The 72089-nt window shown below is 42.7% G+C and overlaps 2 protein-coding genes across 4 annotated transcripts; both read left to right on the top strand.

Moving 5' to 3' along the window:
* Positions 1 to 25605: 25605 nt before the first annotated feature.
* Positions 25606 to 34356, top strand: LOC311229696 (cyclic AMP-responsive element-binding protein 1-like; the record flags this gene model as incomplete). The annotated part of the gene is made up of 6 exons (XM_084315771.1): positions 25606 to 25704; positions 31783 to 31905; positions 32217 to 32308; positions 32649 to 32782; positions 33384 to 33572; positions 34235 to 34356. The coding sequence occupies 6 exons, from the start codon at positions 25606 to 25608 to the stop codon at positions 34354 to 34356; spliced, it is 759 nt and encodes a 252-aa protein (XP_084171897.1).
* Positions 34357 to 55523: 21167 nt separating this feature from the next.
* Positions 55524 to 67481, top strand: atf1 (activating transcription factor 1). 3 transcript variants are annotated; one of them, XM_084317734.1, is made up of 9 exons: positions 55524 to 55683; positions 56460 to 56563; positions 59210 to 59332; positions 59657 to 59748; positions 60076 to 60209; positions 60989 to 61171; positions 63013 to 63166; positions 65541 to 65690; positions 66618 to 66731. In XM_084317734.1, the coding sequence occupies exons 2-8, from the start codon at positions 56465 to 56467 to the stop codon at positions 65683 to 65685; spliced, it is 930 nt and encodes a 309-aa protein (XP_084173860.1). In that variant the 5' UTR covers positions 55524 to 55683; positions 56460 to 56464; the 3' UTR covers positions 65686 to 65690; positions 66618 to 66731. The 3 variants fall into 3 exon arrangements, with proteins under 3 accessions (XP_084173860.1, XP_084173861.1, XP_084173859.1); XM_084317735.1 differs by lacking the exon at positions 65541 to 65690 and having other exon boundaries at positions 66618 to 67481; XM_084317733.1 differs by lacking the exon at positions 66618 to 66731 and having other exon boundaries at positions 65541 to 66605.
* The last annotated feature ends 4608 nt before the right edge of the window (positions 67482 to 72089 follow it).

Genomic DNA, 72089 nt, shown 5'->3' with positions numbered 1-72089 from the left:
GTAGCTTCGGCTAACGCGAGGAGGGTTAGGCTAACGAACAGGCCTGAACACTATTGGACTGAATCACAAAAGGACGATAGACGAACACACCGAAAGATCATTAGAATAGACTCTTCAAGGACGATACAATTTGATAACATCTGACAACATCTGATTATGAGGTTCTGTTTATAGCAATAAAACAACGCTTTTCCTCATAAGGTATCTCACGGTGTCGAAGTGTCGAATTCTTACGGAGGTGGAGAATTAGTATGGTTTATGGATTGCACTAACGGGGGAGATAAGGATCTTATCAACCGGTATCGGAGACGTCAGGACCATTAAAAGTACACAACGCAGAGGAATTGGATGGAGAGCCAAACAGACGAAGACGTGATACTGGCCAGTTTGATCAGAATCTTACAGTTGGTGCCGTGACCCGGATTTGCAAGAGATTAAAACAACGGGAACAGTTGGTTGTTGATGACAGCCGGATTTGCAAGAGATAAGAACAACAGATAAAGACTTTTTCAATAATGGGGCGACAGTGGACAACAGTCATCAATGTGTGGGAGAATCATGATCGAAGCAAGGCCGGCCAGCCCTGGGAGAGAGCGGCGAGTTGAGCGGTCAGGAGGCGAACCAGCGCTGTAGGGGAAACAGCGCTCCGATCAAAAATGTGAGTTCACTGTGCACACGATTGTTTTGATCTTTTAAGCCAAATAAAAACGAACAGATAGTGCATACGTAAACGTAAACATATTTAGTTTGAAACAGAGAATGCCAGCTGTAATAGTGTGTTTGAATAACAGCAGAGCGGCACAGTTTTGTTTTGAAAATCGAAGGTGTTATCTGAAAGGGAACCAAAACAGTCATAGATGACGAAAGAAAGCAAAATAGGGCAGAAGGAGCCATAATGAGAGAGATGAGGAGAGGGGGGGGTGCTGAATCAGATCGAAAAATTGTTGATGGCGGGACTGTTTTCATAACAGAAGGAAAGTCGAAAGGAGATTGTACCAGTGTGTATTATGTCCGATCAGGCAAGAGTATTAGTCTGAGAAAGCGTCCCCTGATAATGGATAGGAAAGAGAGGAAAAACAGCGGTGTTTTTAGGCCTTGGAAGGAAGGGCAGCGTTCGTTTGTTGAGAGAGTAGCCATTTGCACCGAATCAAAATGGCCGCAGAGCCACGAGGGGTTTAGAATCAGGAAGTGACACGTCACCTACAATCCTCTAGACTGAGTTTTGGCCGCCATCTAGGGGGGCAGTGGTATAATACAAGCAAATGGAGGAGGAGTAGGTCGCCACCTAGTGGCGGAGGGGGGGGGGGGGGTAGTGCTGGGGAGTTTCCATTACCCATAGGGGAATATTTAGAGTTTAATTCAATTAAGGAGTTTAATTGCGGAGGGGGGGGGGGTAGTGCTGGGGAGTTTCCATTACCCATAGGGGAATATTTAGAGTTTAAGTTAATTAAGGAGATTCATTTTTTCAAAATTACCAACTGCTTGTGTGTATACACGGTGGTGTATGTGAGAACTTTGTAAAGGAACTCAAAGTGTGGTATAGAGCGACGGGACAGCTCCAGGGCGACGGTAGACAGCCCTGTAGGGTATAGAGCGACGGGACAGCTCCAGGGCGACGGTAGACAGCCCCGTAGGGTATAGAGCGACGGGACAGCTCCAGAGCGACGGTAGACAGCCCCGTAGGGTATATAGAGCGACATGACAGCTCCAGGGCGACGGTAGACAGCCCCGTAGGGCAGCGGTTCTCAACAGGGGTTCCGCGGCACACAGGGGTTCCGCGGAGAGCTGCCTGGGGTTCCGCGAGATGCCTGGCAATGTTCTTTAAAAATATAGAATGACAACAGTCTTATTTTGAAAATCCTATAGCGGGTCTCATTTATGCCCACGCGCAGCTCCAGCTATAATAACTAGGCTCCGAAAGCTAGCAACATTAAGGTCATTATGATACTCTTATTTTGAAAATCCGTGGTGTCGTGACTCATATCCGCTCCAGCACACAGCCAATAGGATGCATCTCCACACAGCAGGCTGAGCAGTGAGCAGAGTAGCGTCTCTCAGCTCAGCAGTAGTAGCGTCTGGATCTGGAACGCGGACATTGAAACACAGCAAGGGTAGTGTTTTTGCGACCCAAAACAAATCCCTGCTGTTTTATTCCGCAACGGGTCAAATGCATATAACATGCTTTGCAATCCTTGCCATTCCTTTATGACCACGTTGTGTTTAAGACCGGAATTAATGTCCCGTTAGCATAAGCTACAACAAGCTAAAAGCCCTGTTCAGAGCGACAGAGAACAGCAGGGTGGGGACTAGTTGGAAGGAGGACTGGGAAGGAGGGGGGGGGGGGGCATTCTCCCTCTATGTGTGTGCGTTTGAAAAGATGATGAAGTCAGACTACTATATTATATTGATAGTAAATGTACTGAGGGTGGACAGACAGATTATGTTGATATTTAAACATAAAAAATACAATACATGATAAATGTATCCATGATCATCATGCAACATAAAACAATTGCAGGAACGGTTTGGGAGAGGAAGGTGTTTTAGATTGCGTGTTCCAAAAAATTTACTTAAAGTTTAAAGCTCAATATATCAAAACGTGGCACTTTATAGTGAACAGGCACTTTATAGTGAATCCATATTATTTTTGGATTACAGAAAATTATCCCTAAAGTGCTATCTGTTGCAGCTGCACTGTTTTTCATGAAAATACCATATTTGGATAAGTTTGACCATTTCTAAAAATCTGAAAATCATTATTTAATAAAACACAGAAAAGGATCACCAAGTTACTCTGGATAAAAAAAACTTTACAGACAACATTGAGACAAAGCTTCCTGACACATCTCCATCCAAACTCTTGGAAGAACTCATTGAAATCTCATCTGATACCACCTGGAGAGCTAGTTTCAGAGTGTGGTGCTGAGTACCAAGTATCTCATGATGCTGCAGTTAAGGTGTTGATACCATTCAGCCCCACATATCTGTGTGAAGCTGGCTTTTCATCCATGACAGCTCTGAAAACAAAATATAGGGCCAAGTTGAGCCTTGATGATGACATGCGTGTTGCCTTGTCAAAGATCTCCCCACGTATTGACCGTATTATTAGCCAGCAGCAGCGGACCTCGCATTGAGCTAGAAATGTCCACTGAGTGAACGAGTGCTTATTTTCTGTATTTATTTATATTTTTTGAGAAATGGTAACTTGGTGATCCTTTTCTGTATTTAAAAAAAATACATGATTTTCTGTTTTGAGAAATTGTCAAACTTATCCAAATATGCTATTTTTATGGAGAACAGTGCAGCTGCAACAGATAGCAGTTTAGTGATCCTTTTCTGTATTTAAAAAAAAAACTTTTGTCATCAGATTCAGACAACTTTATTGATCCCGCGTGGGGCAATTCATATTTGCAGATTCACCAACAAGCAACAAAGACAAACAAACAACAAAACATCTCAACGACAGCACGGCAAATAAAGAGTCATTGTATCATCATTGTAGCAAAAAAGACAGGACCGGGAAAGTTTTTATCGTATGTAGGGGTGCCCTGGAATATTTTATTGAACACAGGGGTGCCTTGGCAGCAGAAAGGTTGAGAACCCCTGCCGTAGGGTATAGAGCGACGGGACAGCTCCAGGGCGACGGTAGACATCCCCGTAGGGTATAGAGCGACGGGACAGCTCCAGGGCGACGGTAGACAGCCCCGTAGGGTATAGAGCAACGGACAGCTCTGTTGTATGTTAGATGATAGTACGAGTACGTATGTGAGTTAGGGGCAGGGAACCAACCTGCTCTGTTGTATGTTAGAGCGATGCTTGGTTGTATGTTATTATCATAATAATAATATTGATATACAGGTTAATTGAATAGTTTATTATTGAATGGGTTAAATAAGAATTGCAGAGAGAGATGAGATGCGGTTTATTAAATAAGTTTAATTATGAAATAAGAGGGAGTTCGATCTCCAGTGGGGCCTTCTCACACCTAATAAATAGGCAGAGTCTTGAGGGGACACGTCACCAGAAATAACTGGCGCGCGCTGGGGGTCACCCGTGGGACAAACGTAGAGCGCCGAGTGGGTATCGTTTAGCTGCTGGTGTCACGCCGGAAGACAACAAAACAGGGAACAGCCCTGTAGGATTAGATATGGGTGTTGAGAAGGTGGGGGACTAATAGAGAACAAATAGCGCCATGGGCTGTAGGACACTCACACCTTCCAACAGTCTGAAAGGGCGTGGCCATGGCCGGGGCTTGCAGAGGAAAAAATATATAGAGAACGAGCTGCAGGCCCAAAGCCACGGTAGACTAATAGAAAACACAGGGTCAAGTGTACAGAAAAACTGCCGGCGTGGTGTTTCTGCTTTCAGAGTCTGGAGAGGGCCGACGGCGGTGGAGATGAGCCTCAACCAAGATGACCGACAGGGCGGAGATGACCGACGGGGCGGAGAAGGCCAACGGGGCGGAGACGGCCGACGAGGCGGAGTCCAGCGGTCGCAGGCGGTGTTTGCCCAGGGGAGAACGAGGCGGACATCGGAGGGGGCTTCCCTGCGGAGACGCTGTTTAGAGAGCGTTTTGAAACAACAGAGCATGGGCGGTGAATCATGGACAAAACAGGGACTTCCTTTCAGAGTCAATCAGGAGATCGAGAGACGAGACAACAGCGAGAAGTCCTGTGTTCATTGATTAGGAGTATGAGATATAAATGGAGGATTCATATATAAGATATATGTATAGAAGGATATATATATATATAGAAGGTAGATAAGAGGGAGAACAGTAGAACAACAGGATATAATTATTGGGAGCAGACAGGGGGGCTCCAATGGTTATGAGTCGTTGGATGTTGTTGGTTTTGGTGGTCGGTTTCGGTTCCCTTTGTGCACGAAGGGGGCCGCAAACAGACATCAGGCAGCAGGATCACTGGGTTGACCGTGGGCCGTCTTCGTTTCTTGTGCACGAGAGACGAGGTTGGTTTGCTTCAACCACAGGCTTGGCATAATTAATTAAAAAACCAAATAATGATTTATGATTCTGAAGGGGTGATAAGAATCAAGGGGGGATTGAGAGAAAATGGTGGTTTTTTCAATGTATATTTGGTTATAAACTGATATAAAGAGACGCTTCAAGAGGGTAATATCATTATCATCACGGGATGATATTGACGGTGGAGAAGAAGCGGTGTCACAGCACACTGCCAGCGAGGTTGTTTGTTTTGTATTCCTCGGAGACATAACACTGATAGTGAGTGTCTCCCAGAGCGAGGGAGAGCGGTTCATTTGAATGAAACAGTAGAGACTGCATTTTAATGTGTGAAAGGTTAGCCGTCGTCATGACAGCACGTCGCATGACAACCAGGAGAGGGGCGGGGGGCCGTCGTTGCTACGACGAAGATCTATAAATCGAACGGTGTTTCCGGGTAGGGCAGACTCAAATCTGACTGAGACTAGGAGGGAAGGAACCAGGAGAGACTCTTCCTCCTCCACCACGGAGGGGGGGGAAGGGAGAATGCCACATCATCATTACAGTAGCTTCGGCTAACGCGAGGAGGGTTAGGCTAACGAACAGGCCTGAACACTATTGGACTGAATCACAAAAGGACGATAGACGAACACCGAAAGATCATTAGAATAGACTCTTCAAGGACGATACAATTTGATAACATCTGACAACATCTGATTATGAGGTTCTGTTTATAGCAATAAAACAACGCTTTTCCTCATAAGGTATCTCACGGTGTCGAAGTGTCGAATTCTTACGGAGGTGGAGAATTAGTATGGTTTATGGATTGCACTAACGGCGGAGATAAGGATCTTATCAACCGGTATCGGAGACGTCAGGACCATTAAAAGTACACAACGCAGAGGAATTGGATGGAGAGCCAAACAGACGAAGACGTGATACTGGCCAGTTTGATCAGAATCTTACAACGTTGAACAGTCTTTGAATATTTCCTGGGAGTTTATTATTATTTTTTGCTTTGTACATTATTTGTGCAGTTTGATACATTACAATATCAGTACATTTTAATCATTTTGATTGTAAGAAAAGTGAATGAGTATGTTCCAGATATCCAACCTTGTAAATGATGCACACAGCTCTTTTCTATAGGATGGTTAATGGGTGTAATGAGCATTTATAATTATTTCCCCAGACTTCAACACAGTAAGTTATATATGGTGAAACTAGTGAACAGTAGAGAATGTGAAGTGATTTGTGATCCAGGACCTGCTTTGCTTTGTTTATTACTGAAATGCTCCTTGCCAATTTGGTTTGAATATGTTTGATATGTGATTTCCAAAAAAAAATTTCGTCAATCGTGACACCAAGACATTTTATTTCAGACACTCTTTCAATTTCCACCCCATCTATTTTTATCTGTACACATGTATCTTTCCTACAATTTCCAAACAGCATTATTTTGGTCTTAGATCAATTTAATGATAATTTGTTGAAATCAAACCATATTTTAAGTTTAAACATTTCCTGGGTAATGTCCTCCTGCATTTTATTTAAATTATCCAGTGTCATCTGCAAACAAAACTAATTTCAGTAACTTGGACACTTTACATAATGTCATTATACAGTATAAATAATTTTGGCCCCAACACTGACCCCTGGAGGACACCACAAGCAATGACCAAACACATTGAAGAGCAATCACCCAGTTTCACATACTCTCTTATTTAGATAACTTTTGATCCAGCTGAAATTTAAATTGTCCTGGTTGATGTCTAATCTGGCTACTGCACTAGTAGTACTGGTGTAGAATTGCCCTGCTAAATCTACATGAAAGCTGGCTTGATTGATTGAAAATTGTATTAACAGATTGCAGAATGGGTACAATACAGTACAGCTCAATACACACAATTGTTAAGGGGATGCAGACCAGAGAAAGACTTTCGTCTTGTTTACATCAGGGTCCCCCATTTTCAATTCATCATAATGAAACATTGAAGTGGACTGGACTAGAGTACTTCAATCTCTTAACTAAACCAAATTAAACGTTGTTTGCATAGGCGGCGCGTGAACCGGACATTAGGGTAGGCTATGTCGCGCAGAGTGTGCAAATTGTTTCCTTTTTTGTCAATTCACAGTGCAAATTAAGTGTTCAAATGAAGGCATCCAATAATAGATTAACCATTGTCTTACCTTAATGCAGCAAAATGCGACGTTTCGTCTTTCTTGGCATCAATGATCTTTTCTGCTTTAACTTTGTCTGTGAGATCACTTTCAATGTGAAGCAGACTGGCGCATTGTTGTTCTTTTGGATGTGATGTGCCTCATTGCTGAGAAAGACCGTTCACGACTTGAATCACAAGTTGCAGTGCTGACAGCAATGAAGGGAACGTCTTTCGTAATTTAGATCTCATCATGCTTTGAAAACAATGTACATACAGTAGCTCTAAAAAGTTTCCACGATTTGATGAAATCTGACTCTCACCATGTTGTTAGGTTATTATCAAACCATCCCAAGTCCTTTAGATTGATATATATATATGGACCAGCTGACAGATTCAAGCGACAAAGTTGTATTTCTCAGAGGGAGTCTTTATTGTCGATCACACAGAGAAGAGAACACTTGCCCTCCACGGGGCTCAGCCTCTCAGAATGAAGACACACATGACATATTTATACCTCATGGACAAAATAAGAGAAGGGAGGGGTGTGTGTGCATGTGTGTGTGCTTGTATCCAATTGCCATATATGGTCTGGTTTGAGATTCATCTGATTATGTTCATCTGCCCCCTCCTCACTGGCCCATGGTGTGTGTGTGTGTGTGTGTGGGGGGGGGGGGGCAGATGTACAGAGAGCCACAGAGACGAGCATGTGAGCTATAGCATGTGAGCTGTCGTCATGCTGATCAGGAGGGGCACTGGACCCTACAGCCTGAGGGCCCCGGGGGAGACAATCATGCTATCATCAGAGGAGAGCTTCAAATATTAATGAAATATCCTATAATTCCCCCTTTTGACATTAAATCAATATGTCAACACAATAGTTCATTAATGGATCTGTACCTGCCGATTATCATCCATTACACGCATCACACCTAAACCAGGAGGGATAAACAACGGTCAGAGAGGAGAGAGAGAGAAAGAGGGAGGGGGGGGAGCGGGAGAGAGAGAGAAAAAAGAGACACAGATTTGCAACTTTTCAGAAGAATACACCTACCCCCGAACCTCCCTTACTCAGGTACACCTAACCCATAGGATACAACCCCCCCTCTATTACAGTGCACCCCAGGTCCCGTCTTCTAGGGCGTGGGTCTCCTTCCTGAGCTGGTTCCCGTTCCAGGGCGCGGCCCTATAGGCAAAAGTGTCTCCTCTGGTCTGCTGCCTCAGTGTCTCTGGGCTGTCCTCTCCACCTCTCTGCCGGCCCACCATCTCCTCAGCTCTGCCTCGCTGGGAGGAGGGGACATGGGGCAGCGTTCTGGCCCCTGCTGCTTAGCTGCCTCCTCCTCCAGTCTGCCTCTCTTCATCTCCGGCCCGTCCTCCGTCTCCTCCTGCCTGTCTCCTGGTCTGGTGGTCTTGTCACGGACGTCTGAGGGGCTGCTGCTGGCATCTCTCCCCTGATTCAGACGCGCTGCAGACAGCTGGTGTGAATGTCTGGATCTTCTGCACCTTTTCTTCTCCGTGTCTCCATTCCTCCTTTCCTCCTTCTGATGTCAGGAGTTCTCGTTCCGTCCTTGTCAGCTAGCCCAAAAACCAATCTCAGCAGCGCCTCCATCTGTTAGGTTATTATCAAACCATCCCAAGTCCTTTAGATTGATATATATATGGACCAGCTGACAGATTCAAGCGACAAAGTTGTATTTCTCAGACGGAGTCTTTATTGTCGATCACACAGAGAAGAGAACACTTGCCCTCCACGGGGCTCAGCCTCTCAGAATGAAGACACACATGACATATTTATACCTCATGGACAAAATAAGAGAAGGGAGGGGTGTGTGTGCATGTGTGTGTGCTTGTATCCAATTGCCATATATGGTCTGGTTTGAGATGAATCTGATTATGTTCACCTGCCCCCTCCTCACTGGCCCGTGGTGTGTGTGTGTTTGTGTGTGTGTGTGTGTGTGGGGGGGGGGCAGATGTACAGAGAGCCACAGAGACGAGCATGTGAGCTATAGCATGTGAGCTGTCGTCATGCTGATCAGGAGGGGCACTGGACCCTACAGCCTGAGGGCCCGGGGGAGACAATCATGCTATCATCAGAGGAGAGCTTCAAATATTAATGAAATATCCTATAATGTCCTCTTACTAGAGCAAGCCCTTGTTTGCCAAGATAACGCAACATACAGCCTCAGGTGATCCGTGTAGTTATGCCCAGGGCCAACCCGGTGCAGCTTCTAAATGACTTTGTTTATATGCCTTGGAAAAATACCGTATATCCATTTTGCTTTTTGAAATTTGACTCAAAATAGCGAGCTGGTGTTCGCTACAAAGGATGATCATATGCATGATGTGATTGGCTACATTATTTAACCTGAGCCTATTGGTTACTGCCTGTACCTGGAATTTTAAACGCTGTCACCTAGCCGACTGACACCTTCGTCGTTGACACCTCGGCCAGCAGGCTGCAGCACAAGACACAATAGCCAGCAGCCTGCACACATATTATATATACATTTAAAAATTCCCAGCATAATATTCTGGGTAGGCATAGCCCCCCCTGGCCTTATTGACCCGCCGCCTATGGTTGTTTGATACATTGTACATACCATAGCTGTCAACATTGGGATTTGAATTTTTTTTTAGATTTTGCCCCGCCACCCTCCCCCGCCCCCTCCCAATGTAGTCTCCTCCCCCCGGTATGTATATATTTTCTGTTAGGATGTTTGTTGACAGCTGCTCTCTGCTGAGCTGCCTCGTCACTGCCATCTGCTGGTCAAAACCTGTATGTACCCAAGGACTGGGTGAACTACTAATTGCTACATTAAATTAATCAGATACCTGGTTGAAAGTGAAATGCTGTGTACATCCCTGCATTAAATGAATGGAAGTGTCAGTGTTTCTGTAGAGGAGATGGAACGCCTGCTCTTGTCGGCACTGCACAGCCGTGGAATCGCAAGGCCATAGATTTAGAATAGATAGAAAGGGCATATTGTGGTGTATCATAATTAATTTGTTGAATACAATAGGATTTTTATAACGTTGACACAAATTAAGGAATATTTACACTAAGTTCTCTTTTACCTCTTATTTTAATTCATTGATTAATTTAATTGTAGGTACTGTTTATATTGTACATAGTCCTGTGTGGTGTATATTGTGTCCTATGTTACTTTTGTGTTTATTGTCTCTTTCTATATACACCGTGGGAAGGGGGGCACATAATTGAAATTTTCTGTATGTCTTGCACAAATTGGAAAATGGAAGTTGACTTTGACTTTTAACATGTGTCTATAGTCAGACACTAATTGTAATTGTAACGGATACTGCTGTAATATAAAGTGAAATTCTACCATGCCTCAATGTATCAACTTTAAACACTAAAGTAAATAGTGTTTAAAGTAAACTAAATGTTGATGTTAGAAATGTTAATTGCCATTATTTCCACCATGTGCAACATTTCGTAAGAACAGCAATGTCCATTCTATCAACTCCAAATCTGTGCTATGAGCTCAATTCTCCCGGTGCATGCAGAAGTAGAATTTAATAGAGAAATCTTGTTTTATTAAAGTAGTTTTGACATGTGATATAGATAAAGATATTGTTTCATTGTGTATTGATTAACTTTACATTTGCGCTTCATTACTTTACAAACGTTATACTGGCACATGGGTCTAATACAGCAATGATTATGGGTAAATGCAATGTTAAAGCAGTGCCAATGTAAGACTGACCTTACATTAAACGAATGACAATAATATAGTATAAAGTAGGGTATTATTTGGACAAAAGAATGGTGTTGTCTCACCCTACTCGCATGTTGAGGGAGAGCACCATACATTATACACTGAGAAACCACGGCCGAGAGTGAGCTCTCCGGGAACAACCCCACTTTGCCCGACAGTTTGTCGGCTACTGTCTTCCGGTCTGACTTCCTGTCCTAACGTTCTAATCTACACTCCTCCCACCTGTCGTCACGGAGAGAATTCTAGCCATTTTGTATAAATAAAAAACGGGAAAAATATTTTTACGGGAGGACGGCGGGAGAGAAGGTTGAAACACGGGAGAATCCCGGGAAAAACGGGAGGGTTGACAGGTATGGTACATACTAGCTAAATTAAACAATTTTGTAGCTGCTAGAGTTTGTGTAGCCTATAATCTTTGTAGCTAAACATGTTTCCACCAATCACAAAGCCCACAGGAAACAATCGTGTCCTCGCTGGGGCGCAACGCCCCCTTTCCTCTTTGGGAAAAAAGTTATCAGTTTTTTTTTTATGGCTGTCGTTTATGTGTTTTTAGCTCGTAGCTTGTTGCTAACTACAGGGTCCCTGCGGATCCTTAAACAGTCTTAAATTTGTTTATCAACTATTAAGGAACACCCTACCCAAAGCTGTAAAGGAATGTGAATCCCTACCCACATTCAAAACCACTCAACCTGTTAAGCTGTAGGAATATTTCGCCTAAAGGTACATGCCTAAGTAAATGGAAGATTGCTCCACTTCTGCAACGTCAATTAGCATGTTCTTGGTATCTAGGAACATCTAGGGACCTGGGGGTATGTATTTCCAGTGTCATAAATATTGTGTCTGTTACTAGGCTTGAGTAAATTGTAATGAAGAAAAGGAGAATATAAATTATGATTTATTTTTGCATCTTTGACGGTGAATAATACCATGTTAAATCTGCGGGGTACGAGAAAATGCTCACTGAGCTCATTCACCACCTTATTGAGATCATGTGTACAAAAAATCTAAGCAAATTAATAAAGGGAAAATGATTAAACAGAAGGATTTGTAGATACAGTAATAAATGATAATAGAGAGAGAAGTAGTACCCACCTTCTGTCAGACCATATATGGAAAGTTGATTGATTGAAGCCACGGCCCATTTTGAGATGATTTATGACCCTAAGCCCTGCCCCCGTTTCTGATTGGTCGAGGGATACAAGGAGGCGGGACTTCCGGTTTCGGAGCGGAGGGACTTCTGGTTTCGGAAGGGGCGGAGTTATAGGGGGAGGGACATCCGGAGGCGGGACAAAATGGAGGGGGGATTTTCAGAATAAATCAGCCGATTTTCACAATAAAATTATGACCCTGTGTGTCTGTGTGTGTGTGTGTGTGATTATTTTTTAAGAAAAATACAATGTGTATATAAAGTGTAGAATGTCACAATCTTTAGACACTTTAGACACTCAGAAAATATATGTGTAAATAAAGAAATGTATGTTTCGTAGAAACCTGTGTGATTCCCCTCTGAAGGCTGTCAAACTGCAGCTTCTCAGTAGACTGGATATCTCTCTGTCAAACTGAGTCCCCTCGCTGTGACAGTCACACTAGGAGGAGGAGGAGGAGGAGGAGGAGGAGGGGGCATTAGGAGGCGGGAGAAATGGAAGAGGACAGCGAATCAGGAAAGCTGAAAGCTTCTGTCAATGCCAGGGTAAGTTTTGATTTATGACTTGATGGGGCATTAGGAGGCGGGAGAAATGGAAGAGGACAGCGAATCAGGAAAGCTGAAAGCTTCTGTCAATGCCAGGGTAAGTATTGATTTACGACTTGAGGGGGCCTTCAGAAGGAAGGGGTGTAAGTTCCGTTTTCTGCAGAATGTGTAAGAAAACTACTGTCACTGAGCCTATAAGGGACTAAGGTGTGTGTGTGTGTCTGTGTATGTGTGTGTGTGTGATTATTTTTGTTATATTGATGTAATGTGTTTATAATTTTGATTCTTGGAGAATGTCACAAGCATGAGAGTGTTTAAGCAATTCTCCTTCACATTTCTTTGTGGATTATATTCTATTATATATACTTGTTTTTTATATGTGTAAATAAAAGAAAATACAATGTAAAGTGAATAATAGGCTGATTTGTTTGAAAAAGAGCGATAACTTGTAAACAGGGGTTCTATGTATGTATGTATGTATGTATGTATGTATGTATGTATGTATGTATGTATGTATGTATGTATGTGTATGTATGTATGTATGTATGTATGTATGTATGTATGTATGTCTGTCTGTCTGTCTGTCTGTCTGTCTGTCTGTCTGTCTGTCAGCGGTGTTGACCCGGGGGTAAGCCAAAACCTGGGTTGCATACCTCCATAGAGATCTGTGTGTTTCCAACTGCTGGGCAGTCAAACTGATGTCGAAACTGTTTCAGCATGGTGTAATGCCAACGGGGGACAGGGCTAGTGTTTAAGTCAAATGCATAGAGGCTAGGTTCTCCTAGATGGGTGCGTCTCGTGGGTGAGGGGCTGATTACAACCACCCCAAGGTCTCGTAGTAATTAGGTTTCGGTGAAACGTTTTATTTAAAATAGATTCTTTTAAAAAAAGGTTGCATTACCGTGTTATGTATTATTGTTCACATTAATTATTACAGTTAAATATATGAATAGGTATAAAAGTTATATGTGTTAGCTTAAAGAGTTGTGCTGAAAATATAATGTTCAGAAAATATGTGTGTGTGGGGGTGTGAATTGGGCCCCCTTAGGTGTTAAAAAAACCCATGGTGGTGAGAAGTTTAACAGTTTAGGAGACCTGCAGAGTTAGAGCAGAACTATGGATGGGTTCACATAACATAATTATGTATAAAAGAAAAGGAGGCTATAAATTTATGATGAACAGTGTTTATAGCTGTCTATCGTTGTGACATAATCTGACCATTGAAGCGCAAATATCCTCTGATAGTTTAAGAGAGAGTATGGGTTATGGGTAGAGATCCTAACACAAGCCTCTGTGAGAGTCAGTGAGAGAAAAAAATCATCATCAAAATTATCTATCATAGAACTTATGCAACGTTATGACCACTATTTAAACCAGGCAAATGCAAGGCAAAAATCTTTTTATTTCTGTATCTACTGTAGACACTATGCATTTATATCATTGTCACATGAAAACATGTTTGCAGGATATTTAGCAGAAACTATGGTAAATGTAAAAAAACATGATAACACATAATCCTATTGAATTCTGAATTTTTTGTTTAATGGTTGAGTGTCAATGATACACATAAATTATAAACATCAAATCATGAAACAGGTCGATACATGTAAAATAGACGTTTACACAATGATAAGAAAAAGGGTAAAAAAAATGTGTTTCAATACATTACGTTTACACAATGATAAGAAAAAGGGTAAAAACAATGTGTTTCAATACAGATGTATTTTAGAAGTTTAGTAAGATCAAGCCCCAAAGATCTCCTACGTCTTTTCTTTAAGCTGTTCTAAGATACAGTATACAACAAATACATTTCTGAAGTACTTTACAGAACAGCGTCTAGTTAAAATTGTTTTTTCAGGTGTAATAAGAAAGCCCCTGCTACTTTATGCTCTCAATATTTTGGACCTGTATTACAAACTACAGTTACACACAGCATGAAATATTCAATCAACACAAAAGTGACAGTCGAAGGAAACTCAAGATATTGTATGAGGTGTTTTTAAAAGGGCGAATTAACTATTTTACTAGATTGAATCAATAGTCAGAAGGATCTCTGCATGTAGGAGGATAATGCTAATTTGTCAGGGGTTGACATATATCAACCCCCCATGACACCTCCCTCCTTTGTAAGACAAGCAGCCTGGTGTTGTAATTACAGTGATTAGACTCGTGTGCCTGTTTCCATTTTATCAGGATGTATGGGGATACAAAATCTATATAATAATAAGCTGTATACCAACTGTCATGCAAGAATTGCAACTCTAATGTGCTACACACAGGTAAAACAGACATAATATTTGCAAACACTATAGTTCTAAACAGTGCAAGGCAAAAATCTTTTATCTTTTTTTTTATCTACTATAGACAATTTGTATTTATATCAAGGTCACATGAAAACATGTACATGGGTAAATGTACATTGGTACATGTAAAAAACATGAGTTTCAAGTTTCTTTATTAGTTGTCATACAGATGTACAGAATACTTTTATACAAAATGCTTCTTTCTGTTACGCTCCAGAGACTGTGCTAGACAAGAGATAGTATGAAATAAAATAGTATAGCATGTAAAATAGAAGGAAAACTAGAACTCACGTAGACACAGTGTTCAGTATATACATATGTACAATGTTCGGTGCAGAATAGAAGTAACTGAGTTACCATACAATATACAATATACTATGCAATACTAATATACAATACTATATACTGTAAAACAGAAATGGGGTGAGATACAATTTAGGCACAATTTACACTAAAGTGTACTGAGGTATGGGGTGTAGTGCAAATCCTTTACCAATAAATATAAAGTGTGTTTAGGTGTTCTAAAGTGTGGAGAGTGGGTGTTGCCGTGTGTTGTTTGTTTAAAGTGAGTGTGTGCGTTTGGATGTATGTGTGTTGTGAGTGAATTTGATGGTTGATGCATAGTGTTATTGTTAGTTATGTGATATCACATAATCCTATTGAATTCTGAATTTTTTGTTTATTAGTTGAGTGTCAATGTTACACATAAATTATAAACATCTAAAATCATGAAACTGACCGATACAGTTAAAATAGACGTTTACACAATGATAAGGTAAAAACAAAGTGTTTCAATACAGATCTTTTTTTTAGAAGTTTAGTACGATCAAGCTCCAAAGGTATTTTCTTTAAGCTGTTCTAAGGTATATTATACAACAGATACATTTCTGAATTACTTTGCATAACAGCATCTAGTTAAAATAGTTTTTTTAGCCACAATATATAATAAGAAAGCCCCCTGAGTACTATTTTATACTCTCAATATTTCGATGTCCATTAAATCCTACAGTTACACCCGATAGGAAATATTCAAACAGCTCAAAGATGACAATTCTAAGGCAAATAAAAATGTAACTCACACACCATAGCTGAGTTAGTGTGTAGTATGGTTAACATGTATGAAAGTAACATAAAGCCGTTATTAGAGTTGTTGATGTTTAACAATACTTCACATGCCAATAAAATATTTATTAATTATGCAGAAAAAAGCTAAATGCAGAGTATTACCGGCGGAGGTTGTTTGCTCCTTGACCGCAGATGATTGAAGGAAATTCACTTTAAGAACCATTTAGCATGAAACACCTTAAAACAAAGATAAGTTTTATTCATTATAACCAGGAAAATAATACAATGTTAGGTGTTGTCATGATTATAGTGTTCACAGATAGGAATGTATCCAGGAGGGGGTCCTTTATACATCAGTAACCCTGGACAGAGTTGTGAAGTCAGAGACCATGATGTATAATTCACATAAATTTATCCAAATATACAGGATGTGTCAGATGCGTGTGCGAAATTTACCAGCACTATGCAGGGTTTTACATAGGCTACTAACAAAACATTTCATATTGTTTCAGTGATGGCCTGGTTGATAGGTCTATTGTTGACTTGTCTTATTTGTACCTGAAAGTTTTGCTTCGTTCACACAATAAAGATGCTGTTTGTGTAAAAATAATGTATAATATCTAGACTGATTCACTATGCCTCAGGTAGCGATACACTGTACCCCGTTACAGGGGGTATAGTGGAACAATTATATTTTGTATGAAACACCTTAAAACAATGAGGCATTTCATTTATAATATCAAAACATCGAACTCTTATGTAGAATGATGTAAAAAGAGTTCTACTAATATATTTCACTTAAAAAACGTGTACAGAAAGATAAATATCCGACCCCAGAGCCCCGTCTGAGTGTAAACAGGTTTTGTACAGTATACCACATGAAATCCCATATGGTCTAGCGGTAAGGATTCCCTGGTTTCAACAGGGCGGCGCGGGTTCGACTCCTGCTATGGGAATTACACCTTTTCTATACATGTTTTCCTAATGATAGGTTTCTACATACCTTTGCATTCATTTATTTTAAATTGTTTAGAGTTTATGGTATTTTTGTCTTATTCATGATTTATTGTGATACATCTTCTTGAAGTGTTTAAAGAAGATGTGTTTGTCCCAAGGGGACATCAATATGTGTTGCAGGGCCTTACAAATAAATATGATCTGATTTGATCATGGTCCTAACAAATGTTAAAATTTTTGCATTACATTTAACAGACAGTGCTGACATTTCGAAGTTTTAAAGGGATCCCATTCACAGAGCTGAAGATAGTTACACAACTGGATAATATTTTTATTGTTGCTAGGAGGAACTTAAAATCATTCAAATCAATTATTACACCTTGAGGTAGAAAAACGCATTTGGGTATATTATAAAAATGTATTAAAGAATATTGCAGATCATGCTGTAACCTTTTTTATCAATAATATAAGCGTGCATAACATCAATAATATGGTTAATATCTAAAGTTTCTAAACACTTATGATTAGATAAAAAAAAAGATAAAAGATTTTTGCCTTGCACTGTTTAGAACTATAGTGTTTGCAAATATTATGTCTGTTTTACCTATGTGGTAGCACATTAGAGTTGCAATTCTTGCATGACAGTTGGTATACAGCTTATTATTATATAGAGTTTGTATCCCCATACATCCTGATAAAATGGAAACAGGCACACGAGTCTAATCACTGTAATTACAACACCAGGCTGCTTGTCTTACAAAGGAGGCAGGTGTCATGGGGGGTTGATATATGTCAACCCCTGACAAATTAGCATTATCCTCCTACATGCAGAGATCCTTCTGACTATTGATTCAATCTAGTAAAATAGTTAATTCGCCCTTTTAAAAACACCTCATACAATATCTTGAGTTTCCTTCGACTGTCACTTTTGTGTTGATTGAATATTTCATGCTGTGTGTAACTGTAGTTTGTAATACAGGTCCAAAATATTGAGAGCATAAAGTAGCAGGGGCTTTCTTATTACACCTGAAAAAACAATTTTAACTAGATGCTGTTCTGTAAAGTACTTCAGAAATGTATTTGTTGTATACTGTATCTTAGAACAGCTTAAAGAAAAGACGTAGGAGATCTTTGGGGCTTGATCTTACTAAACTTCTAAAATACATCTGTATTGAAACACATTGTTTTTACCCTTTTTCTTATCATTGTGTAAACGTAATGTATTGAAACACATTGTTTTTACCCTTTTTCTTATCATTGTGTAAACGTCTATTTTACATGTATCGACCTGTTTCATGATTTGATATGTTTATAATTTATGTGTATCATTGACACTCAACCATTAAACAAAAAATTCAGAATTCAATAGGATTATGTGTTATCATGTTTTTTTACATTTACCATAGTTTCTGCTAAATATCCTGCAAACATGTTTTCATGTGACAATGATATAAATGCATATTGTCTACAGTAGATACAGAAATAAAAAGATTTTTGCCTTGCATTGTTTAGAACAATAGTATTTGCAAATGTTATGTCTGATTTACTCGTGTGTAGCACGTTAGAGTTGCAATTCATGCATGAAAGATGCTATACATATACAGTATAGATTTTATTTTACCATGTATTCATTTGAGATCATAGATCCCTTTTTTAGCTAGACCTGGCCCCAAATGACAGTAAAACAATCATATAGAATACACAGAACGCATACTGAGACATACAAAAGGCAAAGTGGGCCCTGGGGTTACATTTGAGATGGAGCAAACTATATTGAATGGTCTCATTCTTTAAAATGCCCTTAATTTGGAACTTTAAAATCAGATATGCTATTGAGGGCCTGCATATTCAAAGTTTTTTTTTTAAATCCTTTACAGGCCTAGCTAGCAGCAAACATGAAGGCCTTTTCCCCAAACTCTGTGCTATTTTCTGGATACTGTGACATATAAATTGGGTTTGATGTGTTGGTGAGGTTTGAACCGTGGTAAAAAATGGTAGTTGACCTATATAAATGTTTTATAAATGAAGGTGTACCATTGAAACAGTCTAGGGTCAGTCATGGATAGCTAGTTAACTTTAGCATACTGAGTGTTTTGAAGGGTGACTGATCTATATCCAAAAATAAGTTTAATTTATTAATTTAAGACATATGAAATACCCTATTGAAACAGTTAAAACAGCTTGGAGAGATACATACATACACACAGACACACACAGACATATTTTCTGAACCTTATATTTTCTGGACTATTTTTCTTTTGTTTTGTATCACAAACAGTCTTTCTATGGTATGTATTCTCTTAACCTTGTCAAAGACTCTAATATAGGGTACATTTATATCTTAATACATTGTATTAGTTTTACGAAATAAGAAATAATAAATAATAACTACAGTTATCTCTATTGCATGGTCAGCACAGTGTCCCAAACTGTCAACAGACAGACACCCCTAGCCCTGGATACCATTTACATTTACATTTAGTCATTTAGCTGACGCTTTTATCCAAAACTACTTACAAGTTCTGTACGATAGGTGATCAGGGAGAATACAACTTTATCACCTGTGTAACAATATTCATCAAAGTGTTGCATGTTATAGTGTAGGTTAGTTTATTAGGACAAATGCATGACTGTAAGGTTAGTTAGGCTTACATCAGCCCATATAGGTTAGAATAATAGAATGTTTTATTATCCTTAGCCATTATGAGTAGGTATGAGGTTACACTGGACTTGGAATCTAATCCGTACATTTTTAGTACCTGGTTTAAATAGTGGTCATAACGTTGCATAAGTTCTATGATAGATAATTTTGATGATGATTTTTTTCTCTCACTGACTCTCACAGAGGCTTGTGTTAGGATCTCTACCTATAACCCATACTCTCTCTTAAACTATCAGAGGATATTTGCTCGTCAATGGTCAGATTATGTTACAGATAAACAGCTATAAACACTGTTCATCATAAATTTATAGCCTCCTTTTCTTTTATACATAATTATGTTATGTGAACCCATCCATAGTTCTGCTCTAACTCTGCAGGTCTCCTAAACTGTTAAGGTCTCCTAAACTGTTAAACTTCTCACCACCATGGTTTTTTTTTTAACACCTAAGGGGGCCCAATTCACACCCCCACACACACACAGACCCACACAGACACATATTTTCTGAACATTATATTTTCAGCACAACTCTTTAAGCTAACACATATAACTTTTATAGCTAATCATATCTTTAACTGTAATAATTTATGTGAACAATAATACTTAACACGGTAATGCAACCTTTTTTTAAAAGAATCTATTTTAAATAAAACGCTTCACCGAAACCTAATTACTACGAGACCTTGGGGTGGTTGTAATCAGCCCCTCACCCCCGAGACGCACCCATCTAGGAGAACCTAGCCTCCATGCATTTGACTTAAACACTAGCCCTGTCCCCCGTTGGCATTACACCATGCTGAAACAGTTTCGACATCAGTTTGACTGCCCAGCAGTTGGAAACACACAGATCTCTATGGAGGTATGCATCCCAGGTTTCAGCTTACATTGTATTTTTCTTAAAAAAAATAAACAATCCTCCACATACACACACACACACACACACACACACTACATACATACATACATACATACATACATACATACATACATACATACATACATACATACATACATACATACATACATACATACATACATACATACATACATACATACATACATACATACATACATACATACTTAGTGTGGTTACTTAGAAACCCTGTTTACAAGTTATCGCTCTTTTTCAAACAAATCAACCTATTATTCACTTTACATTGTATTTTCTTTTATTTACACTTATAAAAAACAAGTATATATAATACAATATAATCCACAAAGAAATGTGAAGGAGAATTGCTTAAACACTCTCATGCTTGTGACATTCTCCAAGAATCAAAATTATAAACACATTACATCAATATAACAAAAAGAATCCCACACACACACACACACACATACACAGACACACACAGACACACACACACACACACACCTTAGGGCCATAAATCATTCAATTATTATGTCCCTTATACGCTCAGTGACATAAGCTTTCTGTTTTCCTCAGAAAAGGGAACTTACACCCCTTCCTTCTGAAGGCCCCCTCAAGTCGTAAATCAATACTTACCCTGGCATTGACAGAAGCTTTCAGCTTTCCTGATTCGCTGTCCTCTTCCATTTATCCCGCCTCCTAATGCCCCATCAAGTCGTAAATCAATACTTACCCTGGCATTGACAGAAGCTTTCAGCTTTCCTGATTCGCTGTCCTTTTCCATTTCTCCCGCCTCCTAATGCCCCCTCCTCCTCCTCCTCCTCCTAGTGTGACTGTCACAGCGAGGGGACTCAGTTTGACAGAGAGATATCCAGTCTACTGAGAAGCTGCAGTTTGACAGCCTTCAGAGGGGAATCACACACAGGTTTCTACGAAACATACATTTCTTTATTTACACATATATTTTCTGAACACAAGTGTCTAAAGATTGTGATATTCTACACTTTATAGACACATTGTATTTTTCTTAAAAAATAATCACACACACACACACAGGGTCATAATTTTATTGTGAAAATCGGCTGATTTATTCTGAAAATCCCGCCTCCATTTTGTCCCGCCTCCGGATGTCCCTCCCCTTATAACTCCGCCCCTTCCGAAAACCGGAAGTCCCTCCCCTCCTAAACCGGAAGTCCCACCTCCTTGTACCCCATCGGCCAATCAGAAATGGGGTGGGGCTTAGGGGCATACATCATCTCAAAGGGGCGTGGCTTCAACCAATCAAACTTTCCATATATGGTCTGACAGAAGGTGGGTACTACTTCTCTCTCTGATAATCGATTTTAATTATGAATTCATATTTGACCTTGAACTTGACCATGACCTTATTATGGCCAAATCATACATCTATGGATAGGGAAAATGCTCCACTTTCCAATGGCATGGTTGAATCTGGATTTAGTCATTTCCTTGCGGTTTTACGATAATTATCATTTTCCGATAAATTCGTATTTCCGATAAATCGTATAAAACATCGGTAAAAATGAAAATATACACTTTGACTACTGTTTTTGATAGGGTTATGGTCTTTACTCTTGGCTACAAATATATATATTTTTTAAACATTAACCTCTTAACATCCAAGGGCCCACATGTGGATGATTCGCGATGCCACTTTGCCGACCTCTAGTGGCTCGGGTGTGCATTTATTTTAATACAATATATAGATAGAATTAAAGCCCTATTTGTTGCCTGTCGATTGCCCTTTCAGGTAACAAAATCCGTTCAGCTGTTCTCGAGTTACATGCCGATATGTGAGGCGTGCCCCAAAGTACACAAACGTACACATTACCACCCCCGACTCCCGGGGCTCTAGCTCCGTCAATCATTTGGCGATCTCGAAAATCTTTGCACAGGGTTGTAGCCAATGAGTGGCTTTCCAAAGATACCCCATGATATGATAATTGGGTATCTAATACGGTCTCTATTGGTCGATTTATGATAAAGAAAAGCAGGGTCCCCCTATAGGGGGACCTTAGAGCACCTACGGGAGGCTGCAATTTGAAACTGGCCACCGTAAATGTCCAACCCCCCCCACCCCCACCCCCTCCAATAGACAGTCCCCTCCCCATCATATGTATATACTCTGTCATGATCTATGGGTACTGTATATTTGAATATCGTATATGTCACAAATGTAACAGTACTAAATACCTGTATGTCATGTATGTCCCTATGCCATAAATGTCATGTATGTTGTGTATGTCATAAATGTCACTATGAATTGAAAATGGGGGACCCTGATGTAAACAAGACAAACGTCTTTCTCTGGTCTGCATCCCCTTAACAATTGTGTGTATTGAGCCGTACTGTATTGTACCCATTCTGCAATCTGTTAAACAAAGTTTTCATTCATTCATTCAAGGCCTTAATTTGTCTTAAAATGTCTTAAATCCATCTTTCAGAGGTCTTAAAAAATGCCATAGACAGGAAAGATAAAATCCCATGTCATCTTATGTTTCATTATGAAATCTGGTGGAAAACGGTTAACAGGAGATAAAGTCAGACTTTTTATTTACCGCGGAATACCAGAGAAAGACTTTCGCCCCATTTTTTATTCATAGTGACATTTATGACATACACAACACATGACATGACATTTATGGCATAGGGACATACATGACATACAGGTATATAGTACTGTTACATTTGTGACATATACGATATGCAAATATACAGTACTGTTACCCAGAGATCCTAACAGAAAATATATACATATGATGGGGATGAGACTGTACATTAGGAGGGCGGGGGGGGGGGGGGGGTTGGACATTTACGGTGGCCAGTTTAGAATTGCAGCCTCCCGTAGGTGCTCTTTAAGAGTGGTTTTGAATGTGGGCAGGGGTAAAGTGGGTTTTAGGAGTGAAGTTAAGCAGTAGTCTGACCAGTTTGTTTTGTGATGTTTGTAATCTTGTTTTTAGTGCCTTTGGGGTGCTTTGGTACCATGAGGTGCAGGCATAGTCGTAGTACCCTTGAATGAGTGCTCCTGTTAGAGTCTTCAGGCTAATCTTGTTTACCAGAGAGGAGATCCGGTACAAGAATCTAGTTTGTTGGTTAACTTTTTTGATACCCTGGGGAGGGTGGTAATAGTCATGCGTGTTCTGACAGGTATCAGTCCTATGGTAATAGTCATGTATTCTGACAGGTCAGGTATCAGTCCTATGGTAATAGTCATGTGTTCTTACAGGTATCGGTCCTATGGTAGTATGTGTTCTGACGGAAATGTGGCTGTTGCACTTGCTGCTTGGCCCCTGGTATATTTTGTATAGCTATATTTGCTATTTATGTTTGTCACCCCTTTGTTGAAATTCATCCAATTCAGTTACTCCTTTAAGTTCAAGTTTTTTTTAATTTCCAAGTTATGTTTTAATAAACATCTTTGGACCAATGTGTCCCTAAACTTAAACTAATTGGTGTCGTTGCGTGAATTTTGCCATTTTGTTATTGTGAAATTGGTATTAAATTTAATTCTGAGTGGCATTAAAAAGTCTTAAAAAGCCTTAAATCTGACTGGGCTAAACCTGCATTTTCTTATATTTCCATTTTTTTTCTAAACAAACTGTCATCGTTTAGGTCCACGCTGTGAACCATGCAGAGCTGTTATACACAGCATTTGAAAAGGTAACATTTTAAAGCAAGCATGATAATGATGTGATGTCTGCTCCACTCTGTGGTAATAATGGCGGCTGCTACTCCGTCAACTCCTCATCGTTTTACGAAAGGGAAGGTGTAGTTAGCTTCTAATGGCTCCCTGTATCGCTGACGTCTATTGACACGGGTAGTATGTGCTAGTGACCGTGTTACACATTATTTGCTCATTGAGACAAAAGCTCATCCGTCCTGCCATACTATATAACATTGCCTAGTAGTAGAAAACATTTAAAAAATGTAACGGTTAAAGTTAGCTTGTTAGCCTACAGTTAGCAGGCTAGCTAGCTAACGTATTTCATTCAACCGTTGTCTATACGAATACGGGACATTTAGCTATATCCCTAGCTAGGAAAATAGGAACCGTGGTTCACAAGAGCGGAAAATCCACGTTGACACCCTTCTTACCAATGTAGCTGACGTTAGGCTAGTTGGTTAACGTTACCAACTGTTACCTAGCCCCTTTCGTGACTGATGCAAGCCCTGCTTGAATACGCAGTCACTTATTCCCACGTTACTAGCCATGTTAATGTGCACCATCAAGCACTGCTTAAAAGCGAGCGGTGGGTCCAAAATATATCAGATATAAATTTCAAAGGTACTCACCGTTGCATTAGGGTTTCACACACACACACACGGCGGGGTTTGAAAGCTCGGCGTTGCTAATAAACATTTTAAATCATTTTTATAAATGCGTAAAAAAATCACTGAGCTAGCCTTGGCTAAAATGGCTGCTTCCGCATTTTGACACAGGAGCACTGTGATTGCTGGCTGCTTTTTTCACGTGCCTGGTGCGCCCAGCAATCACAGCGATCCTGCGTCAAAATGTGGAAGCAGCCATTTTAGCCAAGGCTAGCTCAGTGATTTTTTTACTCATTTATAAAAATGATTTAAAATGTTTATTAGCAACGCCGAGCTTTCAAACCCTGCCTCGTGTGTGTGAAACCCTAATGCAACGGTGAGTAGGCCTACCTTTGAAATTTATATCGGATATATTTTGGACCCACCGCTCGCTTTTAAGCAGTGCTTGATGGTGCACATTAACATGGCTAGTAACGTGGGAATAAGTGACTGCATATTCAAGCAGGGCTTGCATCACAGTCACGAAAGGGGCTAACCGTTACCGAGCTATCAATGTAGCCTGGCTGATTATATCAGCCAAGTTAACGCAACATTTGTTCAAGAGGAAGTTGATCCCCCCCCGGCCCCCCCCCACGAGTAAATGTTAGCTGCGTTTAACCTAGCATTAACTGAATTATGTAGCTAGATGGAAAAAACTATTGTTTGAATTGACACGATTTTAATCAGTGATCGTTCCTTTATTTATGACCGAAGCCCAATTTGTCCTTACACTACCCCACAGGCGGTGTCTCACAGACAAGCATGATTGCGGGGTTATAGGCTCACTGTGTAATCTTGTACCCATACATCTGGTTGTCTTATTTGGCGATATTGTCACATAATAAAAACAACAATTGATATGTTCTTAGTGACCATGGAAGAAGTGCAGCAGGGAACCAATGGCACAGAGACCCAGCTGGTCACCATCCCCACCAACATCACAGCCTCTCAGATCTCACAGATAGCCCAACAGGTAAAAGAGATATCTGATTTCATTTGAAAATCAGTGTACCAAGAATGAATGACCATTTCATAACACAATGTATTGATTTGACACACACAGGCTTACGTAGCTCTTCTTTGATTGTAAGGTACTACAAGGAAACATTTTCACATCAATATATCATTGTAAATTCAATGTCCATACCTTGGCAGGATTACTTCAGAAACGTGATAAGACTACTGAGAATGAAAGGTAATTAATGAGACCGGCCCGTTGTTGGCCTCTATTTTGTGTTGATATTGTGGACCCCCCGCATTTCACTGTATGCTTGTATGCCGTGACAAATAAAACTCTTGACTTGAATTGACACCAGGTTTCGCTCAGCAGGAGTCAAAGGAGGCAAATAAAACTGTCTTCATCAACAAAAATAATTCCACATTTACGATTAGAAGGGGCTGTTTACCCTCTCGTAGCTTCTTCAAAGCAAATTGTTTCGGCAATGGTCTCATTTGTTTACTGTGATTTTACCAAGGTATCACACAGTGGCGTCGTTTCAATAAAAGGCAAGGTATGGCGAGGAGGGGGGGGGGTGACGGGGGGTTTCCCCCCCTTGGTGGATTTTTTTTGTCAAATCAGTTGTGCAATAGTCACTTTTGGTGAGTTGTTTCTATACAATTCAGCTATATGACATTTAGGTATGACACAGGACTACACAAGCATTTTTAGTATAGAAATGTGTCAACAGACTAAAGCAGGGAACCACAATATTTTGCATACGAATTATGCAGAATGTAATATCATAACTGTTTACTTTTCTTGTAATTGAGCCAATTTTCCTTAGGTATGGTTTTGAGGTGTGTGTTCAACAGAATGTAGTATCAAAAACACATTCACAAAAAGTATGGGTTACTGAATGCTGAACTGCACTATTATAATCACTAAGCCAGACCTTACCTGTGTCCCTGTATCACTTGTCTCTGCTGCCCTTTGATTAAAAAACTTCCCTATGTCCATTTTCCTTTTTTTTGGGCATATTTCAGTTAGTCACAGTAAAAGTCACCTAGTAAAAGTGAGATAATTGACAATATCAAAACATGCTAGGGCTGTACCGAATAGTTCGAAGCTTCGTTCATAATGTTGACATTCAAATTCTAAATCAACATAAAAAATTGTAATAAAAAAATATATATATATCTTACCTTGCCAGAACGACGCCCCTGGTATCACAACCGATGCCAATGACATGATATATTGTTGATTAATATTCTCCTTGTAGTAGCTTTAATCCAGGCTTTTTATTACTGTCGCAGCATTTCTACTAGGGGTGGGCGGTAATGGTATATTTCTATTTTAATATATATTTTGTTTTTATATATTTCATCATCACACAACAATGCTTGCTAATGCATAATGTTCGCTAACTATACAAATACAGCGCGCCTGCATGATGTCTCTAATTTACTCATCATTGGTAGTAGCGATGGCCGTGAGTAATCGATTACTCAAGTACTCTCCGTTTCAACTGAACTCAAGTGGTTTTTGAGGGTGCTTGATTTTTATTTATAAAAATGTTTTGTTACCATCAAATACATCCACCAAAAGTGCTCGTTTGTGACACTGAAACCGAAATCGCTCTAAAATCCCACAACGCGTGAGTTGTTGCAGGAAGAAGACACTAGCTGTGGAGCATGAGAGCATACCGCAAAAAAATAAATACGTTGCTTTGGAATAGGCATTATCTAAAAGATAAAAACAGCGGTTTGTGTTCGTGCATTTCCAAATTGTGCAAACAACATGTCGCCCACTTTGCATAGCGTTCATTGACTATTGATATGGACATGCCATTCCAGTTGCATGGAGTTATTACAAATCGAGGGCTTGGAGCAAAAGGGGCATAAGTGACACCTCGGGCGAAAATGAGTTTTATATATCATTTTAAAGCTATTGATGAGCTCTATCAAATGGTAAAAAGATAAGTTCACTATAAATCAAACTTTTTCAAATAAAGGCTGAAAACATAAAAGCGTAAGTGGAAACCTTCAATTGAGTTTGGCGCAAAAAAGGCGTAAGTGCATTGAGCTTGGTGCACAAAAGGCGTAAGTGTAGGTCAAGTGCATTTACGCCTTTAGTGCAATGACAATTCATACAAGAGCTGCACTTAAGCCCTTTAGTGCAGAAAAATTGCGCACTTTAGGCAAAGAAGACAAAAGTACAACAAGTCTTACTGCATATAATTTGAGAATTTGATATACCCACAGATGATGAATTGAAAAACATTATTCTGATGGTGAGGAAATGGCTGTATAATGGCAACATTGAGTATTAAATGATAAATCTGAAAACAAATATTGACCAAATGCATAATTTTCTCATTGTTATTGTTATCTATCTAGATAGCACTAGCTTCTAACTAAACAGCTATCAATATTTTGTTTACCATACAAGCTAGCTGTCTAGTTAGCTTGCGCTAGCTCACTCTAATTAGCTCGCTAGCTAGATCGCTAGTTAGCTTGCTAGTAGGATTAGCAAAAGCTAGAAAAACACATATATTGATCAGATCATTGGCCAAAGTCATAACTGGTAGCTAGCTAATGCGATCTAGCTTGCTAGCATGAGCTATGTTACTAACTACATAGCTAGCATGAGCTAGCTTGCTAACTATTTAGCGCAAACTAGCGCAAACTAGCTTGCTAAACAGGACTCTAACTTGCAAACTAGGTTGCAAGCTAGCGACCTAGCTATAGCTTGTATGGTAGTAATACATATGGTAGTAAGACTAGAATACAGTAATAGCTAGCTAGATATACTGTTCAGGCTAAAGGATCATGATAATCTGGCCAAAGGAACTAGCTATTTGCTAGAATCTAGACATCACAACCATACTAACTATATCCTAGCTCTATGTATAACTAACTATGAAATACATAATTTTATGTAGGCTATGAAACATATAAGATACAGTATACAAATAATATCAAACATAATATATATTTCTTTGTTTTCTGAAAATGTAAAACAATTACATTATACAGTGTCTATTTTTTACATTTTAATTTCAGTATTTTTCAATCAGATAAGGCTCCATTTGAGGCACAAGTTGAGGCAGCCACACCTGCACTGCACTACACTTGTCTTGATGAATTGAAAATGGAGGACCCTGATGTAAACAAGATGAAAGTATTTTTCTGGTCTGCATCCTCTTAGCAGTTGTTTTGTATTGAGCCATACTGTATTGTACCCATTCTGCAATCTGTTAATAAAGTTTGCAATCAATCAATCAATGCAGATGAAGAACAGCTGCTGAGGGAACTGGAAGGGCTAGACAGCACTGTGACTGTGCATGAGGAGGCCAGGGAGGTGCTAGAGGCCGTGGAAGAAGCTGGAGAGGCGCTAGAAGCCGTGGAGGAAGCTGGAGAGGTGCTAGAGGCCAGGGAGGATGCTGTTGAGGTGCCAGAGGCCATGGAGGATGCTGGAGAGGTGCTAGAGGCCGTGGAGGAAGCTGGAGAGGTACTAGAGGCCGCGGAGGAAGCTGGAGAGGTGCCAGAGGCCAGGGAGGATGCTGTTGAGGTGCTAGAGGCCGTGGAGGATGCTGTTGAGGTGCCAGAGGCCAGGGAGGAAGCTGGAGAGGTCCTAGAGGCCGTGGAGGAAGCTGGAGAGATGCTAGAGGCCGTGGAGGAAGATGGAGAGGTGCTAGAGGCCATGGAGGAAGCTGGAGAGGTGCCAGAGGCCAGGGAGGAAGCTGGAGAGGTGCTAGAGGCCGTGGAGGATGCTGGAGAGATGGTAGTGTGATAGTAAAGGGTTAACCTTCTGTAGTGTGGCAGTGAAAGGGTTAACCTGCTGTTGTGTGGCAGTGAAAGGGTTAACCTTCTGTGTATTGTCGCGGTGAAAGGGTTAACCGTTTGGTAGTGCGGCAGTGAAAGGGTTAAGGTTGAAGACTGAATGCTAGAGACTGTAGCAGCCAATCAACTATAGATGTAGGCATTGAGGCACAAATAAGTTATGCTTAATTCAAACATTTTAACTGTGAGCATGACACATTTTTAATAACATGGGGTTACTACTTACATGGGGTTAACTGAATTGATATAATTAAATAATAATAGAGTAATGGTACAAACTGTTTTTAAATATTCATATACAAAAATTCAAACATTTAAACTGAGAATGACAGTCAATAACATGGGGTTCCTGGGGTTGCTTACATGGGGTTAACGAAATTTAGATAAGTAAAGACATACATAAAGTAATGGTACAAAATGTTTTAAAATATATATTAATATATACAATGTTGTTAATGATGTTCAAAAATAAACAAAATACAGGGCGGCTGATTGGCGCAGTGGGCAAGGCACTCGCCACTAACGCAGGAGACGCTGGGTTCGAGCCCAGCAGCTCTCGGCGTTGCTACCGGCTGGCCGGTCGTTCATACTAACACAATTGGCAAGTGTTAGAGGGTGGGAAAGCCGGTGGGTGGGGATTGGACGTTGTGGACAGCAACTCCTACAGGTCGGTTTGGTGACGCCGGTGCGGCAGAAGCAGGAAGTAGCGGGGGCAGCGTGTGAGCCTCCCACGCGTTACTCCTCGCCACTGAGAGTTTGAGCTGCTGCGGTGGAAAGATGCGACAGGCTGCCTCCTTGTGTACCGGAGTCCGGAGGGGACACGTGATGCAAGGCTTCTGTCCTCACTACAGCCGACCAGTGAGAGGCATAGTATAGCAACGTTCAAGACAGGGGAGGGAAGAATTGGATACTACGAAATTGGGATGGGAGAAAAATTGAAAAAAATGGGGAGAATTAAAGTGGATAAAAAAAACTTATTTTGGCTTGTTACTCTGTCTCTGTTCCAGTATCACATATTTTCTGAATGTCACTTACGCCCTAAGAACAAAGAAAAAGTAATAAAATGTTGGCGCAAAAAAGGCGTAAGTGACGTTTTGGCTCAAATTTATATATATTTGTTTATATGAATTCCTTTTAGCCTAATCTCTATAAAAGTGTAGATGGCTCAAATATGTTGTTGTTAATGAAATAATTACAATCAATGAAAAGTTTGTTTTTGCTCTCCTGTAAAATTCTGAAAATGTCACTTACGCCCCTTTTGCTCCAAGCCCTCGAAATGGTAACTGACTTTTGATTGACAGTACGCATTAAGCATCAAGTATATTGCTGTGTGCATTATGTCCGAAGCAAGACATAATAAAATCCATAGCGTGTTTGTGTGTGACTCTGTGCAATATCTCATTTCTGCTGTTGCCATGTGCTTTAAGATCCCTAATTAGTAGCAACACTTGTAAAACTGACTGAAACTCATGTCCACAGTACAGACACCAGGAGGAGACAGAGATTGTGAAAATGATGACACAGACACTCTCTTCCAAAACAAACGCCATGTGCAATGCACCGACAGAAAATATTGTTGCATCTTCTGACATGACAATAAAGCCAAGTAAACACTATACTGTATGCCCACAACGATGGGATTTATAATTGACCAAACTCATTTCACCACACGGCACAAATGCCCACTAACAGTGATATGCTCATCGTCAATCACTAATCAAAACACTACTCAGAGAATGGCAATAAAAACATGCATATAATTTTGGTAATTTGTCCAAAACAGCCCACAATACAGCCATCGGTCTTGTTCTGCTTCATAATGTTGTTCCCAGGGTTTAACGTTGTTTCCAAAACGTTTGAAAAGCTCAACAAATATGACTTTTTTTTTTAATATGTTAAACATGTCTTTTTTACATTTCACCAGTTTTCCAACCAACCTGCTGTGGCACGGGTTTCAACCATTATACTGCCCACTCCTAATTTCTACTGCACTCACAATTGGCATTGTGGACTCTTAAATTATGTAAACATATTCAACATTTAATGTGTGTGTGTGTGTGTGTGTGTGTGTGTGTGTGTGTGTGTGTGTGTGTGTGTGTGTGTGTGTGTGTGTGTGTGTGTGTGTGTGTGTGTGTGTGTGTGTGTGTGTGTGTGTGTGTGTGTGTGTGTGTGTGTGTGTGTGTGTGTGTGTGTGTGTGTGTGTGTGTGTGTGTGTGTGTGTGTGTGTGTGTGTGTGTGTGTGTGTGTGTGTGTATGTATATATATATAGATGTCCCTGGGTGGCTCTCCTGTGACGGTGGTGCAGCTCCCAGGAGGTCAGTTTCAGGTTCAGGGTGTGATCCAGTATGCCCAGTCCTCAGTCATCCAGTCCCCTCAGGTGCAGTTTGCACAGGTGAGACCAGCTTCCCATACCCAGGGCTACCCATAGCTCTGTATGATAGCATGTACAATAATGCTGTATATACCATATATATATATATATTTATTCACTGCATATATACCTATCCTCACCTCTCTGTACTTACCTGCACATAGTCCTTTACTATAACTATATGTATCCTATTCTTACTAGTACGCTGCTGGCCAGTAGTAGTCATGCTGTTTTTATTTATTATACTACAACTCTACATACATCTGATTAGCACTACACTCTAGTACTAGTTTGTGTATTATAATAATAATGTCTCTTTCATGTGGGGTCAGGGCTCAGACAGTAACGACTCACAAGACTCATCAGACAGCGGATCTGCAGCCAAAAAGAACAGGGAAGAGATGGCCCGAAGCCCCTCATTTAGGTATGAAACCAATTAATACCAATATCTGAATAGACAGTCTCTAGAGCACTGGGCGACAGTGGCTCAGGAGGTAGAGCAGTCGACTGGTCGCTTTGGATGAAAGCGCTATATAAATGTACCATTTAGAGCAACCTTTTTTGTATTATTTCTTTTTTGTTTATTTTATTTAAACATTTTTAATTCATACTTTTTCTTTTTAAATGGGAACTGTATAATTGTTGCTGTGTGAGTGCTTATTGTGTTCTTGTTGCTTCCGACAACTATATATAACCTTTTCGGGGGCTTTATAAAGTAAAAGAAAAAGAAGAAGAAAAAATGTTGTCCCTTGTTGTGATTATAGGAAGATCCTAAACGAATTCGCGAAATTGACATCGCGTAATGAAGGTGAAGATGACAACCAGGTCTCAGGCGTGACGGGTATCTCAATACCGACCACACCTATCTACGACTACCAGACCAGCAGTGGCCAGTATAGTAAGAATCTCTCTTATATTATTCTCTACTGCAACAACTTTTCACATCTCCTTTTGGATAGATGTAAAAAAAAAAAAATGAACCTAACGTGAACTCAGTCTGTCCAACAAATGGATACTAGTCATTGAAAATCAATTAAAAACAGATGTAGACGGACAGACACAGCGGATCAATGAAGCCGATACTGTTAAAGATCAAAGGAAGTGCTCTACAGATATCGAGCCTAATTAAAAAAAAAAAAAATTCCTGTGTCATGAGTTTATTATTCATGTAAAGTTCCACATCAACACGGCAACCCTAATCTGTGCACAAAATTAAACTATTAGTCTCCACCAGCAGACTTGCTGAATTAAGATATTATCATTGCTTAATTGAAAATCATCTCATTCACTTGATCACATCAGAACGTCCATGTTACAATTTTATGTCCATGTTACAATCTCCAGTTACCAAAAAGCTAATGTCAAGCCCTGCTAGCGAGTGCTGTAGTTGATGAGATGAAAGAACCCTGGTTTGGTGGAAGAGATGTCCTGAGTGGTTACGTAGCAAGTCTAACTTGAGTGACCTGTACATTCTAATTACCTGCATATGTTTCTCCCAGTAACCATAGCCGCTAATGGCACAATTCAACTGACCAGCCCAGGGGCTGAAGGCCTTCAAGGACTGCAGACTCTCACCATGACCAACTCTGGTGACGGTGTAGCCCAGCAAGGCACTACCATCCTACAGTACGCCCAAACACCCGATGGCCAGCAGATACTGGTGCCTAGCAACCAAGTGGTTGTACAAGGTAAGTGAGACCGATGAAGTCATCACATGATCCAGCCACATAATCCTATAGAGTACACAGCTGGGCCACAGGTAATGTCTAACACTTTGACCTGCTACATGGGATTTTGCTCATATTCAGTCAAATTCGCAATGTGAAATCACACACCAAGCACGCCGACTTGTTTGCTGGTCGTATTATCTAAAGTGTGATAGTAGATTCACCCAAAGCACAAAATCCAATTTTATAGTCAAATTGCAATCTTCTGTTGTCAAATGTCAGACGCGCTAACTTGAAAACAACCGTTTACTTATCAATAGTAGCTTCATCAGAATAAAAAGTAGATCAGGAGATGAAGGTATATATTTGATGTTTTAATTACTGGGTGCCGTTGCGGCACTAGGCATAATACAAACATTGATGCAGTGTTTTATCAATGGGTCAGGGTCCTAGCAGGAGAACAATACAATACCAGAGGGAAGATAGGGCTGCGTGATATGGGCAAAATCTTCTATCACGGGCGGCTGGGTAGCGCAGTAGACTAAGCACTTGTCTACCACCGCAGAGACTCTTGGATGGAATCCAGCGGTCAGACGTCTCTACTAACACAATTGGCGCCTGTTCAGTAGGGAGGGTATCTGGGGGAAATAGCGTGAACCTCCACATGCGTTACGTTCCCCCAGTGAAACTCCTCGCCGTCAGGAGCTCAAAGTTTACCAGGACGGGGGCCGTCAGGATGAACTTCCTACTTGAGGAGCTCATAGTTTACCAGGACGGGGGCCGTCAGGATGAACTTCCTACTTGAGGAGCTCATAGTTTACCAGGACGGGGGCCATCAGGATGAAACTCCTTCTTGAGGAGCTCAAAGTTTACCAGGACGGGGGCGTCAGAATTAAACTCCTTCTTGAGGAGCTCAAAGTTTACTAGGACGGGGGCCATCAGGATGAAACTCCTACTTGAGGAGCTCATTAGAGGACTGTCAAGGGGACTGTCAAGATTAAACTCCCAGATCGTTTCCTACAAAAATGAACTATAGTATTCCTGTGGGTTTTTTCGTACACACTATAGAGATTTACCACAGAAATACTATAGTGATTTATAGTATTCAGGTTTTTTTGTGTGTGCACACTATAGATTTACCATATAAATACTACACTTGTATGGTTTACCACCATATATATATTTTTTTACAGTGATAGATACGATTTATATAGTAATGTGTAAAACACAGAAATACTAGTTTTACTATAGTTCATTTTTGTAATGGGACAGAAAATATTTGAATTGTTTATGATAGTGGTTTAGGAGAATGCTAAAAACCAATATGATGACTGTTTTCACTCTACCAGGTTATTTTTTTAAAGAATTAAATCATTGGCCTGCTACTAGATTTAGAGGAAACTAACTTTTTGGCTTACCAGCTAACTGGCGAGTATATGATTTTTTTTTTTTTTTTTTTTTTTTTTTTTTAACTTTGGCCATTCCCCTGGCTCTTTTATACATTTATCGCATTTATTCTGGTCAAGGTCGACCGACAGAAACAGGCTGAAAGGGTTCAGATGGGGGGGAAGACACTCTGGGAAAGGCACGGCTGCAGTCCGGGATTCGAACTCGCTAAACCCCAGATCCGTGACGAGCACGGTTGTCCCCGGCGCTGAAATAGCGCTCGCGGTACGTGGTGAGCTACTGGAGCTCCCCTATGATTTTTTTTTACCAGCCAAACAGATCGCTAATTGTGATAATTACTTCTTTGTATGTCTTCGTCTAAATTGATTTTCAATCATAGTAATAATCACACCGTGTCTCTACTCTTTAAAATATTTATTACCATAAAACATTCATAAGTGTCTACTCTTCACAATATTAGCATAAAACATATATTAATCACACCGTCTCTAATCTTCAAAATATTAGGATATCACATATTAACATGAAAGAGGGAACTATGCTGGACTGGGTTGGGCTGAACTGGGCAGTGAAAGTTGGGCTGGTCTAGGTTGGACTGGGCAGTGAAAGAACCAAGCATTTCACTGTAATGTAATAGTTAAATAAAACAACTTGAACTTGACTTGTTACATTTGCACTCTGGTTGGATGCCAAACGTATTCTGGTTGTACTGTACTTGTGCTGTATGATGACAATACATTGGAATCGAATCTCATGTCAACGCTAGGGGTTCAGCAGGTGTATTCTGAATGACAAGTATGACAACATCACCATTGTGAAGGGCATATGGGCAAGTGGTGATATGGGGGGAAACCCGGTAATAATTCGGTAATAATAAAATGTCACTCGGCTGCATTTAAGCAAAGCCGCTCAGTATAGTCGCCCACTATGTTGAACGCGCGTTATAGCTTGTTGTATGCTAGGTAGCTAATAATAATAATGGATTGGATTTATATAGCGCTCTTCTCTGACTGACTGTTGCTCTGACTCAGAGCGCTTCACAGAGTCCATTATTCGTTCATACACAGTCATCCCGGTGGTGGTAAGCTACAATTGCAGCCAGAGCTGCCCTGAGGCAGACTCACGGAAGCGTGGCGAATAATCAACGCCTACGGCCCCTCCGACCACCACCAACATTCATTCACATGCATACACATTCATACGAGCTAGCCGGCTAATGCTGCTTGACTTGAGTGAGTGGAATCGTTAGCCTCATGCCCACTTGTCATTCTCATCCGACTCGAAGGAGAACGTCGCATGCTGTGGAGCCTATGATCACAAGTTCAAATCACTTCAATTTTTTTTTTTTTTTTTTTTAACGTTTAATTAATTTATCATCTCTCTACATAAACGTAACTAGCTATTCATATCAATCGAAATAACGTTCATCTCAAGCTGCTCTTATTTGTAAATAGAAGAAAAAGGAGTTTTTCATTGTTCAAGAGTGGATATGTTGCAGGAAAAAGAATTGAAGTGATTCAAACTTGTGACCATAGGCTCCACAGCGCTTATAGTTAAAGACAGTAGAGCTTGCGTTCTACAGTAAGTGGGGAGTGTAAACGCTTATAGTTAAAGACAGTAGAGCTTGCGTTCTACAGTAAGTGGGGAGTGTAAACGCTTATAGTTAAAGACAGTAGAGCTTGCGTTCTACAGTAAGTGGGGAGTGTAAACGCTTATAGTTAAAGACAGTAGAGCTTGCGTTCTACAGTAAGTGGGGAGTGTAAACCATGGACTGCGGAACGCATTTGGAATAGGTATGGCCAATTAATTAATTAATTTAAAATTCAAAAAAAATTCAAAAAAAAAGAATTACACTCCAAAAGTTGGTAGGGCGTTGGTAGGAAACGTGTACCTGGTGGTAGTCCATGGCCTCTCTGTCGTATTTGCTACTCTCGTGTTTTTTAAAGGCATGTACAGCGTTTTTCCAATTTTGAAATCCAAGCACTGAAAATGCATTCTCGTTGGTTTTGCTTAAAGGATAACTCCACTATTTTGGGAAATTAGCTTATTTAACATCTTCCCTGGAGTTAGACAAGAAGATGCATACCTTTTTTGTCTCTGTGCGTGCATTTTAGCTTTGGGAATAGATGCTCCGTTAGCATAGCTTAGCTTCATCACTGGAAGTGAGGCAGGACAGTAGCCTTACAGTGCCTTACAGTGTATTGCAAGGTCTGACATTGACCAAACTTGATATGCATGACCTTGGTGGGCTCTAGGTCAACTCCTGAAAAGGGGGTCAATGTCAGACTTTGCAATCAAAAGTTAGGGGGCTAATAACCCTTGCCATAATTTCAGTGCGCCCCTAACTTTTGATTGCAAGGTCTGACATTGACCCCCTTTTCAGGAGTTGACCTAGAGCCCACCAAGGTCATGCATATCAAGTTTGGTCAATGTCAGACCTTGCAATACACTGTAAGGCACTGTAAGGCTACTGTCCTGCCTCACTTCCAGTGATGAAGCTAAGCTATGCTAACGGAGCATCTATTCCCAAAGCTAAAATGCACGCACAGAGACAAAAAAGGTATGCATCTTCTTGTCTAACTCCAGGGAAGATGTTAAATAAGCTAATTTCCCAAAATAGTGGAGTTATCCTTTAAACCAGAACCGAGTCCTTTCATTGTCCAAAGACGACATTGTGTACAGAACAGTTTTGCTCTTGTTTGGCAAAACGTTAGCCATCTGTGGTCCTTGAACCACTTGGAATGAACAGACCGATTTCTCTGAGATGTACCTTCTCCCTGTATCCGTTTTGTACCTGCAAGAACAGCGGGGTCATCTGGTTGATTGGACTTTGATAGATCCCTGCAGCACTCACACTGCACACTGCACGGACGTACATTTATTTGCTGATATACATTTGACTGTTAATGTTAATTAATGTTATTATTATTATTATTATTATTATTATTATTATTATTATTATTATTATTATTATTATTATTATTATTATTATTATTATTATTGTTATTAATGTTTACATAATGTTTGAGTTTGATACACCCAGGGGCGGACCTAGCACATTTGGCGCCCTAGGCGCCGCGCTACCAACCGGTTAACCCTCTTCACTGCGACCGTCGGTTGTGTGATAATAAAGGGTTAACACTCCGTCGTGTGGCAGTGAAAGGGTTAACAGTTATACAGTAAAGTACTGCACCTTTATTTTTTACAAGCAAGAACAAGAGCTAAGAATAAATGTAAAGTGCACACTAAAGAATTAAAACAAATAAACAACTTAGCTAACACACAATAATAATAATAATAACAATAACAAACAATAAAAGAATGTGCAAATTAGCTTTAAAAGAAAATTAAGAAGAAAGAAAGACTGTGAACACCTAAAGCTGAGGCTCAGACCGACCGACCGTTTTAGATTTTTGGCTCATTTTCCCTTATGTTAGAATTTTTTTTATGTAAAAATAATGGTTGCAGATATAGAGGAGGGCGCCAAAACTGAGCAGAGCAAAAAAAAAATTAAAAAAAAAAATTAAATATATATTTCTTTCTTTTTTTTTACACCCCAAAAGTTGGTAGGGCCACGGCCCTACTGGCCCTACCGGTTCCGCGGTCCATGGTGTAAACGCTTATAGTTAAAGACAGTAGAGCTTGCGTTCTACAGTAAGTGGGGAGCAGTGGTGCAGTGCTGGTATAACTCGGTATAACGGCGTTATACCTCGGTCACTGAGGCTGAAGTACGCGCAATCGCTTTTTACATGGCATTATCCAACCGGACTCCCGGAGAAGCATGCAGCTGCAGAGCCGCAGAGCCAGCGGCGCTCTCTGGGCCGCGCGCTGACGGCCGCGCTGTGAGGCAATAGTATCCAGCTGCAGGACGAGAGCAGCCAAAAAAAACTGTGCATGCGCGCGCACGCGCACGCGCGTGGAGCGTTTGATCTACTGTCAATTTGCCACTGCACCACTGGTCGGGAGTGTACTGTGTAAACGCTTATATTTAAAGACAGTAGAGCTTGCGTACGTTCGATAGGGCTTTGAAACGTTGCGTTATATAACGTTACAATGTACAGTTGTGGGGAGTGTAAACAGTGATTCGCACCCCCTCAATGTACAGTGATTCAAACCCCCTCAATGTACAGTTTCTGACAGCTGGGCTGCGTTGTCGCGCGAAATAACGTTATGAATAAAACGTGAAATAACATTATATAACGTTACAATGTACAGTTTCTGACAGCTGGGCTGTGTTGTCACGCGAAATAACGTTATGAGTGAATCTGGTAGTTGTTTTGATAAATATGTTGTTTTGATAAATATGTATTCTACGGATTCGAACATAACATTACATTTCCGCGAGCAGCCTATTTCCGCAAGCAGCCTTGCTTGGCGTTTGAGTGCCGTCAAAACGAAAATGTGCATGCGCGCGTTACCGGCGTAAGGGGGACAACGAGCCGTAGCGTCACGTGGGGTCAGTTGCCCAATCAGAGCAATGCGGAAGCACATGTTAGTTGCCTTAAGTGTTTTTTCTGTAGCCTATGTGTGCGAAAACGCTCTCTGATTGGCTAGCCGCGTATGCGTTGTTTTTTTCCATAGCCGCATTTTGCGCAGACGCTCTCTGATTGGCCACTGACGTTTCTGGTGCGCCCAATCGTGTGACGCCTGTTTCTACACCGGTTAAGCTTAGGCACTCTTTCGAAGTTGGTTAAGGTTAGAGTTTGTCTTTAGAGCAGGGCGATAGAACACCAGCCCTGATTCCAAACTCTAAACTTAACCAACTTCGAAAGAGTCGCCTAAGCTTAACCAGTGATAAAAATAACGCGCCGCGTACAGCGAAGACCCTCTCTGATTGGTTTAGCGCCGAAGGGTCTCTTCCGCCTTGTACATATATATTCTCTGCTTCAAAGTGGTTATGCTTTGGCCCTCTTTCGAAGTGGGTTATGCTTAGAATTAGGGTTAGGGTTAGGGTTAAGGTTAAGGTTAGGGTTAAGGTTAGGGTTAGGGTTAGGCGGAAGAGACCCTTCGGCGCTAAACCAATCAGAGAGGGTCTCGCGTCCACTTCCCCTAGATGGGCGGCATCTTCTAGAAAACTAGTGTTCATTGGAGGAGCTTAGAGCGCAACGATGATGTTCATTGGTTATTATTATGAGGCGCAAATGGGAGAAATCATAAGGGAGGGGTCAGAGTTTGGCTTGTGCCAGTGAGCGAATCAGCAGATTGCAGAATGATTTTTTTGTTTTGTTTTGTTTACTACTCGCCAGTGTGGCGAGTGCTCTTCACGAATCACTCGCCAAACATAAAGAATACTCGCATTTGGCGAGTAAAATGGCCTAATTTCCTCCCCTTAGTGCAAATGGAATTTGCAACACAAAACAGTTATTTCCCTCTTAGCTTTTGTACATCATAGAATGCAATTATTTTGAACAAATGGCACTTACCGTTTTCTGTCCACAGTCACAGTTCTGAGTTGTTTATTTTGTCTTTGTGCAATTTTGTAATACATTAATTTGAACACTACAAAAAGAAACAGCTGTAATAAAATAGAATCAATTTGTTGTGTTTCTGAAACCTCTACGGACCTCTTCTCCATTAAACCGCTCTAGAAATGGAGTTATTTTCTATGTTGAATCACTGGAACAATTTGCCTTTGTAAATGCAATTGCAAACCTGAGCCAATAGCATTGCTTGAATTTATGAAATAAAGAAAAGATCATCTAAATTGTCCTTGATTGACAATTACAAGTAATTCATTGCAGGCATAAGTGAAAGTAAAAAAAAAGTATCACTTAAGTTTTTGTAAAGTTCCTCCCACATCTCTCCCACAAATAGTATGAAATTGGGAGATTTTACATTAAGATGTTTTCACAAATTGATTTCATATGCTCCCTGAAATTCTGTGCTTACCATGTGCTCCTTGCAATAATTTATAGGTTCATTGTAGTGGATTAGTTGTCTATGATGAACCATTGCTATTAACATGTAAATAAATTGTTGTTATTTAGCTTTTTTGGGGGAGGGTCGCTCTCCTTCCCGTGAATATATGAGGGGGCGTTAATCGTGTTCTGTTCCAATGTAACCTTCAGTCATGCCAAACTCCCATATGTCTGATCGGAAGAGGTGTATTTTAAACGTGAACACGTTGTGATAATATCTCCTTGTCCTGAGTTTGAACACGTGTTTTACTCAAGCTTCTACACGATCAAAGACGTGAGAGATATACGATTGTCCCCACTTCACAGCTCCAATAAATGTTTGAATGATTTTAGAGGTAAAATGGTCGACATCTGGTTTTTAATCTAGTCATTATATCCATTTAGAAAGGGGGAGGGGGTGACATCATATCCTAGCTTTGATTATACATCCCACGTTCACAGTGGGATGTCTGCATGACTGAGACTAGCACGTGTAGAGCTTGAAGCACAAGTAGGAGGATTATTTCTTTTTTCGTTTCTTTTCTTCTGGGGGGGAGTAAACTTCAGGGAAAGATGCTCTGATAACTCAGGGAAGTACCAGACGGTCTCGGTGCAATCTGTGAATATTACTGGTGATATTGTTGATGTTTGAAGAACTTGCTTGTTATTAATGCAAACTTAACAAGTAAAAAGGAGGGGGGGGGTTACTGACAACTCCATGTCTAGCCTGCTCCACTAGGATGTCAAGGGCTTCCTCTGTTACATTTCAACTGGCCTCGCGTCTCGCTCTGCTACTGAGATAACCTCTTACCTCCTCGCACCTAGAGTGCACACGAAACAAAAACAAATGCACCCACTTGCACGTGACCGCGCCACCCACATGCGTCCCTATATGACGCCGGAAGTGGTCACGCCTCACCCTTCCTCATTTTGTTTCCAAACACGGAAGTAGCAGTGCACTTCGTGAACTGGTTGTTATGAAACGTAGGGAGAAATTACACAATGTTGGGTATTCGCCAGAAGTTCACCAGCCCCCGGAACCTTCTCGGCACATCCTAACAGCGCAGCGGTCCTGTCCTGGGTTTTCCTCGTCTCGTGACAGCGGACCGAGGGACGTCGCGCGACGGTTAGCAGTCGAGCTAAGTCGTGCACAGGTAGGGCCTGCGCTATCAGGCATTGATACTAGCATGGGTAATACTGCTCGTTGTCTCGTGAGACGACCGAGTGATGTATTGGCACAGGGGGCGGGATATTTGGGAAAACATGACTCTTTTGGATGTTTTTCCAAGTATCCTAGCACGCAGCTAATGCTACAATGTTGGGGTGCTCTTCCCATGTACCCCGCCGAGGGGTGTCTTTACTGTCTTCCCTCCTCTTAACCATTCATGCTGACGGTCCATCGGTGTCTAATGTTGGGGGTTTAACAGGGGCTTATTTACCCTTTACATGGGTGGATGGGCTGAGGCTCAGGGCAGGTGTGCTTTTTGTGAATCTATGAATTGAAAATGGGGGTCCCTGATGTGGACAGGACTAACGTTTTCTCTGGTCTGCATCCCCTTAACAATTGTGTGTATTGGGCTAGCCCATTCTGCAATATGTTAATAGAGTTTTCGTTCATTCATTCATTTATCCCTTCACGGGTGCACACCGCAGTGGAGGTTGTTACATGACTACTAGTGGAGCAGTGCTTCACTAGTAGTAGACTTTGGTCTGCAGCCACCACTGGTGTTCCGTGCTTAGTGAAGCAGGTGGCATCAGTCCTTTGCCCTGACACGGTGGAACGGTGTCCCGCCTGGCCGACGCCATGAGGCGAGTCGGCCCGGCAGGTTGCTGGTGGGCTAATGAAGCCTATACCGCCGCGGTACAGAATTTAGCAGCGACTGGCAACATTGCTCAATTGGCTGCTTTTCTGTCAAAAATGGTGTCGGTGGTGGGGCCTTAGGGCCAGCCGACGTCAAAACCATCGCGCGAGGTTTTGAGGTTATTCAGCTTTTGACCTAGCCGCAAGCTATAAGGAGGGCTAGGATGCTGTCAACGGTTGTTCACAGGCATCTTTGGTTGGAGCAATCTCCCCTTGAGGAAGGGAGAGGTCTCCTCCTCAGGGCTCCCCTCTCCGCGGGTGGACCTTGGTCTGTACACGGAGGCGCGGGCTGTATTTGACCTGGGCCCCACGCTGCCCCACACCGCGCAGCCAGAGGTGAGAGCCGGCCAGCGGCCATGTTTCCCCTGCCTGAGATACCCTGGACACAAAGAAAACAGGTGATCACAAGGCCGACAGCCTCAGCGGCCCGAGGGATCGGCTATATTAGATGGGCACGCCCTAAAAAAACATTGCCATCTAGCTATGTCTAGCACACTCTCCGGTTACTCCCCCCCCGCTACACTACGGGACACATGGCTCTGATTTGTTCCCTTTGGCTGCGGGCCGCATTGTTCCAGTGAAGAGCAAGCGGCCCCACATTTCGCTTCTCATGGAGACAGGGGCTGACACCCAGTTGCTAGCTAGGCCTGGGTCTGTCTATGAGAATGCTGTGCTGTCAAGCGGCTCCCACACCACACGTCCTGCGTCTGTGTTTGGTGAGCCTGGTGTTGTATCTGTCGACGGAGCAGGGTTCCCTGTATCTAACAAATGTTGTCAGAGGGGGAACTCTAGGCCCAGGAGGTCGCAGCGTGGGTTCCCCCCAGCCCCGCCCTCGCCAGGCCGGGTATTATGTTAGTGCCTCCCCCGTCTGGACTTCCGATCCCGCGGTGGTCAGCAGGCACACGTAATTTGGGTGGTAGTAATATCACTACAGGGCTACGGTGTGTAGAGACCCACCCTATCGGGCAGTGTGAGGACCACACGCCATGCATGTCCAGCTGCAGAGCAGGCTGTCCTCAGCAAGCTAAGCCGGAAAGATGCTTAGCGGGGGAGCCTATGTCACCAGGGGTGATGGCCGCTCCCCCCGTATCAGACCGCACCTTCTGTCGGGGTCCCCCCCTTGGGTGCGATTGCCTCGTTGGTAGAGTCAGACCCATACTGGACCTGTCCCATGGAAGGTTCAGAATGTTGACCGTCACCCACCTGTTAAGCGCTGTCAGGTGGGGGACTGGTTCACCTCCATAGACCTGTAGGATGCGTATTCGCATCCCGATCTTCCCTCCTAGGACATACCTATGCTTCCTTTTCAGGGCTTACTCTCGCATCTTCACCAAGTGCAACATGACGTCAGCGTCGTATATCGACAGACAGGGAGGAGTACGCTCCCCCCGTTTGCACCGGGTGGCGGTCGAGCTCTGGCTATGGGCATTTCTCAATCTGCGCAGCCTGAGGGCTCTCCACATCCCCGGCAGGGAGAATGTAGGTGCAGATGTCTTCACCAAGTGCAACATGATGTCAGCGTCGTATATCGACAGACAGGGAGGAGTACGCTCCCCCCGTTTGCACCGGGTGGCGGTCGAGCTCTGGCTATGGGCATTTCTCAATCTGCGCAGCCTGAGGGCTCTCCACATCCCCGGCAGGGAGAATGTAGGTGCAGATGTGATGTCGCGGGGCAGTCCTCACACTGACGAGTGGGGACTACGTCCAGACATAGTCAGACAGGTCTGGGATCGATTCGGGGAGGCCACGGTGGACCTGTTTGCGAGCAGACAGTCCCACCAGTGCCCCTTGTGGTTCTCGGTCAGTCGGAAGGACAACCCCTCTCTTTTGGTGGATGCCTTCTCGATGTATCCGTGGCCGCCCGGGATTCTGTACGCATTCCCCCCCATACACCTGATAGCTCAGCTGTTGGGGCGGGTACGTCAGGAGCGCGGGACTTTGATCCTGGTCACGCCGGGCCGGGGCTCAGCTGTGTGGTTCCTGGCCCTGATTCAGCTCTTGGTGGCCCCGCCATGGCCTGTTCCGTGGTCACCGCGGGCCCTCTCTCAGGCACGCAGAACTCTGTTCTGCCTCCTGTTCTGGGGCAGCCTCTAGGCTTGGCTGCTGAAAGAGTGAATCTGGTGGGGATGCGTCTTGACTCTTCTGTGGTTAACGCCATCCGGAACACGCTCGGTCCACTAACGCGGCTTACGCTGGGAAGTGGCGTATGGTCGAGAGTGGGGGGCAGAACATTGTTCAGCCACACTCTTGTGAAATGTTTCCTGCTTGGCGCTCGGCGTCTCAAGTCTGTGGAACGTTCTCTGTCTCCGAGTTGGGACCTCCAACTGGTCCTGGGCCGGTTGTTGGAGGCTCCGTTTGCCCGTGAGGACATCATTCGAGCCCGTCTCTGTCGGAGCAGAGACTCCACGGCTTCACCTGTGCGGCGCGCACATTGAGAGTACAGAGGCTGCCTTTCCCCGCTGACACAGGGAGTAATTGTCGCCTGTGGAACCATTGACTTTGTATAGAACATTGCCTCCCCCTGCTGGCTTACAACCGGTAGTAACTCCCCTACCATTATTCCCTAGATAATTCCTAATATTCAGTATTGACTTGCCTACGCACATTCTTTGCCTTATAAGCGCATTCAATATAACGTATATTTGTATTCTTGCTGTAATAAATATTCTAAACGAGTATTTGTGTGGAAACCGTGTTATTGTGGAGAAGTTCTCATCATATACCTGTGTACGGTATTGGCCAGTAATGTACATAATACGGTAGTGGTTTAATGATACCAATACTTGATTAATACAGTCAGGGAATTGTACCCCTCAGTTACAATTGGTCCTTCGAGCCCCGGATAATAATTAGCGTAATATTAATATGATATTAATATTGACATGGCCGATGACGAACACTCCACAAACGGTTCTCCTAAGCTAGATCGCCCGCAGCGCAGACGGCAGCCACCTCCCTATCTAGAGGCATACGCTGTCAGTCCAATACCTAGCTTTAAAGGGAAATTAGATACGGATAAAATAACTAAAGCGGATAGTAAAATTATGTCCGACCCTACCAACCAGGCTACCCCGCCAACAGAGGCCCTAGTGGGTTCTAATGTAACTGACCAAGCTCACGGTGGGGACCAGGAGGGAACTGACACGACTTTATCCCCCGACAACGCCGACGAGGTAGTCCCCGGAGCGCTCCAGGATAAAGAAAGCCCTCCCGGGATGGAACCCGACCCACCACAAGAAGAGACGCGCACCCAGGAGATGGATCTCCTCGGTACGCAACAGGAGAAAGGGTCTCCAACAAGTACTGCCAGGAGCCGATCGCCCCGAACGGCGTCTTCCCCCAGCGCGGCGGACAAGATGCTGGCGCAAGCACTCATCGCCACCCTGGCAGCCTCCACCGAACGCGATCGACTTCAAGCGCAACAGACGCGCGAGCGCGAACATTTTGCAGGCGAGCGAGAGCGCTTCCAGGCGCAACAAAGGAGTGAAGACGACCGCATAGGACTGGAGACCAGACGCCTCCAGACAGAAGAGAACATTGAGAGAAGCCGCGCCGATGCACAGCACGCCGCCGCCAATGCACAGCGCGACGTCGCACATGCCCAGCGCGACGCCGCCAACGCACAGCGCGACGCTGCCCAGGCCAGCGCCAATGCGCAGCGCGACGTCGCCAATGCCCAGCGCGAAGCAGCGCGCGACGCAGCCCATGCCCAGCGCGAGGCAGAGCGCGACCGGCTGCAGGCGGAGCTGATGGACAAACTGGTTGCCATGGCGACACCCCCTCACTCCACACGGAGCTCTCAGAGATCGTCAAGACATGGGTCTAGGACACATTCCCCTACCCGACGAAGCGACCCGGGACCCCGCCAACAGGAGGATCCTGTCCACGTCTCCGAACCCCCTCCCCAGCCGGTCCATACGAGACCCAGCAACCGGGAAGAACCGGACCACGCCGAGAGACTGAACAGAAGACTCCAGGTCCTAGCAGAGGAAGAGGAGGAAGAGGAGGAATGTCAAGCCGACCAGCAGCAACGTACTCTGGCCCAGGAGGCCCAGTACAGCCCCGACCAGCAGCAACGTACTCTGGACCAGGAGGTCCAGTACAGCCCAGAAGTCAGCCCCGAGGCCCTGCGCTACAAACCCCCGACTCAACTCACGGGTGAGTTTGACGCACCGCCAGCCCCGAGGGACAGCACCTGGGTACCCGACCTTCGGTACCCACCAAGTACCAGCCCAAGACGACACGCACGGGGAGACTCGCCTAGGAGGCCTCTTCCCCAACGCTCACCGATGTGCCAGTCATCCATGGCATCGTACCTTGGCGCACCGACGTTTCCAGACTTCACCCATGAGAACCGAGCACAGTACACGGAGCTACGGATGTGCTTAGAGACAATGATGGTTGATGTAGCTGATGAACGCCACAAGTATGCTACCCTATTGAAGCACCTCAAGGTGCCCCGAGCGCACAATATAGCGCTGGCCTATGCCAACTCTACTACCCCATACACAGCGGCTCTAGCAGCACTCGACCAACGTTATGGACGCGTATGGGACTATGTGATACAGGAGATAAGAGACATTGACCGTCTCCCCCCAGCCAGAGACAACAGAGCATTAGATGACTTGTCTATCAAGGTACAGTCCCTGGTAGGGATGCTGGGGTCCCAAAAGGAAAAGGGTATCTACGAACTGTACGCTAACTCCAACGTAGAGAGGATATTAGAGAAGCTCCCTCCCGCCCGACAAGAGCGCTTCAGGCGGCAGAGAGACTACCGCGACCCCAACGGTCCAGAGGCATCCCTCCTAGACCTATCTGAGTTCCTCGCCAGGGAGGTCAGTAGCCTACGACTCGACACGTTCGTATGGAGTGGACCAAGCCCAAGACTCGGACCTCGGGGACAAACGGATAACCGCCGGTTGGTGACCGTTATGCACCAAGCCGAATCAGTACCACACAAGAACCACAACACCCCCTCGACGAAAGAGGACCAGTGGAAGATTGAGTGCCAGTACTGTGAGGGAGAACATCGGCTGTATCAGTGCGAAGATTTCAAGAAGCTGACCACGGATGATGTGAGTCAGTGGGTCAAGGACCACCGCCGCTGCTTCCGCTGCGCGCGCAGCCACCTAGGAGCTGAGTGCCGCTTGAAAAAGAAGTGCAGCAGGTGCGGTGGCACCCACTTGGAGGTCCTGCATGACATCAACAGGCGTCAGCCAGGACAACAGAGTGGGCCCGTCGCGGTAATGTACCATGCCGAGGCGGTGGCACCAGTACCGAAGAGCCACCAGACCGCTCCCTACTGTACCTACTGCGACGGCGGACACTGGCTGGCACAGTGCGCCGAATATAAGACACTGAACCCCGTCCAAGTTAACCAGTGGCGTGAGGCGGCCCAGGCGGGCGCCGCTTACCACGCAGGGGCGGCCCAGGCGGGCGCCGCTTACCGCGCAGCACGGTGCGGAGCCCACCAGAAGGTCCAAGACAACCAACCAACAGGAGTGCTCCACATTGACCAGCATAGCGGGACCCCCCGTGTGCTCCTCAAAGTGGTCAGGGTGCTCCTGAGCTACGAGGACAAGGTCCTGGACACTTACGCCGTCCTGGACGATGGGTCTGAAAAGACTCTCCTCCTCGCTTCCGCAGCAGCCCAGTTGGGCCTGCGAGGTGTCAAAGATACCATGACCATACGCACCATCAGAAGGGACCAGAAGACCATAAAGGGTGAAAAGGTCTCCTTCGAGATAGCAGCGGTGGACCAGCCCGAGAAGCAGTATAGTATAACTAACGTCTTCACTAGCCACGACATAGGCCTGTCTCAGTACACCTACCCCATCCCACAGCTGATGGCTAAGTATGTGCACCTACGTCAACTACCTATACCGCTTATCGACGGCGCCACACCGACCCTGCTCATCGGCTCCGACCACGCGGACCTCATTCTCCCAATTGAGGCGGCCCACGTCGGACCCAAAGGATGCCCAGTCGCGGTTCAGACCCGACTGGGATGGACGCTCCAGGGCCCCCTCTACGGACTTGACAGTCAACCCACGTCTACACGCTGCCTACACACAGAGGCGAGCGACACCGGCCTCTCCCCCGTACAGCAGAGGCTATTGACATTAAGCGAGAGGCCCGGGAGAGAACCGTGGGTACCAGAGGGAGTTAGGAACCCCACCCCCCTCAGCTGCGCTCCAGACGTAGCTGACCTCGGACCCAGCACCCCAAGCGACTCCTTGACGGGGCGGCCGGGACCGGCCCCTCCTCAGATGGGGTACAGAGCAAACAAGAGAAACAGACGGAGGAGGAGAAAGCACAGCCAAGCACAGATCAAAGCAGTCTCAGGCCCGCTTCCTCCTAAGCCCCCCTTCATCCCGTCCAGTCGTCATGACCATAGACCAGTCACTACCCCGAGCTACGTGGCCGGCCGGCCGCGTAAGCAAGTGACCACTGGTGCCGACGGAAGGGTCAGAGTGGCAGAAGTGCTCGGCCAAGGGCGGACCTACAACCGACCCGTGGCGAGGCTGATAGAGTCGCCAAGGCTCCCCGACTCGCTTAATGACGACCATGACCCATGACTTTGTGAACTGACCGACCCCTCACAACAGACATTGAGTAGTGGACAGTGCGGTTAATCTGTCTCTGCTTAGCTAATTAGGTGGGACTAATTAGGGGGCGGCTGTTACAAAGGGTCAGATTAAACCGAATATATGTATTTATTGATTGATATATATTGCATAATATTTGTATATCGTTTGATATCCCTTGTATATTCTTTGTACATATGCACGGAATATCCCTTTAGCCTACAGCCCATAATAGTTCATTCTCTCATTGGACCAGGACCTGGCGCCAGCAGACAGGCCCCTTGAGTCAAGTTCAATGGTGCCGACGAACATGCCCTTACTAGCCCCAGCTCCGCGCAGGAATACGGCTACCGAAAGCAGAGCGGCACTACTTATCCCCCGCACATATAAATATGGCGCGGCGAATACAGAACTTCCCTTTCAGTTCCCTTTCAGTTCGAGTTGGAGTTCAGTCCTGTTCAGTTACCAAGTAAAGCCTCACCCACTACGCAACGTGTGGTGACGGAGGGCTTGTATTGCCCCAAATAGAGTCGTGTTTATCCTAATACGTTTGTTCAACGTATCGTTCGCTCCTTGCTAGTAAAAGCCTTCATTACGAGTCAAAGACCACGTGGAGTGAGTAATTGTGCGTCTACATAGAGCACTTATTGCCGCGTGCTAATAGGATAGTAACGTCAAGTTCAATTGTGAACCACCGCGCACCACGGAGGATACCTACACCGGTGATTGCAGAGCCACTTTCGGGCAGGATTACTATTATTATTCTTCATTCTTCACTAAGCTGCTGGAGCAGAGAACCGTCTACACCCACTGCTGTGGGATCTACACATGCCCGTGAGGACATCATTCGAGCCCGTCTCTGTCGGAGCAGAGACTCCACGGCTTCACCTGTGCAGCGCGCACATTGAGAGTACAGAGGCTGCCTTTCCCCGCTGACACAGGGAGTAATTGTCGCCTGTGGAACCATTGACTTTGTATAGAGCATTGCCTCCCCCTGCTGGCTTACAACCGGTAGTAACTCCCCTACCATTATTCCCTAGATAATTCCTAATATTCAGTATTGACTTGCCTACGCACATTCTTTGCCTTATAAGCGCATTCAATATAACGTATATTTGTATTCTTGCTGTAATAAATATTCTAAACGAGTATTTGTGTGGAAACCGTGTTATTGTGGAGAAGTTCTCATCATATACCTGTGTACGGTATTGGCCAGTAATGTACATAATACGGTAGTGGTTTAATGATACCAATACTTGATTAATACAGTCAGGGAATTGTACCCCTCAGTTACACACAGTATACAACGAAATTTCAGGGGAGCTCCCACAGACCGTAGTACATATATACATACATGAACACAACACATATAACACTGTACATAACAGAATATTTTAAATAATAAAGTGCATAATGGGTGGTAATCAGAGATTATCAAGTGCAGTGGTAAGTGCATGGTGCACGTGAGGGGACAGTCAATGAGTATTTAACAGTCTGACTGCTTGGGGGAAAAAGCTGTTCTTAAATCTTGTACTCTTGGCATGTATGGACCGGTATCTCCTCCCTGAGGGAAGGAGCTGGAAGAGGTGATGTGCTGGGTGAGACTGGTCCTTGATGATACATTTGGAGCGGTGGAGGCAGCGGGAGGTGAAGACGGAGGTGATGTTTGGTAGAGGAGTCCCGACGATCCTGCCTGCCGCCTTCACCACCCTCTGTAGAGCCTCTTGCTCTGCCTTTGTGCAGCTGGAGAACCACACAGACACACTGTAGGTCAGCACACTCTCAACCGCACAATGGTAAAAGTTGAGGAGATTTCGTGGCAGGCCAGCCTGCTTCAGCTTCCTTAGATAGTATAGGCGTTGCTGGGCTTTCCCGATCACTGAGGCGGTGTTGGTGCTCCAAGACAGGGTCTCACTCACACTGAGACCCAGGAACTTGAACTCAGTGACCCTCTCCACTACCTCGTTGTTGATGAGCAGAGGGGAGTGGTCAGGCCTTGATCTTCTAAAATCCACTATGATCTCTCTTGTTTTCTTTATATTGAGCGCCAGGTTGTTATTGTCACACCAGGCTGTAAGGTCCTCCACCTCCCTCCTGTAGGCAGACTCATTGTTGTTTGTTATGAGACCCACAACTGTGGTATCGTCTGCGAACTTGATGATGTAATTGGAGGGGTAGGAGGGGGAACAGTCATGTGTGAGCAGGGTGTACAGTAATGGGCTGAGTATGCAACCCTGCCGGTGCTGAGAGACAGGGTGGACGAGGTGTAGTTGCCCAGTCTGACGGCTTGTGTGCGGTTTGTGAGGAAGTCCAGCACCCAGTTACACAGTGTATTACACAGGCCCAGGGTTTGGAGTTTACTGATGAGTTTACGGGGGAGTATAGTGTTGAAGGCAGAGCTATAGTCGACAAAGAGCATTCTTACATTCTTACAATTCTTGCAATGGGCCTGGTCTACAAGATACACTACACGACCAAGGTACCCATGTACATGTCAAAATACTTCCCAAAGGTCAGTGAATACCACGATCACAACACCAGAGGGAGCTCCACAAATCATGTTAAACCCAGATTCGGCTCAAATAAGGGACTAAACACGTTTCGCAATTATGCCACATCAATGTGGAACGCCCTACCCAAAGCTGTAAAGGAATGTGGATCACTACCCACTTTCAAAACCTCTCTCAAGGGACACCTACGGGAGACTGCAATTCAACACTGGCCCCTGTAAATATCCTAACCCAACCCCCTCCAATGTACAGTAATTTACCTAGTATGGTTTTGTCAATAGTCCAATGTACAATTTTGTTTGTTTGTACAGTGTCTCCTCCCCCCCCCCTCAATGTACAGTGTTACTTGTTTATACAGTGTGCCCCCCCCCCCCCCCCCAACCACCTCCAATGTAAATTACCCAGTATGGTTGTCAATATCCCAATGTACCCAACCCCCCCCACCCAACCTCCTCCAATGTACAGTTTCTACGTCAAATGTATATACTCCCTTTTCTTGACTCCTTCTGTATCACAAACAGTACTGTATTTGCAAATCTGGTATGTCATAAATGTATAGATGTAGCAGTACTGACTATCTGTATGTCATGTATGTCATATATGTCCTGATGAATTGAAAATGGGGGACCCTGATGTAAACAAGACGAAAGTCTTTCTCTGGTCTGCATCCCCTTAACAATTGTGTGTATTGAGCTGTACTGTATTGTACCCATTCTGCAATCTGTTAATAAAGTTTTCAATCAATCAATCAATCAATCAATCAATCAATCAATCAATCACATAGGTGTTTTTCTTCTCTAGATGTTCTAGGGCGGTATGAAGCACAATGGCTATAGCATCTTCAGTTGATCTGTTCTGCCTATAAGCAAACTGGTATTGGTCAAAGGAGGCCGGAATGATGGATGTGATGTGTTTCCTGACCAGTTTCTCTAGACATTTAGCAGGGAGGGGGGTGAGTGCCACGGGTCTGTAATCATTCAGGCACGTGACAACTGACTGCTTGGGTACTGGTATAATTGTGGATGTTTTGAAGCATCCTGGGACATATGATAGTAGCAGGGAAAGATTAAATATATCTGTGAAGACCAGCTGGTCCGCACACTCCTTCAGTATGCGGCCCACCACTCCATCAGGTCCCGCTGCCTTCCTTGGGTTGGTATTCCGGAGGCAACACCTGACTTCATGGTGGCTCAGGACGGGGGCTGTGCCGCTGGGGGGGAGGGGCTGTACTACTTGGTCCCTGTTTGTTCTGTCGAACCGGGCATAGAAATGGTTCAACTCCTCGGTTAATGTGACAGAGCTATTTATGGGTGATGTTGTCCCCTTGTAGTCAGTGATGGCTTTAATTCCCTCCCACACCCGGCGGGGGTTGGTGGAGTTGGAGAAGTGGGTCTCGATCTGTTCCTTGTATTTAAGTTTTGCTGCCTTGATGCCTCTCCTTAGAGCTGACCTGGCGATGCTGTAGGCAGCCGCGTCCCCAGACCTGTAGGCTGCATCTCTGGCCCGGAGGAGTGACCTGACCTCCGCGGTCAGCCACGGCTTCTGGTTAGGGAATGAACGAACCCTTTTTGTGACAGTCACCATGTCCATACAGAAAACAATATAATGCCTAACTGTAGTGGTGTAGTTATCTAATGCCGCTCTAGGATCTACCTGCGGTCCTCTGGGTGCGTAATTGATTTTTTCTGTATGTCTTGCACAAATTGGAAAATGACAAAGTTGACTTTGACTTTTAACATGTGTCTAATAGTGTCAGACACTAATTGTAATGTTAAAAACGGATACTGCTGTAATATAAAGTGAAATTCTACCATGCCTCAATGTATCAACTTTATAAATGTTAATTTCCATTATTTCCACCATGTGCAACATTTCCTAAGAACAGCAATGTCCATTCTATCAACTCCAAATCTGTGCGATGAGCTAAATTCTCCCGGTGCTTGCAGAAGTAGAATATATACATACAGTGGGGAGGGGACTGTCTATTAGGTGGGGGTGGGGAGGTTTGGACATTTACGGTGGCCAGTTTCAAATTGCAGCCTCCCGTAGGTGCTCTTTAAGAGCGGTTTTGAATGTGGGTAGGGATTCACATTCCTTTACAGCTTTGGGTATGGCGTTCCACATTGTTGTGGCATAATTGCGAAACGTGCATAGGCGGCGGGTATGTTAGGCAAGGCTGGGCTTTGCCTACCCAAAATATTATGCTGGGAATTTTGAAATGTATATATAATATATGTGCGCAGGCTGCTGGCTATTGTGTGTGTCTTGTGCTGCAGCCCGCTGGCCAAGGTGTCAACGACAAAGGTGTCAGTCGGCTAGGTGGCAGCGTTTAACATTCCAGGTACAGGCAGTAACCAATCACGCATAGGCTCAGGTTAAATAATGTAGCCAATCACATCATCATCCTGATCCCGCAGGCCGAGTAAAGCAAACATCTGCGTTCTGAATCTCCGCCCGCCGATCACTTTGTAGCGAACACCAGCGCACTATTTTGAGTCAAATTTCATTTTGCGCGCTGCTCGCGTTTTAGCCTACCCTTATGTCCGGTTCACGCGCCGCCTATGGGAACGTGTTTAGTCCCTTGTTTGAGCCGAATCTGGGTTTAACATGATTTGTTGAGCTTCCTCTGGTGTTGTGGTCGTGATATTCACTGACCTTAGGGAAGTATTTTGACATGTACATGGGTACCTTAGTCGTATAGTGTATCTTGTAGACCAGGCCCATTGCAAGTTGCTGTACTCTGTCATCTACTCTAAGCCATCCTAGGTAGTCAAAGTGGGCAGGGGTGAGGTGGGTTCTAGGAGTAAGGTCAAGTAGTAGTCTGACCAGTTTGTTTTGTGATGTTTGTAATCTTGTTTTTAGCGCCTTTGAGATGCTTTGGTACCATGAGGTGCAAGCATAGTCATATGGTAAATGGCTGCTTTTTTATATAGCGCTTTTATCCAAAGCTCTTTACAATTTGTTACTCACATTTTTACCTATTCACTCACACATTCACCCACCGACGGCAGAGGCAACCATGCAAGGTGCCAACCTGCTCATCGGGAGCAATTAGGGGTTAAGTGTCTTGCTCAAGGACACATCGACACGCTGCCCGGGAGGAGCGGGAATCGAACCGGGAACCTCCAGATTGCCAGAGGACTGCTCTACCTCCTGAGCCACTGTCGTAGTACCCTTGAATGAGTGCTCCTGCCAGAGTCTTCAGGGTATTCTTGTTTACCAGAGAGGAGATCCGGTACAAGAATCTAGTTCGTTGGTTGACCTTTTATTTATTATTATTAAATATTATTATTTATTACCTTGGATGCCATTTTGTCACAGGAAAGATTTGCCTCTAGGATGGAACCTAGGTATGTAATTTCATCTTTCCTTGTGACAATATTGTCACCCACTGTAACTGAGAAGCCTTCGGTCTTGCTGAGTTTGTTATTTGATCCGAAGAGAATGGACTCTGTTTTACCCAGGTGTAATGATAGTTTGTTATCAGTTATCAAGAGAAGGTTGAAATACGGGAGAATCCCGGGAAAAATGGGAGGGTTGACAGGTATGGTACATACTAGCTAAATTAAACAATTTTGTAGCTGCTAGAGTTTGTGTTGCCTATCATCTTTGTAGCTAAACATGTTTCCACCAATCACAAAGCCCACAGGAAACAACGCGTCATCGCGTCCTCGCTGGGGCGCAACGCCCCCTTTCCTCTTTGGGAAAAAAGTGATCAGTTTTTTTTTATGGCTGTCGTTTATGTGTTTTTAGCTCGTAGCTTGTTGCTAACTATACATTTTCTTATATTTCCACTTTTTTTCTAAACAAACTGTCATCGTTTCGGTCCACGCTGTGAACCAGAGCTGTTATACACGGCATTTGAAAAAGGTAACATTTTAAAGCAAGCATGATAATGATGATGTGATGTCTGCTCCACTCTGTGGTAATAATGGCGGCTGCTACGCCGTCGACTCCTCGTCGTTTTACGAAAGGGAAGGTGTAGTTAGCTTCTAATGGCTCCCTGTATCGCTGACGTCTATTGACGCGGGTAGTGCGTGCCAGTGACCGTGTTACACATTTAAAAAAAATTAACTGTTAAAGTTAGCTTGTTAGCCTACAGTTAGCAGGCTAGCTAGCTAACGTATTTAATTCAACTGTTGTCGATACGAATACGGGACATTTGGCTATATCCCTAGCTAGGAAAATAGGAACCGTGGTTCACAAGAGCGGAAAATCCTCGTTGACACCCTTCTTACCAATGTAGCTGACGTTAGGCTGGTTGGTTAACGTTACCTAACCGTTACCGAGCTATCAATGTAGCCTGGCTGATGATTATATCAGCCAAGTTAACGCAACATTTGTTCAAGAGGAAGTTGATTCCCCCACCGAGTAAATGTTAGCTGCATTAACCTAGCATTAACTGAATTATGTAGCTAGATGGAAAAAAATATTGTTTCAATTGACACGGTTTTAATCAGTGATCGTTCCTTTTATTTATGACCGAAGCCCAATTCGTCCTTACACTACCCCACGGGCGGTGTCTCGCAGACAAGCATGATTGCGGGGTTATAGCCTAGGCTCACTGTAATCTTGTACCCATACATCTGGTTGTCTTATTTGGCGATATTGTCACATAATAAAAACAACAATTGATATGTTCTTAGTGACCATGGAAGAAGTGCAGCAGGGAAGCAATGGCACAGAGACCCAGCTGGTCACCATCCCCACCAACATCACAGCCTCTCAGATCTCACAGATAGCCCAACAGGTAAAAGAGATATCTGATTTCATTTGAAAATCAGTGTACCAAGAATGAATGACCATTTCATAACACAATGTATTGACACACACAGGCTTACGTAGCTCTTCTTTGATTGTAAGGTACTACAAGGAAACATTTTCACATCAATAATCATTGTAAACTCAATGTCCATACCTTGGCAGGATTACTTCAGAAACGTGATAAGACTACTGAGAATGAAAGGTAATTAATGAGACCGGCCCGTTGTTGGCCTCTATTTTGTGTTGATATTGTGGACCCCCGCATTTCACTGTATGCTTGTATGCCGTGACAAATAAAACTCTTGACTTGACACCAGGTTTCGTTCAGCAGGAGTCAAAGGAGGCAAATAAAACTGTCTTCATCAACAAAAATAATTCCACATTTACGATTAGAAGGGGCTGTTTACCCTCTCGTAGCTTCTTCAAAGCAAATTGTTTCGGCAATGGTCTCATTTGTTTACTGTGATTTTACCAAGGTATCACAACCGATGCCAATGACATGATATATTGTTGATTAATATTCTCCTTGTAGTAGCTTTAATCCAGGCTTTTTATTACTGTCGCAGCATTTCTACTAGGGGTGGGCGGTAATGGTATATTTCTATTTTAATATATATATATATATTTTGTTTTTATATATTTCATCATCACACAACAATGCTTGCTAATGCATAATGTTCGCTAACTATAAAAATACAGCGCGCCTGCATGATGTCTCTAATTTACTCATCAGTAGTAGCGATGGGCGTGAGTAATCGATTACTCAAGTACTCTCCGTTTCAACTGAATTTTGAGGGTGCTTGATTTTTATTTATAAAAATGTTTTGTTACCATCAAATACATCCACCAAAAGTGCTCGTTTGTGACACTGAAACCGAAATATCGCTCTAAAATCTAACGAGGCGTTGCAGGAAGAAGACTGGTAGCTGTGGAGCATGAGAGCATACAAAAAAAATAAAAAATACGTTGCTTTGGAATAAGCATTATCTAAAAGATAAAAACCGGTTTGTGTTCGTGCATTTCCAAATTGTGCAAACAACATGTCGCCCACTTTGCATAGCGTTAATTGACTAGGGGGAGTGGTCAGTTTGCTAATTTTACTTTTCCGTCGAGCCAACTGAAGAGACCAAGTGATCGCCGGCCATCAGAACAGCGTGGATTTGTATTTACAGTACCAACACTGTAATCAATAAGCGTGATCGATATTTGGAATGGCGATCAGGAATTTGAATAATCTTTTTGGATAACATCTGATGATTTCACGTAAGGAATTTATTTGACCAGTCTTAGGATAATCAGACCTGTTTTCACGGAGATATAAGCTTTTGCCCTATCTGTGTCTGTGCGCGGTGATTCCTGATGAGGAAATGAGAGAATCTATTTTTCAGTCGCCTCTAGCGTGCATAAGTACACATACTATCGATAATCTAGCGTTTATTTGAAAATGATTCATAAATAGGCAGAAAAATGACCGTTTTTGTGTATGCTAGAATATTCCAGTAAATGCCGTTTATCACGGAATCTATATATTTTCCTTGAAAACGAGGGCTTTTCAAAATGCTATAAAACTAAAATGAACAGATAAAAAAACAATCCGTTTCAACAATGTTGACTGCAAACAAGTCATTGATAAACGACAGGCAGATTAGACACATAGCCATAATTTAGGAGAGAGATTATGCGTTCACAACGCTATCATTGAAGTGGGTGCTGGCATTCAACAGGGTTTCCAATGTTAAATGGCTGGCACTCAAACTGTTAAGATCCCTAATTAGCAACACTTGTAAAACTGACTGAAACTCATGTCCACAGTACAGACTCCAGGAGGAGACAGAGATTGTGAAAATGATGACACAGACACTCTTCCAAAACAAACGCCATGTGCAATGCACCGACAGAAAATATTGTTGCATCTTCTGACATGACAATGGAGCCAAGTAAACACTATACTGTATGCCCACAACGATGGGATTTATAATTGACCAAACTCATTTCACCACACGGCACAAATGCCCACTAACAGTGATATGCTCATCGTCAATCACTAATCAAAACACAGAGAATGGCAATAAAAACTTGCATATAATTTTGGTAATTTGTCAAACAGCCCACAATACAGCCATCTGTCTTGTTCTGCTTCATAATGTTGTTCCCAGGTTTTAACGTTTCCAAAACGTTTGAAAAGCTCAACAAATATGAGCATTTTTTTTTAATAATATCGTTAGCCTCATAGCATAATTGCCAAAGTCATTTTTCAAGACTTTCGGAAAAGAAGAAAAAAATTATTTTCGCACAAGTCCCCAAGAGTGAGTTAGGCAGAAAGGGATTTGTAACATAACAAGGTTCTGATTGGCTGAGGACACAGCCACTAAGCCAGGGTGGTGCAGCAGTGTGAGGAGAGCATAGAAATATCAATTTGGCCAAAAAATTACTTAGGCAATTATGCTATGAGGCTAACGCTATGTTAAATATTATGTCTTTTTTACATTTCACCAGTTTTCCAACCAACCTGCTGTGGCACGGGTTTCAACCATTATACTGCCCACTCCTAATTTCTACTGCACTCACAATTGGCATTGTGGACTCTTAAATTATGTAAACATATTCCACATTTAATGTTGTGTGTGTATAGATGTCCATGGGTGGCTCTCCTGTGACGGTGGTGCAGCTCCCAGGAGGTCAGTTTCAGGTTCAGGGTGTGATCCAGTCTGCCCAGTCCTCAGTCATCCAGTCCCCTCAGGTGCAGTTTGCACAGGTGAGACCAGCTTCCCATACCCAGGGCTACCCATAGCTCTGTATGATAGCATGTACAATAATGCTGTATATACCATATATATATATATATTTATTCACTGCATATATACCTATCCTCACCTCTCTGTACTTACCTGCACATAGTCCTTTACTATAACTATATATGTACATATCCTATTCTTACTAGTACGCTGCTGGCCAGTAGTAGTCATGCTGTTTTTATTTATTATACTACAACTCTGTACATGCATCTGATTAGCACTACACTCAGTAGTACTAGTTTGTGTATTATAATAATAATAATGTCTCTTTCATGTGGGGTCAGGGCTCAGACAGTGACGACTCGCAAGACTCATCAGACAGCGGATCTGCAGCCAAAAAGAACAGGGAGTTACTGGCCCGACGCCCCTCATATAGGTATGAAACAAATTAATACCAATATCTGAATAGAGCAATGGGCGACAGTGGCTCAGGAGGTAGAGCGGTCGACTGGTCTCTTTGGATGAAAGCGCTATATAAATTTACCATTTAGAGCAACCTTTTTTGTATTATTTCTTTTTTGTTTATTTTATTTAAACATTTTTAATTCATACCTTTTCTTTTTAAATGGGAACTGTATAATTGTTGCTGTGTGAGTGCTTATTGTGTTCTTGTTGCTTCCAACAACCATATAACCTTTTCGGGGGCTTTATAAAGTAAAAAAAAAAAAAAAGGAAAAAACGTTGTCCCTTGTTGTGATTATAGGAAGATCCTAAACGAACTGGGGGCTGAGGAATTGACATCGCGTAATGAAGGTGAAGACGACATCCAGGTCTCAGGCGTGACGGGTATCTCAATACCGACCACAAATATCTACCAGACCAGCAGTGGCCAGTATAGTAAGAATCTCTCTTATATTATTCTCTACTGCAACAACTTTTCACATCTCCTTTTGGATAGATGTATCCACCTTCTTCTGCTGCTGTGCACCTCCAGGTGGTGTTTTAATTTCATATGATTAAGCTTGACTGGAGAGGAGCTCAGAGGACCAGTCCAGACCAGCGACAGTATGTTTGCGTAGTATATGATCAATGCGTCTGTCAATGAACGGATAGAAAAGTGACAATGTATTACTGTCTGTTACTTTATAAAAAAAATTGAACCTAATGTGAACTCAGTCTGTCCAACAAATGGATACTAGTCATTGAAAATGAATTAAAAACAGATGTAGACGGACAGACACAGCGGATCAATGAAGCCGCATACCGTTAAAGATCAAAGGAAGTGCTCTACAGATATCGAGCGTAATTAAAAAAAAATGTCCTGTGTCATGAGTTTATTATTCATGTAAAGTTCCACATCAACACGGCAACCCTAATCCGTGCACAAAATTAAACTATTAGTCTCCACCAGCAGACTTGCTGAATTAAGATATTATCATTGCTTAACTGAAAATCATCTCATTCACTTGATCACATCAGAACGTCCATGTTAAAATTTTATGTCCATGTTACAATCTCCAGTTACCAAAAAGCTAATGTCAAGCACTGCTAGCGAGTGCTGTAGTTGATGAGATGAAAGAACCCTGGTTTGGTGGAAGAGATGTCCTGAGTGGTTACGTAGCAAGTCTAACTTGAGTGACCTGTACATTCTAATTACCTGCCTATGTTTCTTCCAGTAACCATAGCCGCTAATGGCACAATTCAACTGGCCAGCCCAGGGGCTGAAGGCCTTCAAGGACTGCAGACTCTCACCATGACCAACTCTGGTGTAGCCCAGCAAGGCACTACCATCCTACAGTACGCCCAAACACCCGATGGCCAGCAGATACTGGTGCCTAGCAACCAAGTGGTTGTACAAGGTAAGTGAGACCGATGAAGTCATCACATGATCCAGCCACATAATCGTAGCGTACACAGCTGGGCCACAGGTAATGTCTAACACTTTGACCTGCTACATGGGATTTTGCTCATATTCAGTCAAATTCGCGATGTGAAATCACACACCAAGCACGCCGACTTGTTTGCTGGTCGTATTATCTAAAGTGTGATAGTAGATTCACCCAAAGCACAAAATCCAATTTTATAGTCAAATTGCAATCTTCTGTTGTCAAATGTCAGATGCGCTAACTTGAAAACAACCGTTTACTTATCAATAGTAGCTTCATCAGAATAAAAAGTATATCAGGAGAAGAAGGTATATATTTGATGTTTTAATTACTGGGTGCCGTTGCGGCACTAGGCATAATACAAACATTGATGCAGTGTTTTATCAATGGGTCAGGGTCCTAGCAGGAGAACAATACAATACCAGAGGGAAGATAGGGCTGCGTGATATGGGCAAAATCTTCTATCACGGGCGGCTGGGTAGCGCAGTAGACTAAGCACTTGTCTACCACCGCAGAGACTCTTGGATGGAATCCAGCGGTCAGACGTCTCTACTAACACAATTGGCGCCTGTTCAGTAGGGAGGGGATCTGGGGGAAATAGCGTGAACCTCCACATGCGTTACGTTCTCCCAGTGAAACTCCTCGCCGTCAGGTGAAAAGAAGCGGCTGGTGTCTCCACATGTATCGGAGGAGGCATGTGGTAGTTCTACACCCTCCCCAGGCCGACAGTGGGGCAATGCGCGCAATGACCAGGAAGGGAATTGGCATGATTAAATTGGGATGGGTGAAAAAAATACAGAAAAAAGCCCACAAATAAATAGAATAAAATAAATTAAAATCTTCAATCACGATATGGAACATTTCATATCTCAATAATGATATATATCACAATTAGGGCTGTACCGAATGTAATTTTTTAACATTCGAAGCTTCGATTGAAGTATTCGAACGAAGCTTCGAATGTCTATTAAAAAAAAATTACTTAAAAAAAACGAAATCCTCAATTTGAATAAAGTGATTCATCTGATTAAATGAGTCCTTTTTCTTTTATTAAATCAACTTTCTTTAATGAATATAACTCATCAGTTTCATCAACATAAATAATCCAATAAGGGCACGGTTCGTATGAAAGTGATGGTGACGTCTTATAGTATAATATATTATATTAGTGTAGCCTAATCTTTAACTGCAACTGTGAAGAAAACCCCCATTGGTTTAAACAGATTGAATAGACACAACAACAAAAAAACATTATGATCGAAGCTTCGAAGCATTCGCTACAGCCCTAATCACAATATAGTACGTTTTCTATAAATTCAATAAAACATTCACACTCCACTAACCGCCTCAGTCCTTTGTGCCGGCAGCCATCAGGCTCCACAACCAGGGGCATAGACTGCCAGCAGCTGGAGAACTAATGGCTACAGAACTATTAGGAATGTCTGACCACTAAGTGTGTCTGACTCTTAACCACCAAAACCTGCACAGACTATTAACGCATTACGTATATCGTGCCAGTTAGGGTACAGACCCTCATATATTGTTTACACTGTTTATTTTTCTCATTTTTATATTCAGAGTTAATTAAATAGTTTACTCTGTTTATTTTTCTCATATTTTTACATTCAGATTTAATTGTATTGCCTATATTTATTGTCTTTCTGTTACCCTACCCTTACCTGTGCTTCCCCTCCCCCGTGCTACTATGATGCCTGAATTTCCCCAAGGGGATCAATAAAGGAGTATTATTATTTGATCTCTGTGGTATCTCTCACTGGTGCTACTGTCACTCAATGACCTGGCCTTTCCCCCAGGGGCCGGAGGAGAGATGCAGACGTATCAGATCCGTACAGCCCCAGCGTCCAGCTCCTTGTCTCAGACTGTAGTCATGACCTCTCCGGTGGGAATGTCCCACGGCAAGAGCGACGACCCAACCATGAAGAGGGAGATCCGACTTGCGAAAAACAGGTATATAAGAGTTTGCACTGCAGTAATTGTAGTAGTTTTCTGAACAGTAAAAAAGTCTGAAAAATACTTTACAGGAATATATTTTTTGATTCAGCCTGATATCTGCAAAGGCCACACTTTAGTTTTACTGAGTTTTTATAGAATACTGTGGTGGCCAAGGTTGGTTGAGGTACCAACAGGCCCTTCTACACTCAGGACAGGATGTTTGTAGAAAATTGTGGTTGTCCTCAGGGACACAGTGCAGACAAACCCTCTGAGGAGTCGTGTGCTGCATGTGTATACACATAACCACACACACATAACCACACAAGTAACCACACGCACAAACACAAAGTTACACTGGCAATCTCTTACCTAGCAAAACCTTTATCGATACATTTGCAACATTGATGAGCCCAGGCATATTGGGAGAATGGTGGTCACAGTGCTAACACTTAGTTTGTGTTTTTATGTTTATTAGGGATGGGCATCAATCTAAATCTAATTGTTTATGCGAATATCGTGGGGTCGATTAGTATTTAAATAGCCCTGTGACTGGAATAGTAATTTTGTGAGTTTTGTTGTAATAATGTTTATTATTATTTAAACTGTTCAGCTGCTTTCAAACTGAAGTCTTAAAACCTATATGTTTTGCACTCTTGATGTAATTTCCGTTGTTTGAAAGAGCATTGTATGAGACGAGGAATAACGTTTAGTTCTTTGCTTAAAATGTAGCTTTTCTTTCTTTTTATCCAATTAATCAAAATAATAATCGACAGATTATTCTATTATCAAAATAGTTGTTAGTTGCATCCCTACACACAGCCTATATCAAAGCAATAACCACATGCAAATTCCCCATGTCCTGGAAATGTAAACACTCGTTTTCCAGTCATGTAAAATGTCATGGAAAGCGTTGGTGGTGGTCCAGGAAAATCAAACGGTTACTGGTCTTTTCCCCAAAGATCACTAGAAATTAGCATTTGGCACCCGTAAGGTGCCAGCAGAGGTGCATTACCCCTGACCGGTCTAGTCCTAATTGACCCATCGTCATAATATATTATGACATAATCATAACTGTAGGTCAGGTGCTCCCAACCTAAGGCTTACATCTGGGACACACCAGACATCAACAGCACCAGAAAGCGCAGCCATTTTCCGTTTGGCACCCATGTTGACTAGGCTTGCCGTGGTGGTCGGTGACACCGGTGTTACTCTGTTCAGGCTCCACAGAGTACATTACTTGAATAAAAAATGTACAGACGCAGCAATCAATGTAGCCACTTAGTGTTAAAAGATCCAAGTAAGCTCTCAATGGATATTGAGCATAATTTTGTAAAATGTCCGGTGTCAGCAGTAATACCATTGTTGTCATGAGTTTATTATTCATGGGATATTCCACATCACCGCGCCAACCCTAGTGGAAAATACACCAACCAATATATCAAACGTTAGCTTGTTACCAATGCAACATATTGCCAAGGATTCTGACATCCGAGGTGATAACCTGTTTAAATTACATAAATGAGATGGCTATTCCATTCAACTCTATGTCGGTCTAATTGAATTTCCACACTTAACGCGCTACACAGTGACGTGATGGCCCTTCCTTCTTTTATAGTGTCCTTGTTATAACTCTACCGCCCTGCCCTCCCCATGCTATTTCTAGAAGCACACAAAACAGTCCTAGTTGGTAACTTCTTTTAATTAAAATGTTTGCTTGAATTCTGCCACAAAATAAAATCATAAAATATAGTTGCAGTAAACTGATGTTTACTGTGTGGCTTGGGCTTCCAACCAATCAGGGGGAAAACCATGCATCTCATTAGCTCCTATGGTTGGCAGTCACATAGCGGGGGGAATCAATGCAGTACACTACAGCAACAATAAGGTATATAACTGTATAAGGGGGTGAAAAGCGTATTAAAAAAGGACATAACAATACTTTATTTGTATAGCACCATTCATACAAGAACTGCAGCCCAAAATGTTTCACAGCAGTAAAATAGACACACTATGAACATAAAATAGACAGAATAACCTGAATTATTCCTGTTTGATACCCAGTTTAAAACCGGACAGTCTTTGTTTCCAGTTTGATACCTACAGTTTATAGCCTGACAGTCTTTCTTCCTGTTTGATACCCAGTTTAAAACCGGACAGTCTTTGTTTCCAGTTTGATACCTACAGTTTATAGCCTGACAGTCTTTCTTCCTGTTTGATACCCAGTTTAAAACCTGACAGTCTTTCTTTCCTGTTTGATACCTACAGTTTAAAACCTGACAGTCTTTCATCCTGTTTGATACCCAGTTTAAAACCTGACAGTCTTTCTTTCCTGTTTGATACCTACAGTTTAAAACCTGACAGTCTTTCATCCTGTTTGATACCCACACAGTTTAGCAGCCCGCGAATGTCGCCGGAAGAAAAAGGAATATGTGAAATGTCTTGAGAACCGCGTGGCTGTGCTCGAGAACCAGAACAAGACCCTCATTGAGGAACTCAAGACATTAAAGGACCTCTATTGCGTTAAAACGGGATAACCTGAGTGAGGAGTTTCTTTACCTTTCTGTGAACGTCTAGAAAAAATGGCGGAGCTATTTACATTACAAAAAAGTAACTGTACTTACAGTAGATTTCATTCATGGTTTTTGCTGCCCTGTCAGTGGTGGTACTAAATCCAGATTGAACTCTGCCATTGGAAAGAGGCGATTTGGCCTGATCCATACATGTGTGACTTGGCCATAATAAGGTCATTTATAGGCCTGATATTCTATATTCATATTTCAAATTGCATGTGTCCGGATGGCAAAATTCAGTACTGTATCTACGAAAACCCCTGTAAATCATCTGCCCTTTATTCATTTGCTTAGAATTTTTGTACACAGACTTGATCTCACATCAAAGATTAAAAAAGAAAAAAAAAGTATATTCTCCTTTGGTTCATTACAATTTACTCCAGCCTAGTAACAGACACAATATTTCTGACACTGGGAATACATTCCCTGAGATCCATAGATGTCTCTAGATACCAAGAACATGCAAATGGACCTTGTAGAAGTGGAGCAATCTTCCATTTATTTAGGTATGTATTTTTAGGCAAATTTTCTGAAAATATGGCTAGGGCTTAAGAGGTTAAAGCCTGACAGTCTTTCTTCCTGTTTGATACCCAGTTTAAAACCTGACAGTATTTCTTCCTGTTTGATACCCACACAGTTTAAAACCTGACAGTATTTTTTCCTGTTTGATACCCACCTAGTTTAAAACCTGACGGTCTTTCTTCCTGTTTGATACCCACATAGTTTAAAACCTGGCAGTCTTTATTCCTGTTTGATAACCACAGTTTAAAACCTGACAGTCTTTCATCCCATTTGATACCCACATAGTTTAAAACCTGACAGTCTTTCATCCCATTTGATACCCACACTTTGTAGGACAGTCGAGACTAACTTTTGTTTCTCTTACTCCTTTTCAGGGAAGCAGCCCGTGAATGTCGCCGGAAGAAAAAGGAATATGTAAAATGTCTTGAGAACCGCGTGGCTGTGCTCGAGAACCAGAACAAGACCCTCATTGAGGAACTCAAGACATTAAAGGACCTCTATTGCGTTAAAACGGGATAACCTGAGTGAGGAGACGCCAAGGAGTGACTTTTTTTCTATGGCAACACACGGACATTGTGGGGGCTACCCGGGAACACTTTTCATTTCATAACTTGAGGCTGAGGCCCTCGACAGTTTCAAGTTTTATTATCTTTGATATTATCGATGAAATAAATACTCATAGATAAATGAGCGAGCTATTGGCAGTTTTTTACCTGATGTTTTTATCAAGCTAACAGATTTTACTAATGCGATGTTTATATTTGTGTATATTTTGAGTATATGGGAGGCTTGAATTGTGAGCTTTATCATTGATATTCAATTTCTAATTGTGCCCCTCTTTTTGCTTCTTAGAATGAGCTTATTTTCCTATATTTTTTAAAGTGTGGCAGTAGAAATGTTTTTTTATCTTCTAACAAGTGTCTGGAGGTTTTGATTGTATGAAGACGTGATTTCATGTTTCTTATGTGAACCAGCAATTCCCAACCTTCTTATTCCTCCATAAGGAAATGTTACAATTGCCATTCCTTATTTTGTGCAAAGGGATATAAAGGGTATTAGATTAGACGTCATTGTGTACAGCTAATTTGGCTGTTACTTAGACAATCAGGGAAAAAGCACAATGTCCAGGTCATATTTATTTTGTACATCTTGCTGGGAGCGGTGGCGAGGCAAGGAGCAAACAAAGAGGGTATGAAATGTTGCTGATTCTGTAAGTAAATAAATATTTTTTCAGTCTAGATATGCAGTACGGTTCCCCTGATTCACGGGTAGTTAGGAAGACATGTCTTTGGGTTGTGACATTTTCAAAAACTAAAGTAATGTTAATTATGCCTGGTTGAGGAGTCATGAGCTTGAGCAACTATCCCATAGTACCTTTTTAAATGTTTTATCAGATATAGAAGTAATGGTTGGCCTATTCATTGTCAAAATACCAGTTTGGGGTCACTTGATAACATCAAGAGCTTGGCTCTTGTTTTCTAGGTTCAAGAGACTAATAATAAAATAAAAAAAGATATACATCACCACATTTTTATTTTTATTTTGGCTTGTATTGGTACTTACAGCTGTATTATACTTCCAATGACAATAGTAATGTGCTGAAAAAAGAAATGTTTCACTTAAAGGAAAACTCCAACATTTTGGTAAATGAGCTTATTTAACATCTTCCCTGGAGTTAGACAAGAAGATACATACCTTTTTTGTCTCTGTGCGTGCATTTAGCTTTGGGAACAGTCGCTCCGTTAGCATAGCTTAGCTTCATCACTGGAAGTGAGGGGGGGCCGGAGCCTGACGTTCCCTTACAGTGTATAGTTTGATTGAAAAGTTTATTAACAGATTGCAGAATACACTCTAAATACAACTCAAACGTTCATGTAAACATGTTGTGACCTGTGTATTCACCACGTGGAGAAATAAAAAATAATTGAATTAGACAATTACGTTTTATAAGCAAATATACTCTGAACTATTTTTTGCCTAACCACTCCTCTCTGAGCGCAGCCAGTGATTTCAACGTGTCGTCGTGATTGTTGACATTCTCATTCATTCAAAGGATCCGAACCGATTGAAGTTTATGGATACCATGACTTAAAATCCTCTTACCTTGACGATTAAAAGCCTCCCCAATTTAGAAAACAGTAATCCAATGGCTGGTATTGTTATACCGGACGCTCTGAGTCTGAGCTAACCGGAGCAACCCCAGATCAGTGCTTGCTATTTGCATATCTAGCGCCGGTCGTCAGGTGTGTTAAATACGTTCTCGGATACATTCACACCTAACTTATTGTGAATGACGTGTTACATTCCATTCGTAGAGGCAATTAGGCACTGTCTTTAGTCTGTGCTCAAGCGAGGGGACATTAAATGCGCATTCGTGGGAGCGCGTGCACGTGGCGCCATTAGGTGCGTGCAACCCCAGATGATTTCAATAACGCACCACTGATTATATATGCTTTACCATCCTGATCTGTGTTAGCTCAGAGTGTCCGGTATAACACCAGCCATTGGATTACTGTTTTCTAAATTGGGGAGGCTTTTAATCGTCAAGGTAAGAGGATTTTAAGTCATGGTATCCATAAACTTCAATCGGTTCGGATCCTTTGAATGAATGAGAATGTCAACAATCACGACGACACGTTGAAATCACTGGCTGCTCTCAGAGAGGAGTGGTTAGGCAAAAAATAGTTCTGAGTAGGGGCGGCTAGGTGGTGTAGTGGGCAAGGCACTCGCCACCAATGTGGAGACGCTGGGTTCGCGTGTTCGAATCCAGCTCTCCACATTGTTTTCAGTTTAGCTGGTCGTCTGCAGTAATACACATTGGCCGTATTACGGGGAGGGAAACTGAAGGGTGGGGATCGGGCGTTGTGGACAGCGACTCCTACAGGTCGGTTGGTGCGCCTGCGCAGTAGAATCAGGAAGTGTCGGGGGCAGCGTGAGCCTCCCACGCGTTACTCCTCGCCACTGAGAGATCGAGCTGCGCAGGTGAAAAGATGCGACTGCTGTTACCTCAAGTACCGGAGGGCACTTGTGCTATGTATGACTTAGTCCACATTGCAGCCGGCTTGTGGGAGGCAAGAAACAGCGTTCGTGACAGGGGAGGGTTGAATTGGATGATACGAAATTGGGATGGGAGAAAATATAGAAAAAATGGCAGAAAAAGTGGATACAAAAAAAATAGTTCTGAGTATATTTGCTTATAAAACGTAATTGTCTAATTCAATTATTTTTTATTTCTCCACGTGGTGAATACACAGGTCACAACATGTTTACATGAACGTTTGAGTTGTATTTGGAGTGTATTCTGCAATCTGTTAATAAACTTTTCAATCAATCAAACTATACATTGTAAGGGAACGTCAGGCTCCGGCCCCCCCTCACTTCCAGTGATGAAGCTAAGCTATGCTAACGGAGCGACTGTTCCCAAAGCTAAATGCACGCACAGAGACAAAAAAGGTATTTATCTTCTTGTCTAACTCCAGGGAAGATGTTAAATAAGCTAATTTCCCAAAATGTTGGAGTTTTCCTTAACACTTTGAGTGCCAGCGACGATATATGTTGTTAGTTCATGCCGACCGCTGAGTGCCATCCAGAATGTCGCTGCTAGGATCCTGATGAGGGTGCGCAAATATGATCACATCACCCCCACCCTCAGATCCCTTCACTGGCTCCCCGTGGAACACAGAATTGAGTACAAGGTGTCCCTCCTCACTCACCAGTGCGTACACGGTGGTGCCCCTGCCTATCTCAAGGAACTCCTCACCCCCCAGTCCTCCTCACGTTCCCTCCGCTCCGGCACAGCCTACCTCCTCAAAGCCCCCAGGACTAAGCTGCACTCCATGGGTGATCGCGCCTTCTGCTCCGCCGCACCCAGACTTTGGAATGCTCTCCCCATCCACCTGAGAGCACCACAATCCATCGAGGTTTTTAAAAGGGGCCTAAAAACATTTCGTTTTAACAAGGCTTTTGCCTGAATTTTCTTTTACTTTTTACTTCTATTCATTTTACTATTATTTTTATTTTATTTTACTCTTAGGTTCTTCCATTTCACTGGTTGTTAGTCTTTTTAATTGTTTTTATTCATTTTAAATTGTTTTATTCATTTAACTTTTGTCTTTATCTCCTGTAGCACTCTGAGATTCTCACGAATGTAGAGCGCGGTACAAATTTAATCCATTATTATTATTATTATTATTAGTGCCAGCGACGCTAAATATCATTTTTTCTTTTTATTAGCGATTTGAATTCATATTTCATCCATCTAGTCTCACGTTAGTGCTGCAAACTCTGAGCTCCATTGGGAAAATACCACCCCCTATTGTCTCCATGATCCAATTCTTAGCGGAGTTCTCACTCGCTGACTTCTCTCTCAGGCACACAGCGCTGCAGCGCACTGCCCCTCCCAGACCCGTGTCAACAGAGGCTCCGGCAATAGTCTGCTCTAGTCTAGTGCATGCAACCTCTGTGAGCTAACATTTGCTACCTAGCTAACGTTACTGTTTAAACAAAATGACCCAGTCAACAGTATCTAGCTGGCTAGCTACTGATAGCTCCTGATATCAACAAATGCTCCAGCAATAGTCGAGTGCATGATACCTCCGTTAGCTAGGTAGCTCACGTTAGCTCACTGTTTAAATGAAATGTCCCAGTAAACTAAATAGTTCACTGAGGCGTTGTCTTAACGTTATCTAGCCGGCTAGCAGTAGCTACAGATAGCTCCTGATATCAATGTCTTATAACATTGATTCAATGCGTATTCGAGCCCCTGGCTTGCATCGCAGTCACGAAAGGGGCTAGCTGAGGGCATGCTGAATGTGATTTGACCAAAGCAGAGTATACCAATAGGGTTCAGCTGCAGCGCCGGAGAATCCTGGCTGCAGCTGGAGGCTACTCGAGTATACACAGACAGTGGAGCTGTTTGCAGATAGCCAGCATTTTGACTTGTTGCGTGGTGGCGATGTCTCGCAGATAATACAACTACAAGTATGATTATATAATATATATATTTTATAAAAAAATATATATATATTTAATTTTTTTGTTGTTTTATCGGTATCGGCCGATATGGCTCATAGACGATCGGTGATCGGTGGCAAAAAACGTGATCGGGGCATCCCTACCGGCAAGGCATCCGAGAGGATCCAAGTCATTGCCGAGCCGCAAAACAGCGTGGAATACATATTTCCAGTACCCAGCGCTGGATCAATAAATGCGATCGATATTTGGAATGGCGATCAGGAATTGGAATAATCTTTTTGGAGAACATCTGATCTGAGGTAAGGAATCTATTTTACCAGTCTTAGGATAATCAGATCTTTTTTCACAGATATCAGCGTGTGCCATATGTGTGTGCTGATCAGGAAATGAGAGAATCGTTTTTTCAGCCCGCTTATATAGCATGCATAAGTACACATGTACTATCGATAATCTAGCGTTCATTTGAAAACTTCATAAATAGGCCGAAAAATTACGTTTTTTGTGTATTCCAGAATATTCCAGTAAAGGGCGTTTATCACAGAATCTTTATATTTTCCTGAAACTCAAGAAAATGAGGGTTTTTCAAAATGGTATAAAATGGAAATCAACCGATTAAAAAACAATCCGTTTAGACAATGTTGACTGCAAACAAGTCATTGATAAGCAATGGCCATTTTAGACACATAGCCATAATTTAAGACATAGTTTATGCGTTCACAAATATGAGAGCACTATCATTGAAGTGGGTGGTAGCATTCAACCATGTTTTGAGACGGGGAGGCGTGGCATCCAAAGTGTTAATACGGTATTAAAAATTAAGTTTTGAATGCCCTATTAGTGAAAAATTACTTTTCAGCACGTTACTATTCAAA

Source organism: Notolepis coatsorum, assembly GCF_963971535.1.
Source record: "Notolepis coatsorum genome assembly, chromosome: 6".
In the NCBI taxonomy this organism is placed as follows: Eukaryota; Metazoa; Chordata; class Actinopteri; order Aulopiformes; family Paralepididae; genus Notolepis; species Notolepis coatsorum.
The sequence above is the reverse complement of the archived record's forward strand: the minus strand, read 5'-3'. Positions and strand labels throughout refer to the sequence as shown.

Excerpts from the sequence above, each read along its gene's own strand:
- atf1 (XM_084317735.1), top strand. The coding sequence starts at position 56,465 with ATGGAAGAAGTGCAGCAGGGAAGCAATGGCACAGAGACCCAGCTGGTC. Across the intron at positions 59,333-59,656 it reads CTCAGGTGCAGTTTGCACAG|GGCTCAGACAGTGACGACTC; the intron begins GTGAGACCAGCT and ends ATGTGGGGTCAG. Across the intron at positions 59,749-60,075 it reads GCCCGACGCCCCTCATATAG|GAAGATCCTAAACGAACTGG; the intron begins GTATGAAACAAA and ends TTGTGATTATAG.